Source organism: Pieris napi, chromosome 14, assembly GCF_905475465.1.
Source record: "Pieris napi chromosome 14, ilPieNapi1.2, whole genome shotgun sequence".
Taxonomy (NCBI): Eukaryota; Metazoa; Arthropoda; class Insecta; order Lepidoptera; family Pieridae; genus Pieris; species Pieris napi.
Window position 1 is genome coordinate 11,789,049 of NC_062247.1, and position 72,089 is coordinate 11,861,137.

A 72,089-nucleotide genomic window follows, 5' to 3' on the forward strand; every position below is an offset into this window, starting at 1 on the left:
AGTTGAATGATAACTAAGTTAGTGTAGTACAATCTACCGAATAATAATACGTTAAATTGTAAGCAGTACGCTGAGGTTCACAATCTTTCGACAGTTTATAATCTCGCGAGATAGATTACAATCTAACGGTGTTTACAATTTTACGTTAACATCTACATCTCGTAGATACCACTCATGGCGCGGCCTAAGAATATTTTGGTTTAGCTTTAACTTGATAAATCAGTAATTTTAATTCATCACATTCTCACATGATTATTAAAAATGTATACTCATTATTGTTGCTCGCTTACAGATGCTTATACAATATAGATTTCACTCAAAGAGATGATCGCGTTTAAGAAAACAGAACAGAAAAAGCACTGTTTTTGCAAATTTGAAGTAATGTTTTTCTTAAAGTGTGTAAACAATTTTAATTTGCTTTAATAAAAACAACTTCTTAGACTAATAACAACCTTAAATTGTATATATTACATTTTGTTTCCACTACACTCAACTACACATCTACTGAAAAGACAGAGGAAGGTTTTTATGTATAATAATAGCATCTACATAGTAAACAAAGTCACTTTACATTTATATATTTAATGATCAGTCATGTTTCTTTGTATTTACTTATACCGTTTTACGCGAGTGAGGTCGCGATTAGCATGCATTAAATTTACAATCATAACTACGACTCTTTAGAAATTTAATGTGTAAAAATAGTTACACAATATCCAATAATTCTGGCTCTACCAACCTTCGCGTTTTCGGCTAAAGAAAATTCAAATTTTATGATAAACGTATACATAGAGAGTGGGGGCGTGTCCTGACCGATATTGAATAATTGATGGTTGTCAGGCACGTAAAATGCCACTTTGATCCAGCTTAATGTGAACCTATTTTTACGAGAGTCGAGAGCGTGTTGAACCGACAAAGCCCGCTAATGTATTCCATTACCTGTATGAAAAAAAGCGAAACCTAGAACGTCAATTACTTTGCCCCAATCTACGTCACAGGAATAAGCCAATAATTAATGCCCTTTCCCATTTGCGTCCTCATCAAAACGTCTGTAAATTGTTTATCAACCGAAAATTAAGGGCTTTTTGGGTTAAAATATATCGACAATGTGGCGGTATATTTTGTTGAATTTGGAACATTACTTGTCAGTCGTATCTTCTGCGTTTCGTTATTGATGGGATTGGAGGTTATATATTTTTTTATTAAGGTTTTATATCAATTTATTGTAATTTATATTCGTAACAAAGTAATACATAAATACAAACATTGGTTTCAAGATTGTTAACCACGGAATGGGAAGTGAAGCAAAATCCAATTTCTCAACATATATATCTATATATATAAAAGAAAGTCGTGTTTGTTACAACACTTATAACTTGAGAACGGCTGGACCGATGTTAGTTATGTCTTTTTTGATGGATTTTTCTCCACTCCGAATAGCAGAATAAGTAATAAAATATCGGATAAGTTATCGAATAACAATAAATAAATTAATTAATTTTACGAATGCACACGGCATGTGGTGACATTTGTTGACAAAACTACGCATCATTTTACGTCGAATTCGTGTCACTTCACGAAATTCCGAACTTGAGGTAAATGAGAAGATGCATAACCAGGCTTTGATCTTGATCGAAAACATGTGTTACCTCATCAAAAAATGTTGTAAAGCAGAAAGTGCTTTAACATGCAGTATCGCAATATTGGCGATAGAGAGAAGAGGCCTAATGTGTAAAACTGCCATTCTTCTTTTGCAATGGCAAGCAATAAAACATTTCTCTATTTGCAAAAAACTTATCACCTTAATGAAATCCTAAAATAAGTTTAACTAAAGTAACAACGATATTATTATTAAGGCGGAACGAAGTTAGCCGGGTCAGCTAGTATATATATATATATATTAGACAATGTAAAACTTATGAGTGTTAGTAAGAAAGTTTTTGAAGTTATACTTCTGTAGGCGCGTTATGAAAAATTGATGAGAGTGAGAGTGAGAGTAATTTTACGATGCGCACATATGACATGCGTGACACCAAATTAACAGAATGAAGTTGCCCACGGAAGATGCTACATTGAACATAATTAAAAACAACATTCAAATAATAATAGAATTTATGTTACACTTTAATGTAAGAGAATAATAATAAATATTTATTTATTGAATTTTTCAAATGTAAACTGAACTTTATTGACTATAATGACTCCTTTTCCAGTCTTTGATTATTTAATTGTTATTAATTATTTGCATGCAATCAAAAACTATTTTTAATAATGCCAAAGAAGTAAAACTTCTTACGCGCGTACATAAGTACTCGCACCCTTTTTACATTTCTCGACACTCATGTCTTATCTTAAATACCTTTTTTTCTACAATAAAATTCACAAAAGAAAGTGCAACTTTACATGAATTACAGTCTAGCCTATAAAATAGTTATAGCTAAAAAGTAATATTATGTTAACTAATTTTTTTATAATGATAGTACATAGCTTACACTAAGGTAATGTTCATTAACAGTCTTAGTGTTCTAATGTTTTGACACTTGCCTAACCCCATTTATTCATTTTGTTTGTATATAAAGATTTAAATAAATGTTTCTGTTTAACATTTACATATATTTAACATAAAAAGCATTCAGTTGCCTAAACTTTGTCAGATTCCACAAGCTTTGATGATTTGAAGTCCAAGCGATCTAATTGAATTTTTTCAACTTGGAATTATATTGGAAATGTTTAATCGGCGTTTCATTCTCGGATATAAAATAGGGATATATCATAATAAAGACGCTCAAAATTTTATCTCTTCTATGTATTTATATTTTAGAGATTTCCTTATTCGTGCACAGAAACATACATATTTTTAAGTCGAATGTAGAAGTTGAAGTAAGAAGTAGACATGGGATGAAATTGGCTGTGCCAAAAATCAATCTGGAACTGTTTCGGAAAAACAGCTTTTGTATGGCAATTAAAGTCTACAATAAATTACCAAAAGAATTAAAAGATCTTCCGTCTAGATTCTTTAAAAAGCGACTTAGTGAATTACTTTTAGAAAAAATGTACTATTCAATAAATGATTATTTGCATGAAACACCGTAATTGATATAAAGCTAATGATTTAATGTATATAATATAATAGACTAGATAGTATAAGAATTGACATTGAATAGTAATGTGAAATACTTTAAGACAAATTTGCGCGCCATCGTGTGTGGCAGAATATGCGAACGATTTATGATTGTATCACCTTAACATTTTGTACCATATTCTTGCAAAAAATAAATTATTAAAAAAAAATTATTATTAAAAGTTTATACTGAATTGTAATATTTCATAAGCATTTAAAAACTGAAATAATATCGCGGAACCTAGTACTGACCCAGCCAATCGCTCTCCAATTAGGGAAGTTGGAGCATTTAGTTATATCGCTTTCCCAATCAGGCAAATATCAAACGAAGCTTTTTAATGATACTATCAAGTTCTAATTACTTTCTTCTTTAGATACCAATATTTTTTACTTTGATGTCAAATACATTTAATAAATATCATATGATACTTATAACACAGCGCCATCTGTTAGAATTGTATCAAATAATAAACAAATATTTTGCAAAAAAATAATATTGCGACTATAATTTGAGATTTAAACTACCCTATCTTTTAAAGATCAAACTACACACGGTGTGCAAATTTGATTTATATCGGTTCGGTAGTTTAGGAGTCCATTGAGGACAAACATTGTGACACGAGATTTATTCAGATATAAGATTATATTCAGTGGCAATTAATGCGAATTAAAATTCTGAGATAATAAAATCCCGGATCCGTAGAGACCAAAGTTTAGAAGGGAAGACTAACGTAACCTCGATGGTCTAGTGATAAACATACTGCAGATAAGGTCTCGGGTTGATATCTCTCTTGAAGTCGAAAGCTTATGAGAACATTATTAACATGCCATGTACGAACACGAATTAGCTGCGTAATTCAGCAATGTTTCGGGGTTTATCAAACTATGACTATGACACTTATTATGAAGCTTTTGATAAATTTACCTTTCCAAAAAGTATGTGAGAAAATAATTAAATAAGCGGGAAGACCTTGACTTAGTTTAGCAGTAACAATTTAGTTTTTTCTTTATATAATATTATGTATTACTGGTCGTTTGTTTATGGTTTAATTTCAGTTTTCTTTTTGTCTATTAATGTACTTATGTTTTCTGTTTCTACCTTATAAATACAAAAAGAGAACAATAAAAACAATAATAATAATAATTATTATTATTTATTTGCAAGACTAACTTTAAAATATATTATTAAAAGGTCCCTTTAGGCAAGGTTCCGAAGATACTGGTAGCGTTACCCCTTTGAATAGCTAGACTAATTCTTTGTCCGAGGTAGGTGCCAGCTCTTGTCTCCTGTGATGTCGACTAATCTTTCTTTTTATTTTGACCTTTTTTTACCTTTTTTCTGTTTTTATATTCTGTTTCTCAATATAATCTCTTTCGGCTTTGTGTATCGTCTACAATACAGTTCTAACATTTATTTTATAATATGGATATGGGTTAGCTGTAACATAAGTAATAAATAAATATATAATTATTCCGTTATTAATAATAAAGCTTCATGCCGTATTACAGAGGCAATGAAGCTGTTGATTCTATGTAAGACGTTGTAGTGACCAAAGGTGGTATGGAGGATGAAAATGGTTCTGAAATGTCGGGATTTTCAATAAAGTCACTTCCCTGGTATGCCCGGCTATCCTTGATCTTTAACCTGCAAGTAGACGGGTATAAGTGGTCAGGATCGCAATTTAAAACTATGCTATTAAAGTAAACATATTTAAAACAATTAACGATGAAAAATACATTACCATAGCTCTTTTGAAACCACTGGCCGTATCTGGGGCTGCTGGAAACATCCGAAAGTCGAACAAAAGACGATCGAGTAGGCCCCACGGATTGGAAAGACCAGCCAGTCAAGTGGACTGCATCTCGGTAATAGAACTGTTAGATCCTTCATCACGCGGTCTGTTGAATCTAAGCTGTAGCCCCATAGGATAGTCTTTTCTCTTACTTCTTCTGTATTTGTGCTTTTTTGTTTCTAAAATATAAAGTACAGCTTCTAAGTAAAGTTTTATACACGTGATTATGTACCTGATGTAAGACGGGGTAATTTCTAAGGTTTTACCGTTTTGAAGTCTCGTCTCTTAATCTAATATAATTCCTATCATGTGTCTTCTTTAAAAGTTTTAATAGCGTATGTTCCATTGACATTTTAAAATCCATTTAGTTATCACAAACAAAAATACTAACTACTCAAGTAATGACAAGTATTCGTCATAAACAATTCATGACAATGTGTAAGATTTGGGAACGTTAAATAAAATATACAGGGTCATTGTCAGGGTCCCCCAGCTGACTCAGTTCCCATAACAAACTTAATAGTAAATTACATAATATTTTTTTACTACATTTTTAACTGTTTACAACACGCGTGCGTGCATGTGAGTGTATAAACTATGTTTTTTGGAGTTTGGAAACTATGATTCAATTTTTTCATATCATTTATTTTTTCAGTGTACACTATTTCCTGGATTGTAACAAACTTACAACTAGACACGTTTTTACAGCTATTTTGCTTTTTAAAAACTTATAAAATTTATAAAACTAAAGTTATAATGTTTCAAAAGGTTAATACAATAACAAACTATTTTTAACAATGAGGTAAACTACCTGGTACAAACTATGATTATGATTAAGATTTAAGAAGGTTTTGCTGTGATTTTGTAAGGTGGCTTAGTTTTTGCTTTGCTTGGCTTAGAAAATTGGCCACGTATGGAATGTAAATTAAGAAATAAATGTGAATAAATATGTGTGTGGTAATTACATACTAATAATTTCAATTTTTTGTTTGGAAAAGTTTTGAATTGATAACACAATTTTTAATGCCTAGAAATTTGTTTGGAAGTAACACACTTCAGAAAAACAAACTCGGTACAAACAATTATAAAATTTTATGAATATAATTCCATCTCATAACAGATAACGAGCTCCACTTACTTGAAACTTACTGACGGTCTGCCAAGATTCAGCAAATTGCAGCGTTCCATATATACCATCATTTAAATATATCATGTTTATATATTCGTTATCCTTTTTAATCTGAAAATGTTAATTTAAAAGTGTGTGTGTGTGTCAGCTACGACACACGATTGGAGTTTACTCCTTTCGAACGATAAAATTGCGATAATGTTCTGTGGCTGTCGACCATATTTTCATACTAAAGGTGGTAAGAATATATGTTTTTATAATATATATGTTTGTAGTAGTAATAAAACGTACCTACATCATCTATGCCCAAATAGGATTTTCTTTCTGTGACCAAAGTTACCTTTATAGTAAGAGAAGAATAAGAATGAACAATCGTTTTAGTTTTAATTTCACCGACCATTACTATTGACAAAACTCTATGGCACGCTAGACAATCTACTTTTATTTTTTACACCTGTCAACACTGACAATGTTGTAACGTGGCTGTCAAAACGTGAATTCAAAATAGAAAAGTCTGTGTAATGTATTCCATCTCATTCTTTTACACGTTCAATCCTACAGTTATATATGTTTATCTCTTTCTACATAACGCCTCAACTTTTCGTGTTACACTTGATTTTACTCCTCATAAAATTTCCGTACCGGGCCTTATAACTTAAATCGTTTCTTAAGGAGTAAACTCAAAAAAAAAAAAATGGCGCTACAACCGTTTTTAGGTCGGCCACAGATTTCTGTATCTGTTTCAGGATCATTTGGTAATAGGCAAGTAGGTGATCAGCCTCCAGTGCCTGACACACGCCGTCGACTTTTGTTTTTTTTACATGTCGGTTTCCTCACGATGTTTTCCTTCACCGTTCTAACGAATGTTCAATGCGCACAAAGACAGGTCCATTTGTGTACAGCTGGGGATCGAACCTACGACCTCAAGGATGAAAGTCACACGCTGAAGCTACTAGGGCAACACTGCTCAAAGCTAAGCAGAAATCATATGAATTTTAATTTTGAAACATTTAAACTTTTATCGCTATTTACTTTTATTTAACATGTTCTTTTAATTCAGTTATATGTTATAAACAAATTTAATTAAATTATTTTCTTTTAAAACGTTCTTTAAACAAAAGTTATGTGTTTCATTTGACTTTATTACTGATGCTTCTTTAAAAAGTTATTTTATTTGTTAGTCTGTAAATAACAATAAAATTATAAGTATTATTATTATAATAATAATATTAAAGTATTAATATATATAGTTAGGGTTGCCTGGAAGAAATCGCTTGTTAGCGATAAGGCCGCCCGTTGCCCCGTTATAACATTTGTAACCTGTTTTTTATTTTTGTTATGTGTATGTTTTTGATCAAGGTAATAAAGTATAAATAAATAAATAAATACCATAAACTAACCCACGTTTGTACGTCCTGTTTTTACTTCCTGTTTGTACGTCTTAATTTATCTAAGTTGTCTAATTTTAACAGAAATAAAGTTTTAGTTCTTACCCTCTTAACAGAATTAATGCTGCAGTATAAAGTCATAGAGGAATCGCAGACATATCTTCCTGGCTCCGCAATTATTTTCACGTTTTTGTCGGGGAAAAACTCTTCTAATGATGTGTTTATTAGCTGGGATACCTAAGAAACAATTGCGTCCTTTTAATTAATTGTAAATATTGTTCGATAGAAAGCACCTGCTGATGTTAAGCGAAGTTAGTTTTTTCTATACCTGTTGAAATATTTGTCGGGGTTAAAATAGCGGTCTCAAGGTACTAGTATATTTGTATGAATGAAATCTATGAATGATTTTCTATGAAGTAAGCAAGTTAAATGTAATCCAAGATAAGTTATATATCTAATATATAAAATTCTCGTGTCACAATATTCGTTCCCATACTTCTCCGAAACGGCTCGACCAATTCTTATGAAATTGATTATGTATATTCTGTAAGTCTGAGAATCGGCTACTATCTATCTTTCAAACCCCTAAGTGATAAGGGGTGTCCACCACAGTTTTTTTTTTTAATTTTAAAGTTTTTATTTTTTTATGGTACAACATACACAAATAGGTACATAAAACCCCTAATTTTCAATCAACCCCTCTACGATCAACCTCTATTTTTTATTATTGTTATTTTAATTGAACTAAAAAAATGTTTCCTGTTTAATACATGGCAACACAAACGTTTTCCTGGTCAGCTAGTTATATATAATAACATAGTCAAACAAAGTCAGCATAATTGAATAAATGAATATATTCCAGTACCTTATCAATATCCTTTGTTTTTTCACTCAGAAATCCTCCGCCTATATCGACTATTTTCATTCCTCTCCCCTGACTGGCTTCGTAATCGAACAACGACCTGGCGTTCCGGATACCAGCTGCATGGCTGTCTGTGGAATTGCAGACGCTACCCACATGAAATGCGACTCCCACAACCTATTATAAAAATAATTTGTCTGTTTGTATTTACAATGTTTACAATTTTAGCGGCTAGGCTGGTGAATGGGTAACCAGCCTAGCCGCTAAAATTGTCAGCGACGTGATGCTCATGTTCTCCATTTCTTATATTTCATCCTGTTCAACCCTAAAACTCCTTCCTATCACTGACGATTTCAAATTTTTGGGAGCCCATAACTATAGCTTACTTCTTCCGAAAACTGTATCCTTGAAATCCCATCTCATAACTCTTCCTTTCTTCTTCGCCATCTGGCTCTAGGAAAACCATATTCACTTCATTCATTGGCTTATATTCCAATAGGAACTCATTTTACTATGATCCAATTTAAATCGATGCTGTATTTAGAATTCTATTTAAAAATTAATTTATCAGCCCGAACTGATGAAATTTTTTATCATCAAATTGTTTTAGATATACTCCATCAAGCATAATGTGAAAACTCTACAATAAGTATCGGTTACATGAACGAATTATTGTTAGTAAATAGATTTATGGAATTAAATTTTTAAATAATTATTGTAGAGGGAGGTTGACTATACTTTCCTAAAGGGAGATGGTTTAAACAGGTTAAAACAGGGGGCAAACGGACAGGATGCTCATCTGATGTTAAGTGGTACTACGAAAAACTGCCTTTTTAAACGCTCAGTTATGGAACGGCGGACGTCGAGGTGATAGGGGTGGCATTTCGTATTCTCCCTCGACATCCGATGATGAAACTCAGCAGCAGGTATTAATCTGAACAACACCTGTGATCACTCTCCATGGTAAATGCGGTAGAAGATGCAGAGAGACCACACATCTCTACGCAACACCAAGGGATCAAGCCGCTCGGTAAATGATTAGTCGTCGACGATTGGAATTGCTCTTCGTTAAATACGGTCAAGTGGAAGGAGCTGGTAGCGGAAAGCCAGAGGTGAGAACGGTACTCCACGTGGGGCCGAATTTTCCGCTTTGGTTTTGCTATAGAGTTGCAAGCGGTGGCCCAGAGTGAAGTACCGTATTACCTTGCTGAGCAGACCGAGTTTCTTAGAAGCTAATTAAGCTTTCCCCAGTGACTATAGAGACATCAAATCTGCGGCTACAAACTATACGAACAACATAATTATTTTGAGTGGCTTCCCCTTACAACGTTGATTACGCGTAAACTGCCGAGTACATCGAGAATCTATTACAATATAAACTCTGAATCGATTACGCAAGGTTTAGTTTTACACGACACATTTTTGAGCTGTCCTCGATAATTTTCGTCTTAAATAATAAAAAAATAAAAATGTGTTTATTCATTATAACAATGCATTATAATTATTTGGGACCTCATTTTAGTAAAAAATATTAGGTTCCCAGCTTTTAATTCCATTCGATTTTTTTTGTGTTTTATTAATCACATTTTTTTTTAACTGTTTATAACATCGCCAAAATTAAAAAAAAGCATTACGTGACGCGCAACACGCGTGAGTGCTTTTGAATGAATGAATGTGTAACGACATGTCAGGTCTTAGGTGTGTTCAGAAATCAGTCCTTTAACCCTTTTTTTTAAATATGGACGGTGACGGTGAGATATTAAGCGGCCTATTAAATTTATTGCAGATGTAGTCTGCCAACATATGGCCAAGTCAGTCCTTTATTTATTTATTTACAGTTCGTTGCAAATAAAAGAAACACAATACATAAAAATTATAAGGGTTCCAACAGGCGGCCCTATCGCTAATAAGCGATCTCTTCCAGGCAACCCTAGTTAAAGAGAAAAACTAAAAAAAGAAAATCCAGTCCTTCCTGTCTGACCGACGTCAACATCCCTATTCGTTTCTAAATACAGCCTACGATAGGCATTGTCTTACGATTAACAATCAGGCCATGGGCTGACCTGAAGAAGAGTGCTATGTTAGTTACTGTTTAAAATATAGAGTATACTTTAAATATATGTAAGGAAAACATAATATTTAATATTTTCCTATACAAACTCTTTTTATATTTTATTTTTCTTCTTTGCCGTCTGATCGACGATGTTTTATTTGTCACTTGACATAATAGATGTAAGATGTTTTAATTTTTTAATTTTATTATTTTATTTTACAAAACCTAGAATATAGGCTTTAAATGTTGTTTCTTTTGTATTCACAGAGAAACGCAGTTGCGCCTTATTTATTCCCAGTACTCGTATAAGCGATTGATACCATTATATATATACCTTGATTTTTAATTCGGCAGCTTCATTCAGTAGTGGTATGGCTTCAGTTTCAAAATCACAACCAAATTTTTCGCCCAGTTGGTAAACACTTTCACTGTCCACCCTTATTCTGATAAGGGTCCTGAAAATTGTAAACAAATTTTTATACGAAATCGCAAACACAAAAATATATTTGTCCTGCTCTATGACGGGCTCGATGCACTTGTTTAACACTACTGTGAAAAAAGTAAAGTCAATGTCAAAAATCATTTATTCATATAGGTTACACGATATACACTTATGAACGTCAAAAAAGAAATATACATTAAATGATTCTAATTTTACATTTACTGCCAGTTCTCGAATCAAGGGCGTAGAACGGAAGAGAAAAACTGGCAATAAACTCTCCGCCACTCTTTTTAATCGTCATGTTTTTTTTACACAACGTTTGTAAGGAGCTGCAACCATTACACCATGTTCCACATGACATCTTAAGTAATTAATAACAATAACATAAATTAAAAACAAAGATTCGTCCTCTATCAGCAGGAGGCATGGTGAAATAGGAGCACGCACTTAAATTCTCGTGGGAACATTCGAGTGTGACCAGTGTCCACAAGTTAAGTTTCCTAAAGCTACTCTCTTGTATGTAAAAAGCTTTACTGAGTAGATTTAGGAAATTACGAAGAAATTATAAAATAAATTTAGTTAACGGGTACAGGCTCCTTTATATAATGTATAAATGCAACAAGTCGTAAATATTTATATTTATACTAGCTGGCCTGGCGAACATCGTACCGCCTAACAGTCTATTCTTAATTTTTTTTTTAAATACTTATTCTGCTATTTGGGACACCGGTCTAGCTAGTAAGATAAAAAAGAAAGTTGATAAGACAACAAATACATTATGTCAAAAATAAAAATTTACCTTCCCGGAACCCCTCCACTAACACTTGAAGTTGATATGGGATTAAAGTTCAAATTGACTTTTAACTATTATTTCGAATATTTTGTATAATATAGAAAAGTTGTTTTTAGACTTTTTCACTAATTTTTTTCATTTTTCTCTCCGTAAGAACCATCCTCGTACTTCAAAGAATAGTATAAAAAAAAATCAGACAAATCGGTCAAGCCGTTTTCATGTTATGTCGTGACAACGGAAAACGGGTTTCATTTTTATATATATAGATAGTTATACTGTACATGTGTATGCCACTGAATTCTTCTTAAACGGCTATACCGATTTGAATGAATTTTTTGTATGCGTGTGGGTGGCGCCCTAGTTGGTTTAGATTCGCAGTCGGTATCTAGTCGAGAATGATTTACATTATTAGATTTTGTTTGTAAGAAGTCTGAACGTCTGTCGGGCCCGACATAGTATGAATATATAGATTTCCTGATAAAGGTGGCAATACATGTTAATTTATAAAATGTTTTAGAACCGGCGTTAACATGCTTTCGATTGCGCAAATATTTACAGGAACACGTTAATTATTTAATCACACTCTGTCTAATAAAAATTAAAATTTAGAAAAAAGGCTATGTTTTGCGAGCAATATTAAATAAAATGTTTTATAAATTTTGAACTGTAATAAAAACTTACATCACCACAAAAAGTGATAGTGAGAAGATTAAAAAAAACATTATATTAAAAAATTATGATAAACATACACTAATCAGCGCATGCTATGCTATTTAATTAAATATATAATACTATTAAATTAATTAAACGAATAATTTAATTACCTTGCATCCGGCCAATTTTGCTTGATTCTTTTCAATTCAAAAGATGAATCAAACACTGTATGTGTAATCCCAGATTTCTCAGCATAAGCCATCCATTCAGGCATTTTGATTGGTGACGCAAATATTATACTCCTATGAAAAAAACAATGATTAAATAAAACATTTTAAGTATTGTTTATTTTTATGTTTTATGTTTGATGTAATTACTGTCTATATCTAACTCAAAACGTCTAGACTTTTCTGGGCTTTTAACCAGAACTTTAATCATCCTCTTCCCATATCAATCACTCGAATATCAATAAAACAAATGCAAATATGTCTATTACATTCGCCATTACGACACACGGTGTTTGGTTCCAAGCTATTCTCATTTTCCAACACCGTAATAATAAATAATATGAAAAGAAAAATACATAGCCACACTGTTGAGCAGTGCATTTAGAATATTAAACTAATAATATCAAAAGTAGAGATGCTGCAAAAATATTTTAAAATCTCTTACTTTGGGTGAACGCCGAGTTTGAGAACTTTATAAATTTCCCCTGGAGTCGCACAGTCAAAACCCAATCCTAATGAGGCTGCTAGCTTTAGAATCGCTTCATTATCATTTGATTTAATTGCTGAAAATCAAATGGTTTATTTAAATAGCTTATGGTCTAAGATCCCGCTATACAACGACCTTCACCGAGATGCTTATTTAATGAAACTTATTTTATATATAATTTAATATGTCAATAAATATAATCCATATGGGTTGCCTAGCAAATTTCAGTCCAGAGTATGTTTAATTAATTTAAAAAAAATATATTTTTTTAAACATTTCACCGGTATGATTATTAGATAAATTCTATACCAATCGAAAGTATGAAGCCCATAGAATATGCAAACGTTAGGTTGTTTTTAATCAATTAATTATTTATGTGTATATTTTTTATGTGACACTAAAGTACATATACATCTTTAGTATAAAAGAAGGTTATAGTGATACATATATAATACTACCCTGATTAAAAATATTGATTGAAAAAAGTTCAAAAAATTTACTACATGCAAATTATTAAAAAAAAAATTTTTTTCAATATTAATTTAACATACTCTGGACTGAAATTTGCTAGGCAACCCATATGGATTATATTTATTGACATATTAAATTAAATATAAAATAAGTTTCATTAAATAAGCATCTCGGTGAAGGTCGTTGTATAGCGGGATCTTATACTATTATGCCAATTTTATTACTAATGTGTCATTTATAGAATCTCAATCTAAATAAACAGTGACGCTGCAATCCATCGTAATGACCAAAAGGGTATGTCCAAAGGAGTCATAGTTAACTCTTGATCTCAAGTCTGAATTAGATTATTGTGCTTATTTATTGTCCTTTAAAAAATAGAACGGCGGATCCTGTCAACATTGTCATATTAAGCCATGCACAAGACGATCATATCGATAAATCTTTTAATATCCGAGAAATTTGTGGACAAACATACATTCACTTAATGCAATTCTTGCAAAAATTAAAATTGTAATATGCTTCTAATTTTACTTTTACTGCCAGTTCTCAAATCAGGGGCGTAGAACGGAAGAGAAGAACAGACAATAAACTCTCCGCCACCCTTTTTAATCGTCAAGTTTTTTGTTTTACACAATGTTTATAAGGAGCTGCAACCATTACACCATGTTCTACATATACAGGTAAAACCGATAACTTCCTTTCTTTGTAGTTGGTTAAAAATAACAATGCTGATGTACGGTACTTCATCTCAGCAGTCACGTTTTCATTCCTTAGATTCGAAACACGCGATAAAAAGTTTTTCAAAAGGGGTGAATTAACAAAAGAGCAATAAAAATGTAAAACAACAAATAAAATAAAAAGTTGATGAAAGCTTCTAAAAGCATCAAGGTCTACATTAATTGTCTGTAGCAGTTTAAAAATTTTATATATGTTTTTGAACTGAAACTTGCATGAGGGTAAATTTTTACGGAACCGTCACGACGATGTGCAGCGCTTTTGTTGAAGAAAAGGGAGAGAGCGATTGAGAGAGAGTGAGAAGGGTGAATTTATGAAATATTAGTATTTTATATTTTATGCAAAATAATTTATTGAAATCTCAAATGACGAATTGTAAATGTCACGTGTTTTTATTATCAAAGAAATATAATTTAAGAAATGAAATGTATTAATTTTCGACACTTTTAATATTTTCATGACAATTAAATTCATTAAATTCCTAACATATCCTTTTTCCCTCCCTCTAAGTCTCGGAAATCTAAAGCTTTAGATTTGTATAATTATATGAACAAGACTTAAATAAGTTTGCCAAAGAAGTTTCACTTCTTTTTATCTAATAAGTGATACCGCCGCCCATGGATACTCACATTGCCAGAAGGCTCGCAAGTGCGTTGCCGGTCTTTTAAGAATCGGTACGCTATTTCTTGAAGGACTAAGTCGAATTGGTTCGGAAATACTTAATTGCCCAGTATTCCGATGCTAGCTGAGGCTTTTAGGAGAGTGTCGTCAAAACGAGGATTAACGACAAAGGGACTTTTTATATATACTATTATATACTATTATACTTATGCACTAAACATAAATAAACATAAACAGATATATAATATATACCGTAAAAGGCATTAACAGTAATAGACTAAAAGCCTCCTCCAGAGAATTTCAGAGTTTTCTGTTTCAGAGAGAGAGAGAGATCAGAGATCTGATCAGAGAGATTGCCGTATCCAGGCATATTTCTCCCGCTGCCATCGCGTTGTCATCTGCCCACCTAGCACAAGGCTGGCCTCTCGATGGCCTTGTCCATTATGTTTACCACTGAATAATTAGTTATATTGTAATTTCATTGTAAAACCTTACCAATACTATGTTAGGGGAGCCCACGATGCTAAATGGGGATTTACTCGAGCGTCGTAGAGACCTATTGGGATTTTCATCGGTGAGGGAAGCGGCTATAGTTTGTTAAATATGTAAAAAAAATCTGTTGCATGGACATCCTCGAGCGCGTCAGATATTGATAGCATCAATGCCCTACGTATTTTTAATAATGTACGTATGTTAATCTGATCGTTTGCATGATGTGGGTGGTTGTATTAAAGGGTTGAAAATGAAAAAAAAATAAAAATTATCGAGCGCGTCAGATTTTCTAAGGGAGTGTTAAGTGCGCCAAAAAAAAGCTCTCATTCTCTAATCTGACGATTTCGATGGGACGCAAACCCACGGGCATTTTCATAATTTGCAAAAAAAAATCGCAATTTTGAAATACTCAAGCGCGTCAGAATAAGATATATGTGTTTCATCTTTATGTTCTAAACGTACTGTCTCATAATCTGACGATTATCTAGAGGGATTCGCCTGATCTGACAAAAAAAATTTAGAAAAACGGTTCACCTAAAGGGCCATCCCTGCAAATTCCCGCTAATTCCATTCCTGGGCGCTTAAAATTGATATTTTGAGCTCGCTGAGTTCAAAGAAATAACATTTCTATGCATTTGAGCTCTCCCAGCTCGAAAGTCTGATAGAAGTTTCATAGAACACTATTTTTGGAATTTTCAAACCGCAATAACTTTTGAATGGATGAAGCAATTTTCACGTGGTTGGCGGCATTCGACGCAGTTTTATCATCCTCATAAGTAATTTTGGAGTACAAATTTCGGAGTAATCCCAAAATAACACTTTTTCGGGTTTCTTTCGTTCACGATATCTCTCGAACTAATCAACCGCTTTTGACCAGCTTGGTGGCGATCGACGTGGTTTTTCAAGCTCAAAGGCGGATTAGTTTTTGAAGTTGATCGATAAAGAAACCACCTTAAAAAAATATTTTTTATTTTTTGTCCGAATCGGTTCAAATTCACAGGAAATGTAATTTTGAGGGAAATATTTAGAACGCCATTTAGTAGATTCCGATCGGTTTAAGGAAATGTAGGCATCACGCAGCTGCACGCATTTAACTTTATCGACGAATTTTTGTTATTTCGGCTTGCGGAAATCGTCAGATTATATATTTTTCATTATTCTTGAATTATTTCCTTCAAAATAAAAAAAAATTAGCTACGCTCGAGAATGTCGAGATGACGTTTTTTTTACAACTTTCTTGCCCTCCCCTTTTTTCTCGTCACTCTCAAATTGTCAGATTAGTGGAATATACACTTTTTAGGATGTAATTAACTCACCCTACCTTAATTTGACGCGCTCGGGAATTTCTGATGGTCAATTTTTTTTTACTAATCTGATCCTGTCTCCTTCACGGGCGGCTTTATATATGGGCCTCATATTTTGTGGAGGTACTTAACCGGGTACAAGGTATCCCCCTATATATTAATCTGCCGCGCTTTAGTAAATCCCGAAATCCCCTCTTGGGCTCCCCTACCACTATAACGGATAAATTTTCCGATCGTGACAGTAAAATATGAACTAAATCTTATGGTATCTAATCGTAATGATATCTACACTATATTAGTGCGAATAAATTATAATTATAATTATTTTTCAAGGTTTAATGTAGAAGAATAATGTTGATATGTTACATGTGCGTTTAAAACTTACTATTTGACTTTTACCGCAAATTATAACAATTAAGTGCTCAAATATCGTGCTCTCTCAACCCTGAGGTGCGAACGGCTTACGGGTTTTTCTATCTATGAACACTTATAAAGGAAAAATCATAAAGAATTTGGCATGGCTCAGATTTAAAAATCGGTCTGTCATGGATACAAAAATCTGAGGTCACTACATGTTATTTTTAGTTAACATTCTAAGGTATTTCACCGCTACCACCACAGTACAACACTACCAGAGTATTTATTTTACCGCATTTCAAGACAATTTTAATGATGGTGAACACCCAATAAGAGTAATTCAATCTGTGTATGTCTAACTTTTAATGCGTTAATCCGAAACAATTTACTAATTGCTATTGCAATTAGTTAAACTAAAAGTTAAACCTTTCGTCACTGTTTATTCTGTGGTGAAAAAATAAGTAGTTTATAAGGGGGTATAAAAACTAAATAGGAGCAGTGTTGGCATAGTCAGCGTACGACTCTCTTCCCTGAGGTCTTAGGTTCGATCCCCGGCTGTGCGCCAATTTCTTTCGTTCGTTCTTCGTCTTTCGTTCTATGTGCGCATTTAACATTTAACCGGCTTGCTTTAGATTTTTTACTAGATTGACTATGATTATGAAACAGATTCAAAAATCTGAGGCCCAGACCTAAAAAGGTTGTAACGCCACTGATTTTTTATATTAGTTTAATAACAGTTTCAACATATTATATATATATTTACCGTAAAAGATAGCAACGCGAGGCAGCATTTGATTGAAATACTCAATTCTTCGGCGAATTTCATCTAAATCTTGAATAAAGAAAGCGTCCTTTTGAAAACCACTTTCTATTATTGTTTCAGCTATATCTTCAAGTGTATGTTTATCTAATACATAAGTTTTAGACGTATTTCTTGACTCCATTCTGAATATATAAACGGCAAAAAAGTATATTCAAAACTTATTTGGCTTTACACAAAATACTGAAATAAGATTTAAAAACCATGGAGTTATATATCGATGGCTCACTCGAAAGTACAATACAAAATGAATAAGTAGCTAATTAACTTTAAAATGCTATACCTATTTGGAGGTATGTTATTCAAAAACAAAATTTATGGTTCAGAAAAAAAACATACAAAATAACAAGCGTAAAATTATGTTTTAAGTGATTTGTGTCAAATTGTTAAATTTGTAAGTGTTTATGATTAATGAAAGTTAATAAAACATAACTTATATATGTATGTACATCGAATAAATGCCGTCTGATAGTAAAAAACTTGACATTAGAATATCAATGAAAATAGGAATAAATTTAATTAACTAAACTAAATTATCAAATTGGAACTTTTAACATTGGAAAAATTGGAATTAAAATTGCCTTTATTTTTATCCTAACTAGGGCTTCATACAAAATTCTACAAATTCTGTAAACTCGTTTGATAAAGTTGTTTAACATTACTAATTACTTATTTATCAAAAGTTATCGATCACTGCCGTCTAATGCTTTCAAGGGAAACATGGTTAAATTTTTAAAGGCCTTTAATGCCTGGGAGTGTATTTAGATTGTAGATGACATTATTATAGTTAATAAGACATTATGATAGTTAATAAGACATTTGCATGCGTGTTCTTATTATTATAATAATTATTATTTTGCAAAAATATGGTACAAACATGTTATGGTGGTACAATCTAAAGTTCGTATGTTCCACACATAATGGCGTGCAAATTTGTCTTAAAATGTAGAAGATACAATTACACTATGAGTCATATCATTATAGCCAATTCTTATATTATTTTATCATATATGGATGATATTGCGAGTTGATAATTAATAATAATAATCTTTATTTATTTTTTCTCATAAAAACTTAGTACGTAAACAAGTGACAGTTATATACTATTATAAATAAAATAATTGTCTTACTTCTATTTAGGGAAAATGCTAGTTTGTGTGAGACTGATGCCTGCTAAAGGTAAGAGTACCTGTGTTATACGTCATCAAGCCTCCACCACTTCGGATCGACAGAAGGTCTTAAAAAGTAGAGAAAAATTTAGTGAGAATAAACAATCATTATAATAAATCAATATTTATAAGGATACACATATAAGGAAACCACATGGGGTATGTGTGTGTGCCTAAGTGTGTGTATGTGTGTGGGTGGATGTCTGTGTATAAGTGTGTGTACGTGAGTGTGTGTCTGTGTATGTATGATTACTTTTATATTTTACTACTAGCAGACCGGCCAAGCGTTGCTGTGGCTAAGGTTTTAGTGATATTACATAGTAGTTACCTATTCAAGGGAAACGGTAGGAGAACACCAGTTATGGGGACCACCATGCTTTTTTGGTGGTAATGCCATTAAATTGTAGCTTATGTGAAACGTTGGTACTTTCAACACAGCGCCATCTGTTAGAATTGTGACTATCAAATAATAAACAAATCTTTTGCAATAAAATAGTATTACGAATATAAATTGAGATGTAAGCTATCTTTTAAGTTAGATCAAACTGCACACGGTGTGTAAATTTGATTGAAATCGGTTCGGTAGTTTAGGAGTCCATAGCGGACAAACAACGTGACACGTAATATATATTAAGATTATACTATTAAACTAATATACTTATTATTATATATAATTAATCAATCTGCAAATTTCTTTGCAAATAAACGATTTATAATAGGTATAACAAATATTTGACAGTCAATTAGTAATATCAAAAAGGTTAAAGAACACTGTCCATTTGCGTACATCAAAACTTAAGTTCATAAAGAATTCTGTAATTACAAGTCTCATCCCTTGGGCGTCAACTACTTCTTATTACTTATGTTAATATAGGAGTAACGCGGTCTTCCCTCGGGCGCTGTGAGATTTTCTATAGAACTTGGGTCATAAATCCACGCCCAACTGGATGCTTGTTTGCATAATACAAGACCAGTCGGCTCTGTTTCATTACTTTGACACGTAACATATGGCTATGAATTTGTAGGCATTACTGTTTAATAAATATGTGTATGGTCCATAAAGAAATCGATTTAAAAATGAATATACGTGGGCAACACTGAAAATGTTTAGAACTAGCCAGTTAGAAACATTGCTAATGAAAACTTTTTTTAATTTCAATTTTAAAACTCTTTGGTAACCTAATGTAGTATATTGCATTCATTTATCATTTGTTTTTGTGAATTGGCGGCAAATCTAAAACTCTTGTTACACGTGAAAATGAACCTAACGCGAGAAAATTTTCAGTCAATGATTTATTATGACTTTCGTTGTGGGCTTACTCAACAACAAAGCTATGATAGGGTGCAATTAGCATTTCTTAATGAAGCCCCATCTCGTACGTCATTGTAAATAGTGACAATTGGTTTAACGTGTTTAAGCGTGGACGTAGCAATCTCAATGATGATCCGCGTGAGGGACGTCCTGTAACAGGGACTGCTGAAGATAACATCAGTGCTGTGCGACGCATGATAGAGGAAGATAAAAGAGTGACCTATCAGCAGATACGGGCAAGCCTAGGCATTGGCATGAGTCAAGTTCAAAAAATATTTAGCCCTCAGGAAGCTTTGTACCAGATGGATTCCCCATATTTTAACCAACGACCAGAAACACCTTCGCATGAACAGGTGTCGCCAAATGTTAGTTAGATAAGTTCAACGGCGGTGACTCAAATACTGTATTTGACATCGTTACAGGTGATGACAGCTGGATATATTACTACGAACCCAAAACTAAAGATAATATTCGAGTTTTCCGCTTTACGAGCCCTGAAGATGGGGTGAAAGCGTACGAAAATGCCATAGAAGAGACCTCTAAAGCAGAATGGGCCCACTGCTTTTCTCAGTGTTTCCATCGAATGCGACGATGTGTAGAGAGGAATGAAAAACAGTAAAATTATTGCCAACTTTCTACATTAAGCCGTTTTTCCTTTTCTAAACATTTTCAGTGTTACCCGTGTATTTGAAACATTTTGATAACGGTGACCCACCTTGTAACTCTAGTTATCTATTATTAATTATTCGCCAGCATGTGCATTTGATTGTCAGAAATTTATTACGGTACGATTAAAATGATATAAAAAATACAAAAATTTTAAGTGTTTTACTAAATTGTTTTTGAACACTAGCATAACAACACCATTATCGAGTGGTTTGTAAGTAATTGTACTGAGATCATGTTTCGTAGTTTTTTTAAAGGACAAGGGGCAAACGGGTAGAAATCTCAGAACTTTCAAAGACAAACACTTCCGTTATACGTAACTATGATGATTGAGGATGCGTTAATTTTTATTTATGGTAAATGCTACGTTCTTATTGTTAATAATACTATACAGCCACTATTTCACTTGGTTACAAAAATATCGGTTCAGAAACTTTAGAACTTATCTATCTTGTGATATATAAATCAAATCTCTTTTTGTAGAAGTGTAGCTTATTTAAAAAAACTAACTGAAAACTTAACAAGCAAATGTTTACTTAAATAGTTTAAAAAATCTTAAACCAACGTTAACAGTTGAACCGACCAAATTGTTTACTTTTTGCGAAGCACAAACAAATTTGAGTCAGACTTTCTAAATTGTTTCGTAATAACTCTTGCCAAGTTTAAATTTCTTGAAAGAGTTTTTAACATTCGTAGATTCTAGACTTACCTTTTGCTACATTACCGAGATTTTGCTTATAAAACATGCATTTGTGATGGTAAATTCATAAAAACAAAATATAAATTATGGAAATTACAATGAATTTTTGTAAAAGTATTTTTTATTATTTATAAATAGCAATGGGCAGGTATATGTGTGGGTAATAAACACTTTTTTGGTGAACGTGACCTTGAGGTTTTGACCATTTTATTTCATGAGGACGATGACCTTCTTGCAATCAGATTCACATACGAGGATTTTAGGTGCAACAGTTGAACTTCTCATGAACGAGTACAGAATCATTAATTAGGGAATATGTACCTAAAGCATCTAAACGGTTATTGAAGCAGAAAGACACGAAAAAAAATTTATGTTACAGGACGCAAACGGATGAGGGCTCATCTGATGTTAAGTGATACCGCCGCCCATGGACACTCACACTGCCAGAAGGCTCGCAAGCGCGCTGCTGGCTTTTTAAGAATGGGTAAGCTCTTTTCTTGAAGGCCCTGAAAGTCGAATTGTTTCGGAAATACTTCAGTGGGTAGTGGTGGTGCGCGGCAAAAATTGCCTTAAGAATCGCTCAGTTGTGGAACGACAGACGTCGAGGTGATACGGATGGTATTTTATATGAACTCAAATGCATTTTAAAAACAATTTCTAAAACTGTTCATATCGTACTCATTACAGAAACATGGATCACTAATGAAACTCAGGCCCAAGAGATGAGTCTACCAAACTATACTCATTATTTCAATTATAGATCGGATTTTAGAGGTGGTGGAGTCTCAACTTATGTCCATAACAGTATTAGACATAGTTTGTCGGAGTCAACATATAAAGATGGCAACAACTACCTATGGGTCAAATTAGACAGATATGCCACCGAAATTGGACTTGTGTATAATCCTGGAGATACAAACTTCTCAAAGTATTTGGAAGAACTTCGCTTGCAACTAAGAGAAAGAAAGAGGGCTGTAGTCTTTGGGGATTTTAATATAGATTTAGTGAAAAAGAATGAAAAACAAACTAAGCAGTATATGGATGTAATGGACGAGGCTGGATATAACATCATAAATAAAATTAGGAAAAAATATTGTACACGTGACTCGAAAACACGTAAATCAATAATCGACCACGTGTGCTCAAATTTAAGAAGTGACCGTTTTCATATGGCATTTATTGAGACAGGAATGTCCGACCATAGGCAACTTTATATCGAGTTAAAAAAATCCAAAGCCCCGCAGTTAATATACTCTGAATATGAAGCCATTGACTATGCTAAATTTAACAAACTATTCACGACCTACAATTTAGATGTAGCAACACTTGATTATTCTTTACTAGAAGATACGATTAAGGACTGTGTAAGGAAATGCAAACAAGTAAAGAAAAAGATACTTAATCCACCTCAGAAAGATTGGATAAGTGGAGAAGTCATTAGTGCAATTCACTTTAGAAACCAATTATGGGCTGAACTGAAAAAAGATCCTACAAATATAGTTGTTCAAGCACAATATACTACTACAAGAGATACGGTCAAAAGAAAAATAAGGGAAACTAAAGATAATTACTTCTCCAATGAATTTATTAAACACGCTAAAAACCCGAAAAAAATGTGGAGTCTAATAAATAAATTGGCTAGTAACAAGCTAGATAAAGATTGCACACCTTCCAAACTTATTATAGACACTAAAGAGTTAACTCAAACAACCGATATTTGTGCTGCTTTTAATACATACTTTTCTACCATAGGGCTAAAACTAGCCAATGAAATACCAACACAATTTCACATTAATTTTACACTAGCACTTCCTCAAAGTCTTAACTCTGAACTATCTAACTTTAATCCATGCACAACACTTGAAATCACTAATATAATAAAAACACTAAACACGAATTGTAGTACTGGAATAGATGGGATCAATACTAAAACAATAAAATGTGTAATTGATCATATTTCTGAATATCTCTCGATCTGCTTTAATAAGCTGCTGCATAAAGGTGAATTTCCGGATTCTCTTAAAAAGGCCAGAGTTGCTCCTATCCATAAATCTGGCCCCAAAACCGAACCCGGCAATTACAGACCAATATCTATTCTACCTACAATATCAAAAATATTAGAAAAGATTATTTACTCACGACTTGACACTTACTTGCAAACTAACAATTTCATTTTTAAACGCCAATATGGTTTAAGATCAAAAAGCAGCACTTTATCAGCCACAGCCGATCTCGTTAGCGACATAAAACAAAATATTGACTCTAAGAAAATGGCGCTGGGTGTCTTTATTGATCTGAAAAAAGCGTTTGACACCGTAAGCCACAACTTATTGCTTAAAAAAATTAGAATGCATAGGAATAAAAGATTGTGCACTAAAATTATTCAAATCTTATCTATCAAACAGAACCCAGATAGTAAAAATAGGTAATGCTCAAAGTTCAGAAATACCAATAACATGCGGCGTCCCAAAAGGATCTATATTAGGTCCATTGTTATTTTTAATATATATTAACAACATTCACGAACTCGGTTTACACGGCCGAATCACTCTCTACGCTGATGACACCTGCTTATTTTACTTTGGTTCAAATATCCAGACTTTGGTTGCTCAAGCTCAATCAGACCTAAATGTTCTATCTTCTTGGTTTCAACAAAATCTTCTAACAATTAATATTTCAAAAACATCTTATGTAATATTCAAGGCAACAAATAAACTCATTCCTATCTTTCAACCGCTTAAAGTTCAAGATGTTGAAATCAATAACAAAAAATGGGAGAAATATCTGGGTCTTAGAATGGATACAAATTTAAAATGGAACTTTCATATATCACACATAATTACCAAACTAAAATCACTTATAGGCAGATTTTGGTCAATATGTAAATGCATTCCGCAATCTGTACGTCATTTGATCTATAATTGTTTAGTCAAGCCACATTTCATATACCTAATTGAAATATGGGGTACAGCATGCAAAAACAAAATTTCTACAATACAAACACTACAAAATAAATTAATAAAAGCACTATTCAGATTCAATTTTTTAACACCTACTAATAAAATCTACCAAGAAACTAAAATTATGACGATTAAACAACTATATGTTTATAGCACCTGTATCCTTATTAAAAAAAATTTAAATAACTCTCTACATAGTAACTTATCATTTAATAAAATCAAATACACCACTACACGCAATACTCGTCGAGCGAGTTTGCTTATCTTGCCAAAGCCGCGCACAAATTATTTAAAGAGATCTATTAGGTATGAGGGTGTGCAATTGTTTAATCGGTTGCCGTCTAAGGTTCGTAACATTAGCGTGTTTGATCAGTTCAAAAGGGCATTAAAGACACACATCAGAATGGGTCCATTAGAATAAAATTGGGTTAGCTGATGACGACGTGTATCTCGTTCGTATATACTTAATATTAAATTTCTCATGTAAATAAAAAATAATTTTTGTAATGAGAAATAAAGTTCTTTAAACATTAAACATTCTACCTCGACGTTCGATGATGCAACTCAGCTGCAACCTATGTATAACCTATATAGTATATACCTTGGTCTTTATCTCGATAGTAACCTATCGTGGAGTCAAAATCTTCTCTTACTGGTATACTTCGTAAAGTTGCTAGATGCTTTCGAAGAACAGTTCGAATAACCATATACAATTCCTTAATAAAATAACATTTATTATATTTGATAAAAGTATGGGTTAGCGCTTCAACTAGTACACTTAACATCAGGTTCTACAAAATAAATTAATTAAAATCCTTTTTTATCCTCTTTCTTCCACTAACAAAATATACTTTGTCACAATATTAATGAACATTGAGCAGCTACAACACAAGATGCATTTTAGTTTAAAAAAAATTACCTAAAATCAGAACCGAATACGGTCGCAAAAATATAACCTATTTCGGAGCCAGTCTTTACAACAGCCTCCTGAGATACTGGAAATAGTAGCAATGGACCCGTTTCGAATATGCCTGCGAAGTTTTTTGGTAGATGGACTCTAATGCAATAACTAACTTAGGGTCCTTCAAGAAAAGAGCGTACCACTTCCTGAAAGGCCGGCAACGCACTCGCGAGCCCTCTGGCATTGACAGTGTCCATGGGCGGCGGTATCACTTAACATCAGGTGAGCCTCCTGCCCGTTTGCCCCCTGTTCTATAAAAAAAAAAACTGCGTACGATGATGTTGTGATATACATGTATATAGTTTTATATGTTTTAATTTCTTTTTTTTAACGTGACAACGTCTAATAAATCGATGAACGCCGGTTGCACGCACGGAAAAAGCATGACTCATTGTCCCGTTACGCTCATTGTCCAGTTACGCCTGCTTTGTATCCATACAAAATAGTGAGTTCAAAAAATGATTCAATTTTATTTATAAAAGTATGCAATCATTTCATCAATGTTTTGTCACGACGTCACGTTTAATTATCGTCAGTAAACCGACTTAAAAAAAAAAAAAATTTTATTAAGGAATATAAGATACAGGTATCACTTATTCCACGTCATTAAATTTTAACCGGTAGACATCCCTACTCATCGACAAAGAAGACAGAGGGTGTAGGCCGAGAGAAAAAGCCGGTATAAAAAACTCTCGGTATTCTTTTAAAATAGCAAATCATCATACAAAATGACTATGTCAAACAACACTTATTTTAAAACAAATATCGCAAATTAGAAGTAGCCTGTCTAGCACTAGTCCCAAACTTTACGGACAACCAAGTTTGTACAAGTATGTTTTTATTTTTAATACGAATAAACTTCTTTAAATCGAAGCATTTCTAATAACTTCCATTTAATAGACTTTGTTATCACAGCACACGATAATTCGGAAAATTTAATGTCAATGCTCCGCACCCACTTTGCAAATTGCGTCTGTGACAAGCTTTGTAGAGGAAAATTTAAATTTATTTAGCAATTCACAAAATGAAAATAGTTAAAAGAAATCTCGAGTGTTCGAGTTATCAGCTTTGTAGTGCTCTTTGAAGGAGCTAGTTAATGTATTAAAGTGCGGCAAAAAACGCGCCTGAGAGGTTTTAAACTTATTTCCTACTTTCAGTGTTAATGCATTTGAATGTAAAATATGCAAGTTCTTTTGTTGAGGTCTTTTGTGTCGCGATACGGGAAATGCGGCGTAAAATATAAAACCTTAAGAATATTACCAACAAATAATTTTCTTTTATTTATTTATAAGTAATCTTACTTAATTAAATATTATTATTTTCGCTATGTAAATTAGATTTAAGAATGCTACTATTGATTGAGAAATCTGAGGACAAGACTTAAAGAGGTTGTAGCACCACTGATTTATTTTTGTTTTTTTCTGAGGCTCCAAAAACTAACACAGACACAGCGCACGCTTACAACAACTCTCAGCTACACTCTGATATACAATATACATTATACATACATTCATATATATGTACTTATGCATTCACACATACTTAATTTCTTATACTATTTGATTAGTTGTAATACTAATACTACTTTTTCTTTAAAAAAATGCTATAAACATACCCCATGTACCACGGAATAATCGTTATCTCGTTACCCACAACGCAAGGACTCCCTAGTGTGGGGACTAGCGATAGATGAATTTTGTCACAACCATATTTCTGTCTTGTAAATACAGTGCTTGAATTTATCTAAAAAAATTTATATAAGGAAGAACAGTGTGTTTATTCGAAAAGTTGTGTACTTTTTTGCTCAGCTCGCGGCTGTTTTTGTTAAATTTAACGTAGCGTATTCTATGTTATAAAAGTTACGGTTTAAGATATTTATTTCTCATGAAGAACATTACAACATTCACTTGCAAGAGAACATTAAATGAACTTAGGACTGACGTTTGACCACTGTCTCATCTCATGTTAAGTGAGAGGTGGCCTATTGGAGGGAATGCCTGCCCAGGAAATGGCTATTTAACCGCCGCTTAAATGAACCCATATTAAACTGTCTAGGGAAGAAGGAAGTAAGAAGTTACACTCATTTGCTGTTTTATAACAAATGACGAACCAAATCGTGCAGTGTGGCACCTGGGGATGTCGACAACAAAGGGTGAAACTCCAATATACTAATTAATACAATATTACCTTGAGCTAGCTAATAAATTAATAGTGTATTACACTAGTAAAACAATTGCAGTAGGCAAGAAACAGAAGACTTATTAGATAAAAATCCCACGAACATAGGCTCCACCAACACGTGAAAGTCAAGGGTATTCAACTCCTTGATATCTGAGAAGACTGTGTATGTGAAAAAAATAGAACACAAGAACAGAGTGTCTTCCATTTAAAAGAGACTGTAAGTAGTGTTATGGGACACTTTGTTATGGTAAATATCCTTATTAGTAAATTAGGTTAGACTTAAATTACTTATTAGTCTTAAGTTAGGCTAGATCGTAATGTTCCATGATGACTCAGTGAAGACATGTGTGTTAACAAAAATTGATAAAAATACAAATGTAAAAACATTCAAATTTCATTCAGATGTGTTTGATTTGTGTTTATGATTTTTACGATGCGCAAACAGAATATTGCCTATAACGCGACCCAATAAATAAAGTAAAAACTAGTGTACCAGTATATAGACGTCACACATAATATATAAAATGTATTTTTAATAATTTAATAATCTATGTAATATATTCTTAGTAATTTTCCCAAAATTGTTTTGTCAATTCACTTATTCACACATAACGCATTATACATAAAAGCATTAAGGAAAGCGGAAAATATTCATCCATTGCCACCATAATGCTAATTAGATGGTACCAACCGCCCATTATCCTATTCCTTATATCCCGCTAACAGATACAAACTCAAGAAATTAACATAACAAGGAGTTACTTCCTCTAACTATTTAATTGTATAAAGGAATTGGAATAAAAGTCGATTGTCGCGTTTTGAACTTTCTATTTAACTTAGGACGATTAAATTAAGATATGTAAGATTAATTAAGAATGTTTTTATTGGGTTTTATAGATAGACTTGATGAAGTTATCTTGAATCAATTCACCTAAAGAAACCCCTGCCGGTAGCAACCATTGTGAACTGATATTGATTGTGATGACTATCCGCTAGAATGTGGATTCAGCATACTACTTCTGCGGGCTCGTCTTTGTCTGGAATAGACTTCTAACGTTGGGTTACGTAGACGCTTTATATTAGTTTAAGATCGGCTTATATTTACGTGAGTTATTAAACACAAATATAATATAAATATTGTATATTCAGTTATGGAATCGATTTTTTTCCAATACAAAAAAAAGGGTGCGTGTATTTATGTACGCGCGTAAGAAGTTATACTTCTTTGGCATTATTAAAAATAGTTTTTGATTGCATGCAAATAATTAATTACAATTAAATAATCAAAGACAGGAGAAAGGAGTCATTATAGTCAATAAAGTTCAGTTTACATTTGAAAAATTAAATAAATAAATATTTATTATTATTCTCTTACATTAAATGTAATATAAATTATATTATTATTCGAATGTTGTTTTTAAATAATGTCCAATGCCGTACCATTTTCCGTGGGCAACTTTATTCTGTTAATTTTGTGCCACGGTGCGCGCACATCGTAAAATTTCACTCTCATCAATTTTTCATAACGCGCCTAAAGAAGTATAACTTCAAAAACGTACAGTATTTACAATATTATTAACCTACAGTAATAATAAAAATTAATAAATAGTAAATGAAAACAAATTTAAAAAGTTTGGTCCCTGTGGCAGCGCGCAGTGCTGGCAGTGTGTCCGATACTATCTACTGCCTGTTCATTTTAACCCCACGGCCCAAATAAATATAGTATAAATTAATATACAACTTTCGACTGCTGTCGTGGTGATAGAGAGTTGGTCCTTAAGTATTATTTTAGGCAATTTAACTAACAATAAATCTGTTAATTTAACATGGAATGATGTTTTTTATTTTAATATAAGAAAAAACACAAAACCTTTACCACCACCACGAATACATTTACTTCGATATATCGAATAACAGCCAGTTTCGCGGTCATTTGGAAGGAGTACCAGCTCCTTTTGCATGACCGTATTCAACTATTCAACGAAGAGCGATTCCAATCACTTTCCGCGCGGCTTAATCCCATGGCGTTGCGTACAGATGTGATGGGACTCTCTGCATCTTCTACTATGAAGAGTATTCGGTGAATTTGTGCGGACTAATACCTGCAGCTGAGTTTCATCATCGGACGTCAAGGCAGAATACAAAATACCATCCGTATCACCTAGGGTCCTTCGAGAAAAGAGCGTACCAATTCTTAAAAGGCCGGCAACGCACATGCGAGGCTTCTGGAAATGTATATATGTCTATGGGCGGCGGTATCACTAAATATCAGGTGAGCCTCCTGTCCGTTTGCCTCCTATTACATAAAAAAACACAAAACTTTTAACCACGAATACAATTATAGAATAACCAAGGAAATTCTTACAGAAATAATTTACTCTTTAAAGAAGATCGAAGAGGCAAGGAATTCTATTATTGTTCGATGATAACAAGTAATGACGATCCAAATTATGTTAGCAACTCTTTGGGCATCAACAATGGGGTGAAACGGTGAAGGGTTGAAACTTTAGCGTGCTTCTAGCGTATTTTGAAAGGGGATGACGTTTAGTTTAGTCCAATCTCTGGAGAACAGTCTATAGGAAAACAAATGACTGTAAAAAATGAAATCAAAATATCCATTATTAATGTAACTCAATATACACTTGTATTAATATATTGAATATTTCTAAATGTACATTTACTGCCAGTTCTCAAATCACGGGCGTATAATGATTGAGAACTGGTAATGCACTTTCCGTCGCTCTTTTAAATCGCCAAGTGTTTTAAAAAAGTTTGTAAGCAGCCTGAAACCATTACATCATACTCTTTATCACATCTTAATGGTCAAGAAAACTCACAAATATCAGTTTTTGAAGTGAAACTTCTTTAGGCGCATGAGGGTAAAATTTTTTCGGAACGTCACGAAGATGTGCAGCGTTTTTGACGAAGAAAAGGGAGAGAGCGATTGAGACCGATTGAGAGAGAGTGAGAAGGGTAAATTTTTTTATTTGTATTTGTATTAATTTTCGACACTTTTAATATTTTAATGACACTTAAATTCATTAAATTGCTAACATATCTTCCTTTTTCCCTACCGCTAAGTCTCGGAAATCTGAAGTTTTAGATTTGTATAAATATAAACAAGAGTAAAAAATTTGTTTGCCAAATAAGTTTCACTTCTGACATGTGTACTTTGTACGCACGCACTTTTATTTATTTTAGAAAGGGACATAAATGTGCAAACGAAGTTGGCCAAATAAATATTACACACATGTATGTATCAACTAAATTATTTCAATTAAGAATTTCAACTCAACTAGAGTTTTGAGTCGAGTTTCTGAAATCACGTTTTCGTCTTTTGTTTTAATTATAGCGTGACCCGTTTAGCTTTGCACTAGCTCACGTTTTCGCATTTGTAGCTCGAAATGTACCAAGATGAAATTCATTCTAAGTATACATATACAACTTGCAAGCAACATTTTGTATCTACCTTCACCATCATTACTCATAACACACGTGAAACCAAAGTATTACCTATATTATAATTAAATTTAAAACGATTGCCGACATAATGTTACATCTAGAAAAAATACAAATAAAAACGAATTGCACATCCTTAAGAGGCAAAACAGGAGCAGTGGAGCAGTGTTGGCCTAGTGGCTTCAGCGTGCGACTCTCATACCTGAGATCGTAGGTTCGATCCCCGACTTTGCACCAATGGACTTTCTTTCTATGTGCGCAAAAACATTTGCTCGATCGGTGGAGGAAAACATCGTGAGGAAACCGACATGTCTTAGACCCAAAAATCGACGGCGTGTGTCAGGCAATGGAAGCTGATCACCTACTTGCCTATTAGATTTAAAAAAATGATCATGAAACAGATTCAGAAATCTGAGGCCAAGACTTAAAGAGGCAAAGACTGATTATTTAAGGGGCAAAACTGCTTTGTAGTAATAGCTATTATTATTCTGTTTTCAAAAAAACTATATAGTTTAGGTTAAATGATATATTTGCGTGTCTCATAATTTGCTTTATAAGTCTTGCTACTAGAAATAATAGCTTTGATGGGAAGCAAATCTTTAAGTTTTTCCCGTAAAGGCAATGACCATACCAACCTTATAAATAAATGTAGATTGTTTAATGTAAATCGTTTGTCCTGAAAAATACCTTGACATTAAAATCAATGAGCCAGGAAATATATAAAGCGGACTAAATTATATCTCATTTAAAATTCAAGAGATATTTTGTCTATCTCCGTATTGCTATCACGTCCCAAGGCCTAGCCGAAGATAAATAAGTTAAGGGTCCCGATATTTCACTCCCAACCAATAATCGAGAGGGGATCTTTAAAATGTCTCCTGAACTAAATTTTAAACTATAATTGGCGAAAGCTGTTCTTAAAGATATTTAAGGACTGTTTACGTATATAGAAATCGACATCTTAGGTGAGAAGTACACCCCAAGTGCCTTCAATAAGTAAAGCAGGCCTTTGTCTGCGCTAGTAATAGTCTCCGCTATTATTAGTCTCACACATTCACATACTTAATGTCTTATAAGACTTGTGTTTTTTTTTTAGTTATTAAGCTTACGACATCACACACAGTACTTAATCTACTAATTATTTAAAAAATACAAGATAATACAAGCACACAACAAAAAAGAATAAAATTATAGAAATTTGTTGGCACTTAAAAGCAGAAAAAAAAGAAAAATCATCAGCAAAACAGCGAATTAGGTTCAAGAAAGGCACCCCACAATGGTTTCTCTAAAACCGATCAGCCCACTACCGAATATATCCAGCTCCGGATAAGCTGTGTTGTGTTTTATTAGTTATAACACTAAACCTACTTTTTCTCAAAAACTGTTTCAAACATGTACCATGTACCACTGACTAAATGTTATCTAGTTACCCACAACACAGGGATTCCCTAGTGTGGGGGCTAGCGATATATGAATTATGTCATAACCTATTTGCCATGAATAAAATTATTATTATTATTGTATTATACTTATTATCCTTCAGACAAGCAAAAAACCTGGGGCAGCCTCGGAGCAGGCAGAAAATAATAAACGGCACGAATATAAGAGTCTTTCCTCCAACTTCGATTTTGTTCCCTTTGGAGTAGACTCTTGGGTCGTGAGGTTCAAGTGCACAGGCCCTAAAGATTTATGTTGGCGCCTAGTAGATAGTACCGGTGACCCCAGAGCTGGTACTTTCCTGGCTCAACGAATAAGTATCGCAATACAGCGAAATGCTGCCAGCGTTAAAGGTACGCTGCCACAGGGACCAAACTTTTTACATTTGTTTTGATTTTCTTTTTAATAATTTTTATTATTACTTTGTAGGTTAAGAAAATTGTAAATACTCTTTACCATGTTTGTATAATTATAAATAGTATTAGTGGTTATAGAACGTGAATGCTCTCCCTCTGTACTTGTAATCTGTGGAAATGGTCAGTATTAATTAATATCAGCCGCCGTGGCAGCAAAGGACATTTATTAATTAAGATCCCAAGCAATGTCAAAGGCCAGTAACGCACACGCGAGCGTTCTGGCAATGTATGGTCGGTATTCAAAGACGTCATTTAGATCAAAGATCACCTGAAGCTATATTTAAAATGATATTCGTACTCAAGTAGCTAATTCCAGTATGTATTTATAGCAAATTTAGATCGCACTAGCACTTTTCGGCACAGAGACGGCTTATTGGAACGTGTCAGCCATATATCACGCAAGGCTAAGAGACAAGCAAGTTACATTTATACTGCAGCTAATCTTTGTTCAACTATTGGTCAAATGGATATATATTACGTCATTATGAAATTGACGTTTTGTATGGGATGAACAAAAGGTAGATTTTTTCAAATATATAATTAATATATTTAATTAATCAAAGTATGTACCATTGCTATCTATGCACTTTTGTCATCTTATAGTTCATTGGACCCTTTATTAAAAAAATCGGGTGGGAATGAAAAAAATCTTTGAAGGCGGTTTCGGCTGCGCCATCGGAATTGAATGTTTTACCTTGCAAAAAATTACCCAAATTACGAAAAAAAATGGTAATCTGCCCTGCGATTCTGTAACTCTGGCTGCTTCACGACTGATTTGAGAGCGTCCGCCGATGCGAAAACCGCTGTGTGAGTTCGAAAAGTGAGTTACAGAATCGCAGGGCTGTTGGAGCAAAGGTGGGGAGGACGTTGGATATATCAGACATTCAAATTCAATTTCAAATTCCTCTAATTTGGTAGCAGTCTATTGTGCAGTGTGTGGTCTAGTGTTGTCGTGAAGCAGCAGTGGCCTAGAGCGAGAGGAGCGGATAAGCACAAGCAAAGAGCCTGGAGCTCTCGGACCTATTGGTAGTTAGACTGGATGCAGTTCCTCCCTTTGGATGAACCTTCACTTCAAAAAGTTTTTCGCTAAGCTTGGGTATTATAATTAAAAAAAATTATATTGTAAGCCATTTATTTCGAAATCTTAAAATAAACTTATGACAAAGAAAAACCACTTAAAAATATAATTACCTGTTCGGCACTTTCTTACATACCCTATATCTAAAAGTATAGAACGCTTACAAAATTTGTGTTATACAAATTCACACTATACCAAAGGTGCCTTTAAATAAACAATTTATTAATTCATCTACATATAAATAAATGACAATATTCTATAACAATATCGATTAATGGTCTCATTGAAAAATTTACTATAAGCCTTAATTAGTTAAACATTATTTATGCAATAGCTTTTACGATTATACAAAATATTAATAAGTACTATTCTTCTGTCTTCTAAATAGAATTATGAAAGTAGCTGTTGGTAATTGAATCAAAATACTAAAAGGTTTAGACTAAGCTTTTTGAAGTACAACGAGTAATGTATGCATAGTATGAATAACTTCTTTAAAACATTTATTTTTACCCAGGATTTGAAGTGTCGAACTTGAAATGCAAAATTTACCTAAAAGTCGAGTGGTGGTAGCGGAGGGCTACTTTTATTCCAAATTTGCCGTGCACCTGAAATAAAATATATTTTGTAATGCATTTTAGATTGATTTACTCAATTATTAACTGGAATTTGAACATTAAGATCCAATAAATTTAATTGAAATATTTTTCAATATTCATAGCGTTGTTTGACTGTTAGACCAGTGCAGATAGCCTTTAAAATAAATAAAAAGTGAAAAAAATTACAGTAGGATGAAACCCATTAGAAAAGCAGGGGAATATGATCAAAATGAAAGGAAAAATAAATTACGGTCGATCTGAGGTCGGGAAGGGGTCGGGGGGGGAGTTTTAAGGGTAAAAAACGGTTTATCTCGATTTCTGGCAAAACTAAAAGTCCTATCGAAGAAAATTAAATGGCAAAGTTGTAGGTAATAAAAAGATCTAAAACTTTTGTATTCACACATTTTTCACATAACCTCAAAATTTATGTGAAAAATTCAAAAAACCAAGTTTTTGGTTTTTTATTTTTATCTTTAACAAAAATATTTTTTTTTTAACGAAATTTGGTCAAAACTTACCTTTCTATGTCCCAAATACACTGTAATTTATTTGATTAAAAATATTTATTAGTTCACCTTATTTTGAATTAATATCGAAAAAACACCCTAATTTTCAATCGAAAATTCTGACGTCAAAATTTTAGCTTTTTTCAAAAAGTTGGTGTGCTTTCAGTTCGTTGAAATCTCTACTTTTCTATGGTAAAAAAATATATATATATTACCATAGTAAATCTTCTCAGAAAATGCAAAAAATCGTATGCAGTAACGCCCAGACGCGCCACCCCCTTCCCTACTTCTCTATGAATCTTCTTTAAATTATAATCAGATGCCTATTTATTACTATTTTAAGATAACTTATATATACCTAAGTGACCTAAAAAAAAAAATTTAGCCTTTAGATGGGCTAAAATTTTCGTATTTCATAGAGAAGTAAGGAAGGGGATGACAGGTCTGGGCGTTACTGCATACGATTTTTTGCGTTTTCTGAGAAGATTTACTATGGTAATATATATATATTTTTTTACCATAGGAAAGTAGAGATTTCAACGAACTGAAAGGACACCAACTTTTTGAAAAAAGCTAAAATTTTGACGTCAGAATTTTCGATTGAAAATTAGGGTGTTTTTTCGATATTAATTCAAAATAAGGTGAACTAATAAATATTTTTAATAAAATAAATTACAGTGTATTTGGGACATAGAAAGGTAAGTTTTGACCAAATTTTGTTAAAAAAAAAATATTTTTGTAAAAGATAAAAATTAAAAACCAAAAACTTGGTTTTTAGAATTTTTCACATAAATTTTGAGGTTATGTGAAAATGTGTGAATACAAAAGTTTTAGATCTTTTTATTACCTACAACTTTGCCATTTAACTTTCTTCGATAGGACTTTTAGTTTTGCCGGAAATCGAGATAAACCGTTTTTTACCCTTAAAACTCCCCCCCCGACCCCTTCCCGACCTCAGATCGACCGTAATTTATTTTTCCTTTCATTTTGATCATATTCCCCTGCTTTTCTAATGGGTTTCATCCTACTGTAATTTTTTTAGGTTTCAAAAATTATCGGCACTGGTCTATGTAGATGACATGGTTCTAAAAATCATCATTTCATTTAAGAATATAAATCGCAATTATTATTTTAATTTAAATTAATATATTATTATCAATTAACCAAAATATTACTAAAGCTACTGGACTAAAGAAACTATTTCAAAATAAACACAAATGCAAAAAAATTAAAAAAAAAATTTTTTTTGAGCAACTAAAGAAGTCTGAAGAAGCTCTTTTCGATAAACAATTGAAAATAACTTGGTAAGCGTTTATTATATGAAGGTATTTTTTTATTCATTTTAACGCATATCAATAGTACATTTTTGCATCTGTTTGAATCAATTAAAAAATTTAGTTTTTTTATTATGTCGTAATATAATTTTACCATTATTAGTTGAACCTTTACGCGAACGACTTTTTGGTTGTTTTTGATTAGATTTCTTTGCTGAAAATTAAGCATTATAAAAATTTTAACATCTTACACATGTAGATAATATCATATTGAATAAAACTTTAGATATATGGATATGTTTTTTTATAAATAACAGGGGACAAACTGGCAGGAGGCTCATCTGATGTTAAGTGATACCGCCGCCCATGGACACTCAATGCCAGAGGGCTCGCGAGTGCGGTGCCTTTTTTGGTACGCTCTTTCTTGAAGGACCCTAAGTCGAATTGGTTCGGACATCCTTCTGCGGGTAGCTGGTTCCACATTAGAAACACAAATATTTGAAAAAAAATTAAACGCATCAATGTCAAATTGATTCGCTCAGTAATTGAACAAGTTAATTAAACGCGTTAAACTACAAAGTCCTGGCTTGATTCCCGAGAAAACAATTCTGAAACGTTATTCGAAACATGTCGATTTAAACAGACTTCCAGTCTCCAGTGGGTAAGATGTACGTCTCAGTTCTTTAGTTTGAAATAAGGCTTTGAAAAAGACAAGCCAAAACGACAGTAAAAAATAAAAATACTGATGTGAGGAAAAATGACTTTCATCACAAGTCGTAAATAACTGCGTGCATTTTCTAATTTATTTATGAATCTATAGAACTCTGAATTATGGATTTACAGATATTTTCTTTCAATACTTACAGCTTTTTTCTGAATTTGCGAAGTGACGGTATAAATAAATCAATATTATGATTATCATAGCCATTACACAAATCACTTTTAGTGATACGCAAGGATTGTCAGCCCACTGTAAAATATATATTATAACTATAGTACAAAGACATAGACAGGCTAATGTTCTGTGAAACCACAGCCCGTGGGCACTAAAACTTACAAGCCTTTAATAAATTCTAAAAATATCGGAGATATTCAAATAAGATTTTAAAAAATCGACAACTACCCAACATCATAGACAAAATAACTGTATAGTTATTTACTTCACAGATGGTTTAACCGTTTAAGTCTGGGCTTAAAATGTATGTATGATTCGTGATCATTAATTTGTTAATAGGCAGTATTCTGTGTCGAGTTTTGGGGTCAGTTTACTCACAATGTTTTCATACTTCCACCGTACGAGCGATTGTTAAATGCGTACATAGGTGCAGAGCCTGTGTTCGAACCTACAACCTCAGTGATGAGAGTCGCATGCTGAAGCCAGTAGGATGTTGGCCTACTCTCTTCACGATAATTAAAGTTTGACGACTCATTGGTCTAGTGGTTAGTACCCCTGACTGCGAAGCCATGGGTCCCGGGTTCGATCCCCGGCTGAGACGAACATCGATGTGATGAGCATTTGGTGTTGTGCTTAGGTCTTGGGTGTTTAATTATGTATTTATATGTCTATCTATCTATAATATGTATGTATATCCGTTGCCTAATATCCATAACACAAGCTTCACCAGCTTAGCATGGGACTAGGTCAATTGGTGTGAATTGTCTTAAAAAAAAATATAAAAAAAAGTATCACGTGAATGACTATTTTTCACTGGGTCAGCTAATAATTAAATAATAAAATTAACTCATTTTACATACAATAGACCTCGCTAAGCGGTCCAATGATAAATGACAGAAGGCCGAGCCTGGTTCCGATTTTGTACCATCTGGACACCTTACACAAGAGTTTCCACCTTCTATAGAATATGTATCTGATGGGCACAAACCTGAAATGAAATATAAATCGGGATGCGATTCTCTAACCCGAGGTCAAATTGAAATTTAATTTCCTTCGCACGTATGGTTTAGCAATCCCACATGCCTTAACAAATCTACGTTTATAAAGCACAAACAGCTAGATATTAAATCCAGCCTGTATAAGAAAATTAAAAGAAGTATGAAGAAATGTTTTAATTAGGTTAATTTAAAACAATCGACAATGACTGAGTGTCTTGCATTATGACATAACGCAAAGAATGCTCACTCATTCCCAAGAATACTTCATAATTTCTTATATTTTTAAGCCCAGCAATCTTTTTTGACGTCGTGTCTACAAAATGTAATGCTACGGTCACACGCGCGCCGTGCAGCCCGGCGGGCTGCCTGGCGGGCTGCGCGGCATGCAGCCCGTACCGGGCCGGCGGACATTCAAGCTGTTCACACGCACGCCGTCGTGCCAGTCAGTGCCAGAATGGCGAGCAGCGAGGATCTCGGTGTTGTTGCTGCCATATCCTTTGGCTTAACTTATTTTTATTGGAAAAAGAAACAAAATTATTATATTCCGCCATGTTGTAATCTCCGATCGTAGCGACTTTCTTAGCAACGTTGAATGAAGATCCACTCGTCGCGAAAGCGCGGAGAGACTGACTGCCTGCGCGCGTGTGAACAGTCACCGGGCGCCCGCACATTCATCCTTTGAACTTTGCCAAAAAACCGACACTTGCCCGATTCGCGGCATTCACGTTCACAGGCGCGTTCACGGGCTCGGGCGTACCGTTTACACGCTCGTGAATGTGAATGTGCACGTTGAACGTAGAGTTGAACGCGCGCGTGTGAACTAAGCATAATATTGAAATCGAAATCGAGTCTATTAAAAAGTGAACCCCCTGTAACGCGGTAGAACCGGACCGCGTTATAGGAAAACAAGTTGTAGGAGTATTCTAACCGTTTTAACAATTCAAAAACTAGGAACACAAATATAATAAAGTTATTTAGTTTAATTTTATAACACAATTGAATAAGTGCAAAGGTACGCAAAACTAATTATAGACATGACAAAACATTATACATTTCACATTACAGAAATATATCGCGTTATATTTGGGCGAAAATCGCGTTATAGGGGGATAATAATTGTATTATAATTGAAAGATGGAATCTAACCGCAAATTTTCTGACTTGAAACCAAGAAAAACCCAGCTGGACATGCAACAACTACATGTATGGTCCCAGGGTCAGTATCTGCCAACGAATGGTATTCATTGTGTCCGTTGGAATCTTAAAAAATAAATAAAACTTGAATAATACATTAAATTACGGCATTGGACATAATTTAAAAACAACATTCGAATAATAATAGAATTTATGTTAGACTTAATGTAAGAGAATAATAATAAATATTTATTGAAGATATACTTCTTTAGGCGCGTTATGAAAAATTTATGAGAGTGAAATTTTACGATGCGCGAGCACCGCGACACAAAATTAACAGAATGAAGTTGCCCACGAAAGAGGCTACGGCATTGGACATAATTTAAAAACAACATTCGAATAATAATAGAATTTCAAATGTAAACTGAACTTTATTGACTATAATGACTCCTTTTCCAGTCTTTGATTATTTAATTGTAATTAATTATTTGCATGCAATCAAAAACTATTTTTAATAATGCCAAAGAAGTATAACTTCTTACGCGCGTACAAAAGTACACGCACCCTTTTTTTAGTTAATTTATAATATTATAATCATTAATCAAAACAAAATTCAGTTGAATTTAAGATTTGTAACTTTAGTACAAGAATTTAATTTGAATTATTTTTTAACTATCGCGGAATATGCTTACTACTTGTACCTATTAATAATATCCATAGCGCTAAATCCTGCATGAGCACACCTCACATATACAGTCACGTACATACCATTTCACACCATGACACAGCACAGCCGAATTAGGTATTTTGTATTTAATTTTTTTTCTTTTGTATTATGTATTCCATCTTTGGCTTGTGGTTTATAATTTATTTTAGTTATAGGATTACGAAAATATCAACAAATTCTACCCTACAGAGCTTAGTTGGTCTCGCATTAATGGCTGGAAAAAAATCTTTCTACTTCGGTATTAAAACACGTGTAAAAATGTGTACTTACCACTCGTCCTAAGTGTATGGCTTACAAATGCTTGGGGTTCTTGCATTGATGGTGTCCAAGTATTCACTTCTTCTGGTAATGAACCACCGTAATACATTATCATAACTACAATATTTAATTATTATAAGTATAACTTGTTAACCTTGCGTGAGCTTTTTTTAATTAACTTTTTTTAAATGTTTTAAATCTCTTTTTAAACTTTATAGCATATACTGAAGTATTTCCGAACTAATTCGACTTATGGTCCTACAAGAAAAGAACGTACCAATTCTTAATAGGCCGGCTACGCACTCGCGAGCCATGTGGCATTGAGTGTCAATGGGCGGTGAGCGTTCGGCTCGTTTGCCCCGATCTATAAAAAATGACAAAGTAATTTATATTGCGCTAAAATATTTTCATTTTTATTACAATTTTTAATATACTATACATATGTATATATATTTTTGTGCATATATATAACGAGGCAAACGGGCAGGAGGCTCGTCTCATGTTAAGTTATACCGCCGCCCAAGGATACTCAATGCCAGAGGACTAACGAGTGCGTTGCCGGCCTTTTAGGAATTGGTACTTTTCTTGAAGGACACTAAGTCGAGATGGTTCGGAACTACATCGATGGGCAGCTGGTTCCACATAGTGGTGGAGGCAGAAACTGCCTTAAAAACCCTCAGTTGTGGACGAACGAACCATACGTGTAGAGTTTCGTATTTTTTTTTTTAATGTAATAGGAGGCAAACGGGCAGGAGGCTCACCTGATGTTAAGTGATACCGCCGCCCATGGACACTGACAATGCCAGAAGGCTCGCAAGTGCGTTGCCGGCCTTTCAAGAATTGGTATTCTGTCTCGACTAACGACGAAACTCAGCTGGTATATATTTTATAATTTACTTACCGGGTATTGACGCCAAAATGGGTGCATTTTTCGCGTACAATACAGACATTGAACTTCTGAAATTTCTCTGGCATTCAATGCTACAGTTTATACTTGGATATTGTGGAAAAATAACTGTTATAGTCCTTAAGAGGTACGACTCGTCTTTCTAGAAATGGATTTATTCATTAAAAAAATTATTTCTTAATTAGAATATAGTCAGTTTGAAACTGACTTTAGGCAAATTAAGCCATTATATATATATTTTTTTTTAAAGACAATTCACACCAATTGACCTCGTCCCATGCTAGCTGGTGAAGCTTGTGTTATGGGTACTAGGCAACGGATATACATACATATTATAGATACATATACATATAAATACATATTTAAACACCCAAGACCTAAGAACAACACCAAATGCTCATCACATCGATGTTCGCCTCAGCTGGGGATCGAACCCGATATATGAGAGATAATCCAGTGGATCTACTCCCATAAGTGTTATTCCACACGTGGAGATAATTCTTAGTCCAAATCTTTCCAAATTAAGCTCCAAGTATCATCAAAAGAGGTTGTTTCGAAATTAGCATTTTTGAAGGTGACATGTATATTTTTTTTGACGTTCATACGTGTACCATTGTGTTACCTATATGAATAAATGATTTTGACTTGACTCGACTTATAAGATAGTTTAGTAGCTATACTACTATACTTTACTATACTTTAGTAAGTAATGTTGACCAACAAAAACAATAAAATCAAACATGATTTACTACTTTTCCAAATACATCACTTACCCTATCTTTCATACATACGGGTTCATCAATTCTTATGGAACAAAAATTCCCACATATAATTTGACTCATCAGTTCTCCAATTTTTTGTATTGCTCGTAAATCCTAAAAATATCATTAATTTTAATAAAATGTTATTCCTATTCAACGCATTTGGTATTCTACTACAGATACAATGGCGAACAAATTACTAATGTAATAAAATTTACACTTCAAACAGAAATCGAGGCGTCATACGAATAATCCTACATTGTTATATGCCCAATTTTCGTATTAAAGCCTATTTTTTAAATAACAATTATTTACCTATGAAATTATATTTTTATTATTTATTAAAGTATGTAATTTTATGTTTTTGCAACCAAAATATGAAACAATCTCAGAACATTAAATGACTTTTACTCTTTTTCGTGTTTGATATGCAACTGCATTAAAAAAATTTAAATTATGTAAAGTCTGTGAACTGATATTATTACTGACTTCATAATATCAAAACCATCTTAATTTGTGTAACATATTACATCGCACTAAATCTGGGCGGTCTGGGCCTCAGATTTCTGCATCTGTTCTGTGTCTGACACACGACGTCGACATTTTGGGTCTATAGCCGGTTTACTCACGATGTTTGCATCGTTCGAATGTCAAATGCGCATATGGAAAGAAGTACATTGGTGCACAGCTGGAGATCGAACCTACGACCTCAGACCAACACTACTACATCGCGGTAACTGTATTTTTTAACTCATAAAAAACAACTAAAAATTAATATTTCATTTTTGCTTACATTATAAGTGCATGACGTAGATGTTTCGTATACCGTCGCGAAAACTACATTAAACTTGGGAACATCCATCACGCTCACTTTGACACGCCGCACAATCATATTGTCCTGAAATATTTACAGTACTCAACAATATTTACAATACAAATTTCCTTTCATATATCGGAAAATGTTTATAACAAGCATTAAGTGCAAAACTTCCAAATACGTCAACAGCCGAAATCATAGTCAGTAAATTATATGTTCATAACTATTATATATTTCGCAAAATTACATTTAATGCCCTTTTAGTTAATGACCGAAAGCAAAAGTCCTTTTCTATTTGCCGAACTTCTAAAAATATTTAAACTGATTAAAATAAAAAAAATATGTTTATTATGGAGTATAATTTATCACTTATTCCACGTCATTACTTTGAAAAGGTAGACATCCCTAAAAAACTCTCGGTAATCTATTAAAATAGCAAATCATTAAACAACAATTATTTTAAAACAAATATCGCAAATTAATTAGAAGTAGCCTGTCTAGCACTAGTCCCAGGCCCTTTTATCAACAAGATAATCGTTAACTTTATAGTAAGCCTTTTTACACAGCTTTTATTTAATACATTTCTTAAATTTATTAATATAATATTAACTTAATTATTATTTATTTGTTAAGTTGCCTACTCATGAACTTTTTTACTCCTAATGAACGACTGTGAGTACTGCTGCTTTGTCCTTTACAGGATTGTATATAGTAACTTTATAGAATCAAACAATCTGTAATTTCCAAATATAAGATCCACAGACCCTAGGAGACGCGCCAATTAAAAAAATACTTTCTAAGTACATACATTATTATAGCATACGTAGACTCCCGAGTCTTCTTTCCGAATATTTTTTATATTAAGTCTCGTTAAATTGGCTAAATTATTAAGTTTATCTCCTGCTATCCAAAAATGATGTTTTTCTTCTTGTTTACATCCTGAAGGATAACAATCAAGAACTATAGAATCACCGGTCATAGCAAAAACTTCGTCCTGTAACCAAACACATTAGATTACTATAGTGTGATACTAATGCTAGTGAATGTCTTATGTTTGTCTGGTTTGGTCCCAACTATAAGCCAAATATTAAACAATGTTTTTAAACACAGCCTGTACACATTTTTTTATAAAACACGGGGCAATCAGGTGGCTCAAATGATGTTAAGTGATACCGCCGCCCATGGACACTCACACTGCCTTTCTTTAGCACAAACGTGAGACAGGCTTTATTGCACTTTTTTATTCTAGACACATGTTCATATAATATTATCAAATCAATATATATAAAATATTGTAAAGACTATTTTAAAAGAGTAAGTATGGAGTTTCTTGCCCATTCTTGTCGTTATGAGTTGTTTTAAATATTTTTAACTTATAATGTTGTCTTTCAAAAGTGCCTTTATATAATTGATTTGTCTTTGATTGTGAAATGCAAATAATACACAATATAAACGTTATTGATTGGATCAAACTCAAATTCCTTGGCTTGTTCTACTTGTGCGTGCCTGCTAACTTACTATGTAAACAAACAATTTAATGAAATGTATTTTAACTATTCTTACCGTTAACGGTTTTAGAGGTGGTAAGTTTGTTAATACATCTATTGTGCTTTCGCTTTGTCTCTTCATCCGTCTTGGAGCCTGCTGATATAATCCATGATCACCCCTTATAAACCCCTCAAATAACTCCTTGTTATCATGGAGTTCGTAAACGTGCTTATCTTCTGGACCTTCACTGTCCTCGTAATTCATAAATTAAAGGTATTTTTATTGAAAATGGGTAATTTGCGTTTGTTTGTTTATTAAGAGCGCCCTTTCCCGTCCGACGAACGTCAACGCGAGCATGGCCAAAACACTTTTTGTTTCATCCAGCGCAATGTCAGCAAGTGAGAACGCGATTACATTGAAAGAAAAATAGTGTGCGGAAATTTCATAAAACGTGTTCCAAGGAATACGTGTTTTTCGTAAGCCTTACAAGATTATGAAAAAAATGTTTTACATATAGAAACTCCATTACATTTGCAAAGTTTCTATGCAAATATTTCTTTCCGGTTACAATAATTAATGAGTACATTATAAACGCCCAAACTTCATATAAAAATTTGTGCAAAAAGGCTGATTTTTGGAGGTTTGTACTAAATTTGTTTCTTAAAATTTTGATTTCGCTTTTTAATAGAAACCTAGATATAGTGCACAAGGTGCCTGCTAGTTCAAAAGTTTCAAAGAAATATCTGTTACAACGCCATAACCACGTGAGAGCGCTTGTATGAAAAGATAGACGGGTTGGCCGCTCTTAAGAAGAATAATTTTAGAACTATTAAAAATATTTTTAAACTTGGTCATTTTTGGCGCCACTTTTTTATATGTAAGAAAAACTGCCTGCTGGCCGTTTATCTGATGTTAAGTAATACCGCCGCCCATGGATATTCACACTTCTAGAAGGCTCACGAATGCGTTGCCGGCCTTTTAAGAATTGGTACGCTCTTTTCTTTAAGGAAGTCGAATTGGTCCGGAAATACTTCAGTAGGCAGCTGGTTCAGCGTGACAAAAACTGCCTTAAGGAACGCAAATTGAACGTCATTTGATATTTCAACGCCCAGTATTCCGACGCTAGCTGAGGCTTTAAGGAGAGTGTCTTTGTGGATTATACATTTACGAGGATTACTTTCCACGTCTAGCTTTCTTGATGAAAACATGTTTAATTATCAAGAACCTTATAATATAAACAAATCACAAATTGAATTACCTTTCGTCCAACTCAAGTAATCCATCATCTTCATACAGTTCCATCTTCGAGTCCCTTCGCCATCTCTCGTAATTCGAACTAAGTGCATCTTTTTTACAATGCTTCTTTCTTCTATTAAACTTTATCAAGAACTTTTCTGGCACAACACTATATTTGTAGCAATTGATATTCTTCATATATGTTTCAAAGTCTGGTTTGGTCATAGTCTTCTGTGCATTTAAGATATGGCCTAAAGTGGACGATATATCGCAGATAGTTATGTTTCTGCCGCCGATCTCTTGAAAACATTTTGCATGTTAGAGGTGTGATAGAATTTTCTTAACATAAAAGTTCTACGAAGAGTAGTGTTGAATACACTACACTACACTTTTTAGATGTTTTGATACATTTTAATGCGAGTTTGATTATTAAATTGAAGCAGTGTAGGCCTAGTGGCTTCAGCGTGCGATTCTCATCCCTGAGGTCGTAGGTTCGATCCCCGGCTGTGCACCAATGGATTTTCTTTCTATGTGCGCATTTAACACTCGCTCGTACGGTGAAGGAAAACATCGTGAGGAAATCTTAGACCCAAAAAAGTCGACGGCGTGTGTCAGGTACAGGAGGCTGATAGATTAACAAATGATCATGAAACAGATATAGAAATCAGACCCAGACCTTGTTAAAGGTTGTAGCGTTTTTTTTGTAAGTTAGTACATATTGTAATTATTTGAACATTTAAATTATATTTTAAATTTATATTAAATTCTTACATTCCTATATCTGTGAATTTGAAATCTCCTGATAAAACTTTGTGAACATGAATGTACTTTGTTTATTATGTATAAAATATGAAACACTTACCTTTGATGTTGACTTGGTGGTAAAAGTAGGTAGGGATATAAATTTGGACAAATCTAAAAATCAAAATTAAAATATTAGTTTCGTGCATAGACAGTTTTTACTACTTATTTAATCGACATCTTCGGGACATTGTCAATGGTCAACCATGGTAGATCAAAAATTAAACTAGTATTTTAGAAAATTAAGTCATTATATTATTACTTATTAGCCATAATTATTGTATAGGCTAGATTGTAATTCATGTAAATTCACACTCTGTTTTGTGAACTTTAAAGTAGGAAAAAAATCTAGCGATCAATAGATTTGACGGCTCATTGGTCTAGTGGATAGTACCCCTGACTGCGAATCCATGGGTCCCGGGTTCGATCCCCGGCTGAGACAAACATCGATGTGATGAGCATTTGGTGTTGTGCTTAGGTCTTGGGTGTTTAAATATGTATTTATATGTCTTACTATCTATACTATGTATGTTTATCCGTTTCCTAGTACCCATAACACAAGCTTCACCAGCTTAACATGGGACTAGGTCAATTGGTGTGAATTGTCCAATAATAATTAAAATAATAAAAAATAGATTTCTCTCATTTATACATAAATTATAGGTATCTCGTCAAGTCATAAAATGAATATATGAACATATGAAATAAAACAATGGATTTGGCATGAGTGCAAATATTGTAACTTAATTGTAGAATCAAGCGTTCTACTAATTCTAGCGTTTCACGTATTGCTTTAAATTATTAATATTTGACATAAGTCGTTTAATTGTATATATAAGAAAAGTTTAATACCTGTTGTTTTATCCTTACTTGTATCGATTTTTCTAAACGGTGTCGATATTCTGTGTCCTTGAAACCGTTCCTACAAAAAGTTTTATGTATTAATTTTAAAAAATCGTATCAAAATAAAACAAATACTACTAGTAAGTACATAATATGTACACACTTTTTTCTTATCGCCATTTCTACTCCATAAAAATTTATCCGCAAGTTTATTAACAAATCCTTTTTTAGTATTATTTACCGACTTCTTAGAGATGGATAAGACTTTGCTTTTTTGTATACCGGCAGTCGCTTCAGAATTAGCTGCTCGAACCCATTCATCATTTAAAACTTTAGAGTTATAATTTAAAACTGAAAAGAGAAGACTTCTCAAATCATCATCATTAATTTGGTCCTTTTTAGACTCGCCAACGTGCTCCAAATTTTCATCCAATATTATTATTGTAGGATTATCTCTATCTGTCACACTTGAAATTTTATGTGAATTCAAATCAGTTGGTTCGTTATACGTATCTATGGTAACATTTCTTATATGTCGTTCAGAATGTTCCGTCGCATGCGTTTTATATTTTAATTTATTCAAAAAATGCTTTGTTACGCCCATAACAGTATTTATTATTTCATTTTTTTCAGTCTTATAAATCGCTTTAGATGCAGCACTTGGTTTATTGTGTTTTGTAGTGTGCAATACCTTTGTGGTAGATTTATTTCGGCCAGCATGTTTCGTATTATTCGTTGTTAATTTATGTATAGTTTTAGGGGAACTTTTATTGTTCTTATGTCTGGAAGTGGAGGCCTTAATATCAGGATTGCCTAGTAATTTAAATAATTTGCCCATGCTATGTACTAGTGAGTCGTGATCGCTAAAATTATACTGATTTACGGTGGTCAAACTTCTTACAGTATCATGTTTTACATTTCTATTTGGACTGTCAGAAGGATCATTTTTCAATAATAATACATTTACTATAGGTTTTGTTTTCCGTCGTTGTCGGAAATTTATTGAATTATTTTTTTTGTTAAAATTTGATATTATATTGTTACTGCTCACATCCTGAAAACTTTCCTTCGACAGTTTTGACTGAAATCGGTGCCTCACAAAATCCTTTAATCGTTTTCTTTTTTCTCCTTTAAAGGTTATCACATCATTATTTAAAAAGTTATTAGAATCAACATTGTTTAATAATTTTGCGTTATTTTTTAAACTGTGTAATACAGTCTTATTTAATGTGCCCCTTTCTGTACTAGGATCACATATTAAATTGATATTTATTTTATCAAGAGAATACACCTTTTCAACGCCCGATCTTTTTACTAACACTCGTGACAAACAGCTATCAATTGAGTTTTGAAGTAATTGTCCATGTTTTTCAAACGCTTCATCGTATAACAATCCTAACGCGTTAACATTTTCTAAATCGTTAGCAATATTCAAAAAATTCATTAGAAAGGGTGACCCATTGTTGTCGTGTTCCGTAAATTCATGAAGAATGCTTCTTTTGTCAATACCTGATGAAAACATTTTACATGTCCTTCCATTGCATTTCCCCTTTACTCTCTTGTAATAATCATTTAAGGACTTATTAATCCTACTAACTGATTCCCTTAATTTTTTACCACCTGTCGGGTTCATCCAAAAGAAGGTTTGTATTTCAGTACAATGGTCTCTCATGTATTTTGCTAGGTTGTCAAATTCAAATATCAATTCAGATATAACAGCATCACTTGCAGCACAAGCTTTGCACATTGTCTGATTTGCTTTACAGCGACACCTACAAACTCTATCGTGTCCAAAAAGTCTTTTTATTGAATCCCAATTAATGCTCCTTTTATGTTTACATTCTACAAAACTATTAACTTTGTCATCATTAGTATAGGAAGTAGTTGTTTGAGGTTCAGATACGCTTTCATTTGTTGTAATGTCCAGATTTAAGCTATTTGGATCCATTTTCATTGGCTTCAAAATTAATTGTGCTGTAGGATCAGACATATTTGAGTTTTCTACTAATAAATATAAGCCTGGAGATAATTTATTCTCTTCAATAGTAGTGGAAGGAACTGTTGTTTTTTCAAACGTGTGCACCTGATATACTATATCAATTGGTGAGGCCATTTTAGCCGAGAAAACTTTTTTGACCTGAAGCGACTCTGGTGATCTTTTGATAGTTTCACTATAAAAATCCGGTAAAGCTATATGAACTTGAATGGCATTTGTTATTTTTGGTTTTTCACCTACAACTACAGCGTTTACTGTACGTTCCGATGTAGCTCCTTGATTTTCATTTTCATTTAAATCTGAAGACTTTTTTAAGTCAACAATTATTTCTAAAGCAGATACATCATGCGCAGTAAAGCTTTGAAATTGTTTTATACTTCGTTTCACATCGCTATAGTTCTGAAAAGAATAATGGAATAAGTTGTGAAGTGCAAGTTTTCTAAGGGTTATTTTATATTAGAAATATTTTCTTACGAATATTATACTCATACTTTTATAGATATTTTATTTTTAGGTGTAAATGTTATTTCCGGTTTTACAACTGGTTTTGCACCCAACGTTGATGATTCTGAAAATGAAAATTATTTATTTAAGTAGAAGAAAAATAATTATTAGTATAAAACTTCATTAAAATAAACATTATCATAGTATTGTTGATTTATAGTTATTCAGAGCAGAAAATTGTATGACTCTGCCAAATATTGAAAATCCATACTTAGCAAACATACTTACTATTTTTTTTCGAAATCTTATCTCTTTTCCTCCTTTCATGTTGTATATAAAAGAAATTATTATTTTGTTTCGCCCCATGTTTTCTATTTTTGGTGTTGCCTATATTATTCTTGTATGGCTTTAAATTTGATACAATGTGCATCACATGTGTAGAAAAGGGAATATAATTCGGCAATGGGGCAGTAACGGATTGAACGTCAATGTTGTTATCTTCAAGAAACTTGTTAAATTTGTTGTCTGACATCGGCAAAGGTGTTGTAAAGAAATGATCAGGGTGGGCTTTCTGCGACAAGTAAATAATATTTATGTCTACATTTGACTTGATGTTTTATCTTGGTTCATTCATTACGCATATAAGTAATGAAAATTTTCTAAAAATGTACCTGCTGTTTCTGCATTTTTGTAGTTGGAGGTTTTTTAGGTTTCTTCTGTTTTTTAACTAAAATACAACAAAAAATATATATAAAATTTGTTATTGATTATTCCAAATTATATATTAGTACCCATCTAGTTTTAGTTAATGCAACATATAAATTTTAACGAATGTTAATTAAATTTTACATATTAATTACCATTATTCGAGGGATTCAGTAATTTACTACTGTTGGTTCTGTGACTTCCTTTAGTATCAGTTTTATTTATGTATGGAACAGTTTTCTCTGGAACTTTGCGATGCGTAAATATATTGATGGACTTCGCTCTTTTTGACAATACTTGCTGATTACCATACCTAGGATCCATGTTTCTTAATTCATTTACTTTCTTATTATCATTGTAAAGAATAAGCTTGTAGCTATATTTATTTGGCTGTATCTTTTTTATATTTGTTTTGTAAATATCACTCATAGCTTCCGCCTCCCTCTCTGTATCGTGGTTTACATAATTGTTTTCAGTTGATGGAAAATTTTCTGTAGTGATACTTCCAAGTAGATTTTCTAATAATGGATCTACCTTTTTACTTTTTTCTGAATTAAAAGTTGATTTAGTTTCTTGGTCGCTGGCCGCTTTAACTCCTATATGAATTATGTCGTCAAAATAATTTGTTTTATCTAAACCATTACCAGTGAATGTATTTGTCGTTAAAGAATCTAAAGGTAAATCTAAAAAAAAAATTATGAAGTGTAATTTTTCAAATTTGTTTTATTCTATTTCCCTAATTCAGTTAATAATTTAAGCTGTCTAAAAATAAAATCTCACCAGGTAGCAAAGGTAGTTCGTTTGATATAAATAAGGGTCTCTCTTTCGTGCTGTATAATCCTTTATTATGTATAATATTTAAATCGTTAGGTAGATAATAATATTGGTCATAATCATGTGATTCCAATTTACTCGTAATATTTGGTACTTGACCCAATAGCGCTTCTATTTTTGACAATTGGTTGTTGTGATTTACAAAATTGTAATTTGAACTAGTTGTCACTACGTCGTAATCAAATAATTTTCGCACCTTATTATTTGAATCAGTGTACCGGTTTCTTAGCACGATATCTTTTAGAATCTTGAAAGGATTTGAGCGTTTCATTCGATTTACTTTGTCGCGCGCCATTTCTTTCTTTGGATGTTTTCTACGAAAACTCATTTTTTTGAAAATATTCTTAAATTTTCGTTTCTTTCCTTTATTTTGTAATTTTACAATGGCGGTTGGTCTGTGCACTAAACTAACATCAAAATAACCATTTTTCTTTGAATTCTTTCCTGAAGCAATATTCATTTAGATACTTCATTATTTATGTTTACACTATATATTATATTTAGACGCGAGCATAAAATTTAAATATTTAAAAATATTTTAATCGCTTAAATATTAAGTAATTGTCATTTAAATAATACAGAACTTACCAAATAAAGTCGTCGTTGGTCCTATTGTATTTAACTTTGTTTTATATGCATTTCTCTTTATTAATAACTTTCCTGCAGCTCCTTTTATCTTATGATGCGTCTTATTTTCTTTCAGATTTTTGGAACTAAGAGGAGTTGTAGTCTTTTGGTCTTCTTTTAGGGATACTGTTTGAAATGTATGATACTTTTTTGGTGGATCTTTATCGATAAAAAAATAAAAATGTTTCTTAAACCACGAGTCATCACTCTTTGTTGATAAATCTTGATCTTCTAAAGTATCTTGTTCAAAGAAAAAACGTCTTTGTCTTGTAGATGGTAGTTGGGGAAGTTTTTCCAATATGTATTTGCCTACATCATCTACATTATGATGTCTATGCGCTTGATACCGAACAAGGTTAGAGAAATTTTCATTTCCTTGGTCTTTTTGAAAATTCAGATAGTATTTAAAACCGTTGACGTAATCGTTATAAGATAATTTGTTGCTCAGAGTATTAAAACTTATTTCATCATCAGCTATGGAAGTTTCATTTTTAGATGGTTCATTAAGTCCAAAATCGTTTTTTGACGTAATATTATTTTCTTCATCATATTCTTCACCTATATCTGGCAGGTCTTCGTATAATTCTTGAACACTTCGCTTTAAATTACTATATTTAATCATCTCGTGGTCTTTGGAGGTATTCGTTTTTAACAGCCTCATATTATCGTCGTGTGCGTTCATAAGTATTTTCTCATACACAGAAAGCATAGAAAAGTCATCCGTAACTTTTGGTATTGTGTGAGTTGGGGTTAATGTCGTTTTTCTGCTGAAAAATTTTCTTTTGGTAAAATGACGCACAGTTGATTTCCGATTTATTGGAGCCGTAGTTTTTAGTGTTTTGATACTTTTGAATAGAGTCGAGTGTTTTGGTTTACAAGAACTTTTACCACCACTTAATTTATTAAGAGCTTCTTTAATAGCATTCTCACTATGCTTCAATTCTTCACCCAAATTTGCGGATACCTTGTTTTTGATTACCTCATATGATTTTACAAATTTATTCTGGAGATTACTTTCTAAATTATGAGCTATTGTAGCAGCCTTATGATAAATTGATCGAAGCCTTCGGTTATACAATGAATTGTTATCATCCGTAACAGATTTTTTAAATACCATATAACCTGTAGTCATTTTTGGACTGTGCATTATAGAACCCATATCATACATTATTTCAGTGACTGCTGTATTAATAATATTTCCCGATGACGGTATATGTTGTATCATCATTTTGAGAGCTCTTTGTTTAATTTCGTTCAAAACTGTTTCTATTTCCGCTGTACTATCAAGGAAACTATTATCTTCTGATGGCTGTTTAAAATTTTCAGTAACTTTGTCTCTATATATGGAATCAGAAGAGTCTTCAATTTTATACATTTTTTTCAGATTCTCCACTTCTGTTGTTAACTCCATTAAGAGTTCAGACAGATTTTTGTGAGAATAATATGAGTGAAAGATGTGTTTTTTACTAGTGGGATGTATATTATGAGTTATATATTTATCAAAACCTGATAAATCAATTTCATGACTTTCAATTTTATTTTTATTATTTCGTTGTGTGGTAAGTTTTCTGTCGTAGTTGCCGTAACCATAAACTGGGCTATGTATACTGTTATCACGTAGTCTTTCTCCATAAACATAATCTTCATCAATACTTTTAAACATAGGGCGTGAATCAATAAGTACCATAAAAATAAATAACCTAAAAGAAACAAATTAATAAAACGCACGCCACAGCACGCAAAATTTGAAAATGCACGTGCAATTTTAAATTGCCCCGTTTCTGCCTAGAAAATTGAGTTTTTTTTTTTTCTTAAAGAAATAATGAGAATAACTTACCATATAAAATCTAAAAATATCATTTGCTAATGAATTCAAAACAACATTTAACTAAAAGTTTTTCAAACTCCATTTGCGTGAGTTTGCATTTGTTTGACATGACAATTTGTCGTTTTGACATATACATCATAAAAAAATATTATCAAACGCCACTATTGTTTTTAACGATTTATCTGTGACATCTGTCTAGATAAAAATAATAATAGAAGTGTTAATCTATCCAAAAAGTATTAAATTCGACAGTAAAATGTGATATATTTTAATTGCCCAAAAAATAATAAATAAAATAGTACATAATAAAAATAATAAATAAATAATAGTGTTATGTATATATGTATTACTTATAGCCTTATCCAATATTGTACTATCCAGCACAAAAGAAATTTCAATTTAAACCCGTCGTTTCTGAGATCGATCTCAAGATTAAGCTAAATAAACTGAGGAAAGCTCTCAAATGGATATAATTTTATACCTCTATTGCAATACTCTTCAATTATTCCCCGCTCCTACAGATTATAGTGTTATGTCATTTAGTCTATATTACTCGATGATATTTAAATTGGTGTAGGAATCGTTTCATTCGTAGTATTATACAATCATTAAAAGTATACAAAAATCAAATATTTCTTCATTATAATATTAGTATTAACTTAATATAATCAAGCGTTTGGCATAATTAGCACTTTAATTCATATTCGATAAAAAGCAATATAGAATATAATTCTGACCTGTTTTTCAGTTAGAGTAAATTAAAAACGGCCTCACCATCTCGCTAGACCACTTAAGCACTTAAAATGTCGTCGAGATGAACGACTCTACTTACATGAAGTTTTGGTGCAACTAAATATCATTATGTGGCTTCACTGACATTAATTTTAGGTACAATAGCTTAATAATTGCATATCTTTATATATATTATCCTATGGTACGTGTGTATGTCTGAACTCCTCTTAAACAGCTGGAACGATTTGAATGAATTTGTTTTGTAGGCGTTTTTGGATTGTTTAAATTCACAAATTCGCCCGGCAGATGTCACTGCAGTCGTAATTTTCATACTATGTTTATTATCCTAATTGCTTGAAAAAAACATTTGGGCGCTGGCATCCGATTATGTCCTTTAGATTTTTTTTTTTGTAGAACAGGTTCAAACGGCTAGGAGACTTTCCTGCTACGGCTAGGACCCAGAAGGTTCGCGTCAGCGTTGTCGGATCCTAAGACGTTCTAAGGTTTGGAAATACCTCGACAGGCAACTAGCTCCACAAAGCGATGGTGCGTGCTAAATAATACCGTAAAAAACGCTCAGTTGTGGAACGGCAAACGGCGAGGTGATATGGGTGGAATTTTATATCCTGCCGCGACGTTTGATGTTGATCCATAGCTCGTAATCTTAATCATCGGAGTAACAAAAAGTCGCTTCGGGTTCGAAACATTACCTAAAGGTATAAATCAGCATTCATAAAAAAATATTAATTTCGCGAGCGCCGAAACAAAATGAGCCGTATAAAACACCTTAATGACAACTCTGAGAAGGAATTTTAAATGTTCCCGTAACAAGGTGCATTAGTTTGTTCAGTTCTGCAGTTTATGAACTGAGAACTTAAGTCGGGGCTGAAGGTAGCCTGAATTGTTGATGAATTCATTGCAAGTGTCGACAGACGTTCGTTCCTCTTGGGATTAAGCGCGAATATTCATGTTTCCGCTTTCTATAATCGGTTATATCTCTCTGATGAATTGTTAAAAGTGAGCGCAGTTATTGGCAAACTTAAACCATTTTAGCTTATTAAACATTACTAGATGGATAGACCAGTGCCGATAATTTTTGAAACCTAAAAAAATAATAGTAGAATGAAACCTATTGGAAAAGGAGGAGAATATTATAAAAATTAAAGGAAAAATAATTTACGGGCGATCTGAGGTCGGGAAGGGGTGGGGGGGGGGGGGGAGGTTTAAGGGTAAAAAACGGTTTATCTCGATTTCCGGCAAAACTAAAAGTCCTATCGAAGAAAATTAAATGGCAAAGTTGTAGGTAATAAAAAGATCTAAAACTTTTGAATTCACACATTTTTCGGTCTGGGCGTTACTGCATACGATTTTTTGCATTTTCTGAGAAGATTTACTATGGTAATATATATATATTTTTATACCATAGGAAAGTAGAGATTTCAACGAACTGAAAGCACACCAACTTTTTGAAAAAAGCTGATATTTTGACGGGTGAATTTTCGATTGAAAATTAGGGTGTTTTTTCGATATTAATTCAAAATAAGGTGAAAAAATAAATATTTTTAATCAAATAAATTACAGCGTATTTGGGACATAGAAAAGTAAGTTTTCATCAAATTTCTTTAAAAAAAAATGATTTTTGTAAAAGATAAAAATTAAAAACTAAAAACTTGGTTTTTTGAATTTTTCACATAAATTTTGAGGTTATGTGAAAAATGTGTGAATACAAAAGTTTTAGATCTTTTTATTACCTACAACTTTGCCATTTAACTTTCTTCGATAGGACTTTTAGTTTTGCCGGAAATCGAGATAAACCGTTTTTTACCCTTAAACCTCCCCCCCCACCCCTTCCCGACCTCAGATCGCCCGTAAATTATTTTTCCTTTAATTTTTATAATATTATCCTCCCTTTCCAATAGGTTTCATCCTACTATTATTTTTTTCACTTTTTATTTATTTTAAAGGCTATCTGCACTGGTCTAGGATAATGTAGAACGTCTTAAGATTTTATTCAATTGGAAAAATAGCATTGAAGGAATCAGCGTGAATTTTTAGTAAGTATGAAATACTCTATACATTATTACTATTATTAAAGCTTTATCAATTCATAGAACAATTGGTTTACATTTCTTAATATTAGTTTTAGTTGTGTTAGTATAAGTTTTAAAAAATTTAAGTTAGATTTTTTTTATTTTTTTTGAGTGGTCTAGTTTTTGTATGGCCCCTTTAAGGGTAAAAGCCTCCTCCAAATTTTTCCATTTCTCCTTGTCTTGAGCAACATTCATGCAGTTTTTCCTTGCCAGTTCTATAATGTCATCTGTCCATCTTTTCCAGTAGGTCCAGTCCATGCTCTATACATAAAATTAATAAATGTATTACCTCCTCCACCAACGAGGTTTGAGTGAATATTTCAGCATTGATTTACAGATTTTTTGTACAAATAAGCATAATATGAATATTTGTAGTTTTCCTTATGTTTTTCTTCATAAATGCGAGATCTCCTCTCAGATTAACCTTCTAACCTCCTATCTATATTCTAGGTGTCTATAAAGAAAATAAATAGAAGAACATCAAACCAGATCAAAGCGTCATAATGTCACTGGATACTTATAAAAAAGTAAACCCAAGAAAAACGCACTCAAAAACTCTTCAAACATTTTCATGGCTGTCTAGTTAACAAGTCGAGGTAAATGTTTACAAAATTCGCGTGAAAAGTGCGTGCGCCCTCATTAAAACCCTAATGAGTGCGACGTGACATTAATTAATTTAGTTTTATATTTGTTGCTGAATCATTTAAAAGGTTTAAATCTAACCAAGAGTCATTTAGAAATAAGTTGAAAATTCTTGTTAAGTTGAAATATTTTTAATAAGACGACAGGCACCGCTATTCATTAGGCATTTTAAATTCAACCGATAAATAACGAACGAATAATTCGTATTTTTTGTTAATAACATTGAATTTTCTGACTGAAACTTTTCAATGTCAATGTTTGTTGGACTATCCAACACAAGAATAAAGGGAATCATTTGAATAATATATTTTAGTTATTATATTTTAAAGTAAGTTATATTAATTTTGTTAGCTGTAGGATTACGAAATAAAGTTAATTATTTATCATCTTATGAATATATGTAACAAAAAGGCTATAACATATTTGAAAATAACATGAGAAGTTAAGAAGGCGCAGCGCTTACAAGATCCATGCAACTTCCACACGTAGAACAAATTCGTGTCAACCGTTCATGAGATAAGCACTTTCAAAGCAGCTTTTGAGTTGTGTATTTTTTCATTGTTATTATTATTAATAACAATTAAAAATTGCCTTACCTTATCCAATTATTTTGCGTGCCTAAAACCGTTGATTCATAAATGCAATATTAATTATAATTCTTCTTTGCTGTAAAAGATTTGTTTCTTTTTAATACAACGAGAAAATGGGCAGCTCACCTATTGTTAAGTAATAGCGCATCCATGGACTATCAAAGACTCGCGAGTACGTTGCCAGCCTTTTAAGAAACGCTCTTTTTTGAGTGCCAAAAATGCCGTGCACTACCTCTATGAGAGGAACCAGCTGCCCACTGAAGTATTTCAGACCAATTCAACTTAGGGTCCTTCAAGAAAAGAGCGTACCAATTCTTTAAATGCCTTTGCCAATATAAGTGTCTATGGTGTATCACTTAACATCAGGGGAGCCTGTTATATAAAAAAAAGTGCATGCGTACAAAGTACACATGTCAGAAATGAAACTTCTTTGGCAAACTAATTTTTAAGTCTTGTTCATATTTATACAAATCTAATCTAATTTATACAATCTAAAACTAAGTTAAAGTTAAAAATTTTAAACTCTCAATCTTTCTCACTATAGCTCTCTCCCACCTCTCGCACAATGGCTCTGTGCGTGATGCGACGTTCGCTCTATCTCACTCTCTCTCAATCGCTCTCTCCCTTTTCTTCGACAAAAACGCTGCACATCTTCGTGACGCTAATATTATTATAACGTTTCATCCCTAAACATTTTACCCTCATGCGCCTAAAGAAGTTTCACTTCAATCAAATTTCTTATCTTTTATTTGATAGATATACTTATCTATTCTTGAGATTCGATTCCGGAAACGGTATCACTTAAGTTAAGTTTACTTAGTTTATTTGTCAGACATTGTCAACTTAGTAAAACTGAAGGGCTCTTGGAACAAACTGAAGTCGTGTCCACTATCCATTTGATTCCTAATTCAATCAGAAAGTTCAATGGAAACTCTTGTTAGTCAGATTGAAGTTTAATTTAAATAATATTACCTTTTATATAATTATATATTTAATAATTATTTTGGAGTTACCCACGCCAGACTGATGTGAAACGCAGTATGCGTTCTGTCCAGCTCTAACGCGTATTGGCCGCACCTATATTACGACATCGAGTGTTAGGTTTTTATTTTCGTTACGGGATTTCTTGATTCGGTCGCCGCGCTTAAAGCCCGCGATAAAATCTATGCAATAGCTTTACCGCGGCAGTCCCCGAGTGCCACACGTTTTTTTTTATTAAAAAAAAATACAAAAATCAAAGATAATAAACAAAGCACAATAATTGGTTCGAAATGTTGAAGTGTGGCATCTATCGGTTTGCCAGCAGTAAGAAAAAACATTGGAACGATCTAAGAACTGGTACGATAGAGAAATGTATGATTACTAGTTAAGGCTCTGGAGCTCTCTCTAAGGTGAGCTAACCCACTATAACCTCTGAAAGTTCGACGGTATCAGGCAGGCGCAATTTTTACTGTTTTCTGTTCATATTAGCGTCTTTAAAAAAAGAATCTACTTGGTTTCACAATAAATGATTGATTGAAAAACATTGTTCATTTTATTTGGAAAATAATTTGGGGCCAGGGCCTCCACTCCTTTGTTGCCCCGAGACCTCCAGACCTCTAAATCCGGCCCTGCAATAGCTACATAGTGCGACAGTAGGAACCTGTAATTGACGCCCGTGCCAAGTGTCGAGGGACAGGTTCTTTAAAGTTTGCTTTATGTTTGTACAAGTAGCTATAGGATAAAAGAAGAAACAAATAAAGAAAAGCAGATTATTAATTCTTTTTTAGTTTTATCAATGTAGTAGTTTTTAAGAATATATTACATGTTTTTGTTAGTTAGTTGTTTATGTAGTGATTCTTCTAAGGCGTTAATTAATTTTGGAATCAAATAGTTTTGAGTTCTTTTTCCGTATGATATTGTACCTTCCCAAGCTGTAGATTATTATTCTTGGGATAAAAATCCGTATAACTACATCTTGTAATTAGTTTTAATTATATTTATAACTAGTATAATGTGCAATACATAATATTACATATAAAAAAACAACCGAAACGAAAAACTAACAAATATACCTAGTTTGTTATGCTTTCTTTTTATGTAATAGGAGGCAAACGGGCAGGAGGTTCATCATCAGGCATCTGATGTTAAGTGATACCGCGGCCCATTGACACTCACATTGCCAGAATACTCGCAAGTGCGTTGCTGGCCTTTTAAGAATTGGTACGCCCCTTCAAGGACCCTAAGTCGAATTGGTTCGGAGAACTTTAGTAAATGCACGCTACGTCGTAATAAATGTATGTATACATAAAATGTTCAGACAATATTTAGTTAAATTCCTCATGATAGAGTAATATTACTAACAATTACAAGGTCTGTTAATGCAGATACACAAAGAGGATGGAGAACATACATCGTGATAGATATGAATTTTACATTAAATGACCCGACAGAACATAATTTGTATAGTACACGTATTCCATTTAAAAAAGAAACCAGTGGGGCTACAACCTTCTTTAAATCTGAGCCTCAGATTTCTGTATCTGTTTCATGATTATTTGTTACTTCTTAATAAGCAAGGAAGGAAGGAAGTAAGTGAGGGTAGTCGTAACGTTTGCATCGAGTCCACAAAAAAAAGTCAATTAAATATAGTTAATGGTAAAAATATCAGCGGAATATCTATCCCTGGAAAAGATAGTTACTTTGTGGACAACGGAATAAATACAAAAAATCTACTTTTCAAAAGTGTTATTGTGTTGGTGACTAAAAAAAAAAAACGTGAACAATAAAATATAAGCAAGTGAAGTGAGAAAGAAAAATTTGCTTAACTTTCTACGTGGTTATTTTGTATCTACGACCGTGTTGCTTAAACATAATACCAAATAAAGTTCGAGGTAAATACGTAGAAATTACTGTAAAGAGCATTTATTGCAGTGACATTTGTCTGTCACATTATTGAAGGAGCATTTGTTACTGTGCAATTTCGGAATTCTTTATATTTCCTATACTATAATTTTTTTAACAACACAAAATGGATGGTCAATTTCAACTTTTATTTGACAAAGTGAAAAATGAAATGCAAAAACAAACCACGGAGCTACAAACTTCTATAACTAACAAAATAATGGAGAGAATGGATGAAAAGTTACAACCTATCATAGCAGAAAATAAAATCCTAAAAACAAAATTAGAAAACGTCGAGAAAGACCTGGAAACCTTAAAAAGAGCTAAGAAACAAAATAATTTAATAGTTTTTGGTATTAAAGAGGACGAAAACTCTAACCTAGAACTACTACAAAAAGTGAAAAAAGTTCTTAAAACCGACTTAAGCATAAATATTGAAGATCACGATGTGAATAACATCTATCGCATTGGAAAAGCAGGTGATAAGTCAAGACCTACCTTGGTATCTTTCGTGAATGAATGGAAAAAGAACGAAATAATGAAAATGAAGAAAAATCTTAAAGATGTATACATTTCAGAAGATTATACTAAGGAAGTGCTGGAGAAAAGGAAAACACTGCAGCCACAACTTATAGAGGAGAGAAAGAAAGGAAATATCGCATACTTAAAATTCGATAAAATAATAATAAAAGGAAAAAGCAATACAAGCAATGGAAAACGGAGAATAGAAACATCAACATCACCAGAAAATAATAATCAACCAATGAAACAACAAACCTTCATGCCATCGAACGCCAACAGATTAAATGCTTTTGATTTAATGCGAACTAGAAGCAATTCCCTCCCCTCAAACTCATTAGATAATAAGCAATAACAATTGAATATCGGTAAACGGAAAACACGACATACCTATAACATAAACAACACAAGTACAAAACACCACGCTCCCCCAAGCCGACTGGTCATCGTGGGGGAAAATGACCACGACCCTCTAAAAGTTAAAAATAACGTTAATGTCAATACTCACACTAAAAAGAAAACGAATGATATTCAAATAGCAACCATCAACTGTCGATCTCTTAGAACACCCGAAAAACTTGAAGAACTTGAACTAGCTATACAAGAAATAAAATGGGATATTATAGGGATCAGCGAAATGAGAAGATTTGGAGAACATATAGAAGACCATGGAAAGTATATATTATATCATAAAGGAGAGACGCCGGGTATGTATGGAATAGGATTCATGATTAAAAGACATCTTATAAACAAAATAGAAGAAATAAGGGGAATAACTGAACGTATCGCAATTGTTAACATTAAACTTAATATAGAAAAAGAAGAAGATTGGTCCATTATCCAGGCGTATTCACCGACGGAATCTATCAAAAAGGAAGACATAACAAAAATCGAGAAATTTTACGAAGACCTCCAAAATACAATTGAAACTGCATATAAAAACGTCATAATAATGGGAGATTTTAATGGCCAAATCGGTACACAAAATATCGGAGAAGAACTTAGTATAGGAAGCTACGGGTTTGGAACTAGAAGCAAAAATGGAACAAGGTTAGTCAATTTTTCATTACAAAACAGACTAAGTATCCTAAATAGCTTTTATAAAAAGAAATTAAGAAATAAATGGACATGGATCTCACCGAACGGCCTTTATAAGAACAAAATCGACTTTATTATGACTAACAATAGAGAAATATTCAAAGATGTGTCGGTCATACATAACTTAAATTTTAATACAGACCATAGAATGGTTCGAGCTACACTGACAGGGATACGCCCTAAGAAAACAAGACGATTTCATAATAAATACGCAGTTATTCAATACAAAGGCGAACCAGAAGTCCTACTTAATAATTTACAAATATCAATGGACAGTAAAGAAGGCGTATCAATACAAGAAAAATACAACAAACTACTAAACCAACTAAAAACTATACCTAGAAAAGTAAACACAAACATCAAGAAGAAAGTCTCACTCAAAAGTAAACAACTACTACTGAAACGTAAGGAACTACTACAAGAAAAGAAAACTAAAGACAACCGTCGAAAAATCGCAGAAATAAGCAAAAGTATAAGCAAAGAACTACGGAACGAAAGAAAAACGAAACGATCTAATACTATGAAGAATTATATAGAAAAAACCGGAGGAATAAAAAAGGCACTGAAAGAACTAAATCGAAAAAAGGATTGGATACTAAATATAAAAAAGAAGGATGGTAAAATTACAGAGAAGAGACCCGAGATACTAAAAGCTGCTACAGAATTTTATCGAAATTTATATCAAAGTCAAAAGTTGGGACAAGTGGTAAGAGAATATGATGCATCTACCGATGAAGAGGAAATACCTGAAATACTAAACGAAGAAACCATAAAAGCAATTAGTACACAAAAGAATGATAAAGCTCCAGGATCAGACCTCATAACAAATGAAATACTGAAAATTACATCACCAGTAATTGGTCCGATGCTTACAAATATATTTAACGAAATTATTAAAACGGAAAATATTCCAGAGGATTGGACTAAATCTACAATTATATTACTACACAAAAAAGGTGATAAAGGAGATATATCAAATTACAGGCCCATAAGCTTAATGTCTAATATTTATAAGGTATTTTCTAAAATTATACTATTGAGGATTACAAATATTCTTGAAGAGAATCAGCCCAAAGAACAAGCTGGATTCCGTCGAAATTTTTCAACCATAGATCATATACACACCCTTAGACAAATATTACAAAAATATAAAGAATACAACAAAAGCTACTACCTAGGGTTTGTCGATTTCAATAAAGCATTCGACACACTAGAACACGGATATATCTGGGATGCACTAAAAATACAGGGTGTACAAACAAAATACATACGATTACTTCGTAATGTATACACCAAGAGTACTGCGCAAGTTAAGTTAGAAACTATAGGCGAAGAATTCCCTATCATGAGAGGTGTACGCCAAGGAGACCCTATCTCACCCAAATTATTTTCTGCCGTTTTGGAAATAATATTTAGGAACCTAGACTGGACAAATGAGGGACTAAACATAAACGGTGAAAACTTGAGCCACCTACGCTTTGCAGACGACTTAATAATATTCTCGGAAAATTCAAGATCACTAGAAATGATGCTGCAACAGCTAGCAGATGTAAGTGACAAAGCTGGACTATCGATGAATTTAAATAAAACAAAAATCATGACAAACTCATCACAAACAGACACGATAAAAGTAAACAATGAGCAAATAGAGTACGTACAGGAATATGTATACTTAGGACAGCTAATATCTATTGAAGGCTGCATGGAAAAAGAGATTGAAAGAAGAGTTACCAATACTTGGAAAAGATATTGGTCACTCAGTGAAGTGATGAAGAACAAAGATATGCCTAGGAAAGAAAAGAGGAAGGTATTTAATATGTGCATTCTACCATGTTTACTATACGGGTGTCAAACTTGGGCATTGACAGAACATCTAGCAAATAAAATTAAAGTTTGTCAAAACAGCATAGAAAGAAGTACAATAGGTGTCAAAAGAAAAGACCGAGAAAAATTAATAGACATCAAAAGTAAAACCAAGTTTAAGAATGCATACACAACATACAAACAGCTGAAGTGGAGGTGGACAGGGCATATGATGAGAGAAAAGCAAGAAAAATGGACAAAACTTATCACAGAATGGTACCCTTTAGACGGAAAGAGACATAGAGGAAGACAGGCTAAGAGATGGGAGGATGACATTAAGAAAATAGCGGGTTCAACATGGACTCGCACCGCAAAAATGAGAAAAGACTGGAGAGCTTTAGAGGAGGCCTTTGTCGGAAGACAAGTTGTTTCCGAACTACCGTTTGCCGATAGTCAATAAATATTAAAAATTGTTAGTATATTAGTTAAACTCTAGTTAATAGTCAAAATGTGTTTTTTAGATAGTAGTCATAAATAATTTTAGGCACACAAAACTACTCTGTGTAAAACTTGTTAACAACAATAAAGGCTTTTTATTTTATTTATTTTATTAATAAGCAAGGACACACCTGCCTTTCATTCGCCGTATTAGCGAGTGTTAAATGCGCACATTAAAGTCCAATGGTGCACAGCCTTGGTTCCTCAGGGATGAGTCACACGCTAAAGCCTGAAAATATTCGTGTTTCCGTTTAGCTTTAGAATTAATAGAAATACATACTAATATATTAGAAACAGAACTTCAACATTACATGATTGTATTTTCCCTCCAATTAGTCTGTTGCTAGGCAACCGGCTTGCTATCGTGTTCGATTTAGTCTATTTCTATTACCAGAGGTTAATAAAGTATATGTGTGATATAGGTATACTTGACAAATGATGGAGTTTTTAATGTGTTTTACTAAAAACAGTAGAGCTGCTAACCTATAATAGTTTATTTTATACATAACAAAGGCCGTCATCATGAAATGACCGCCTCATTTGTCCGATTCACGTTAATAAATTTTTTATCGCTGTCATTTTTGTAACAGGTCATTTGACAAGAATTAAAAAAAAAGATTTGACAATATTTATTAGTGACTGATTTTTGTACTGTAACTGTAATTTGTTTTTTTTTTTGTTCTGTTAAGTTTGATTAAGAACCCGCCAAAATATCAGCAAGATGGCGCCTCCGTTTTTTTTCCCTTATGGCGCAGGATAATCAATGTCAAGGTCTTTCGACCATATATACATATGGCGCCATTGCTGTTCACGAAATAGACAAAATTAGTTGAGTGTTGTCAAAAATGACAGATACGTCGTGTAATCTATGATGGCCATAGGATGACGTACCGTTAATATGATATTTGTTACCTATATTTACAATTTGTTTTAAATAAAATTAACACGTAACCATGAACACGATGCTAGCCCCAGAAATAAAACTATATAATATGTATACAACACCCAAAATAAACATACTAATGCTGTGGACACTAGATAATGATACTAAATGCAACGACACGATTCTGCTCTCAATTATAAATTGAGATAATAGATAATTAATTGATTTATTCGGGGCATAAATCAATGTCATTTACATTGTAAATACGTGGGATTAGTCATATTGATTTTATTTATCATTTTAATTGACTTTTAATTTTAGTATTAAACAAATTAATATAGTTTATGCAAAATACTAGAACAAGTCAGAAAAGTTTTATAACAATTATAAGACATTAAGAATTTATAGAACTAAGTATCTATAAATTATTCACAACAGATATAAATAATACAATGTTCTATTATTGATATTTTTTGTTAAGTAAAACAAATCGTGAAACATAAAATTAAACTTTTAGATATCAATTTTGAATCTATTTAATGCAATAATTCTTCCTAGAATTCAATAACGCTAATATCTTCTATAAAATACGGTTTAATGAAAAAGCAATAGATCTCTGAAGACAAAACTCTCATACATATGCATTTTGACATTCATCGAATATTGAATATCGTCCAGGTGAATTTCAATAGAACCACCTTTCACGAGAAAATTGAAAAGATCTCAATATTACCTACTTCATAAAATACTCGAAACTTTAAACAAATTTGCGATATGACTTGTATAAATCGAAATATACTTTATATTAAATGTGAGTGTAGGTAAAAAACAACCGAACTTTTTTGTCTCTCTGTGGAATTGTGTTTATTCTATGGTAAAAAAACTGATGAGTACTATAATTAAAACGGCGCAATAGGACTGATTTGTTAACTTAGTCACCCTAATGTGTCACCAAAACAAAAAGCTTAGCCTTTAACAGTAAATAAGGTGTCTATTTTTCAATATCGATTGAAAATTGAAATATCGTTAAAAATTTAATGATAAATTTTACCAGCTGACAGAATGTTTTGTTTCATTTGAATTATAACCAGTGACACGAGTGATTATTAATAATAATTCATTTGGTACTTCGGCATTTGTATTTCACAAACATTTAGAATGAATGCATATTTTTTTAACAGCGTACAATTGTTGCCTTATATTGCACTTATTATATTATGTAGATCTCATTGTATTACAGTGTTGATGCAATTAATTGTAAATATATATATATGTTGACGTACATGCATAGAAGTAACTATATTCATCTTATAAAATACGTATTTTTATTCTAGTTCTAAATCCACGCCCATAGAATGATATGATCACCTTTTTTATTCAAACAGTAAATTGATAAAGAAAAGTATTTTTGAAGTTATACTTCTTTAGGCGCGTTATGAAAATTTGATGAGAGTGAAATTTTACGATGCGCGCGCACCTATGACACAAAATTCGGAGTGTGATTATAGCGTGCGCAATCTACAAAAGAAATAGAATATAAGCTAACTTCACGCATATTCTATTTCTTAGCTTAGCAGCTTAACAAGAATTTTGAATATCCATGACAATTGACATCTGACATTGACATTTACCTTTTAAACAAATATAGGAGTTTGAATTATTGTTTAAAATAAAAGATTATCTATGTATCTAGTTATTTTCATTATACAAGTGCGAATTTTATATGTGCGTCTGAATTATAATCAGAAGTGATTTAAATTTAATATCTAAATCAAAACTAATTAATATGATAAAATATTTGTGAAAAAACTGTGCCAACCTTCCTGAGTGCTTCAATACAATTGAGGTTAACTATCCGTAGGTATTATCGAGTATTATTGTTGATTAAAACTGAAACATGAACCATTATTCATTGCTTATGTTTATTGCGTTTGTTACAGCAACGTTTTAGAAATATTCTATATATCAATAATTGAGAACAAAGATTTAAGCACGAATACTAATAAGGAGAAAATGAAGGCTTGGAGCGATATAACAGAGAAGTAAACATTTTAATAAGTACCTGCATCTCAAAAAAATGACCACATTATTTAATCAAAACATGTAATTTTTCAGATTTAATCTAGCAAATATAAGGACAAGAGACAAAAAACAATTGATGAATCAGTGGAAGTGCACTAAATTGAATACAAAAAAAGAGTTGTCATCTTATCGCCGTGAAACATCTAAAACTGGAGGTGGAACAAAGCCACCATCACCTTCTCGAGACACAATGGATATGGCAGAGATGATACCGCAACGGTTTGAAGTAGATTTCAATGAATTTGATTGTGATGGTGTCGAGGTAGGAATGTTAATTATAAATATGATGTATGGTGATGTTCAAGGTTCAACCTTTCAAGCATAGGCATATGCTCACAACAGTACTTTATTCCACTACAGGTAGTTAGAAATATTGTAATACCTCAAAACATCCATGTTGCACTTGTAGTACCGAAACTCTGTCCAGCCAGAAGTGAGCCCATTCCCACTTATAATGGACAGTGGGTATAATACACCTTAATACCTGAGTGCGAACCACTCACCATGATACTTAAATTAATAGATGTTATTTATATATTTCAGGATATTACAAATAAAATCATTTTGGAAACAATTGATATCCCAAAAGCAAATAAAGCCAACAATGACAAGGTAATAAATCAGTTTTGACATAACTTGAATACTAAAAAAGCCAAACAAAGGTGTGCACAACAGTGACAACATAACTTAACAATTTCATTATTTTGTAGGATTAAAGAAAGGTTAAAGAAAATCATGTCGAACTGAACAACAAGAATCCCCAAACAACTCCAAAGAAACCTACAAGGAAGACACCGGTATTATATTTAAATTATCTCTATCTCTAAATAGAATAAAAGAAAGTTGCTATCCAGGTCTGTAGCATGTGCTACAAATTATATTATTAACACATTTATATAATTATATTAATATAAATGTGTTAAAAAATTTATAATATGAATTATAAAAAAATTTAAGTTTTGCATGGACAGAGCTTAAATTAATATTCTCTTATTTGTTGCAGAAAGCAAGTAGTAGTTTTAGTTTTGGAGAAGCCTCGTAGATGCACAACCAAGTAATGATTAATTTAAAATTACAAACCGAAATTCTGATGAAGACAGTCACTTAAAAATAAATAGTATAATGAAATAAAAATGTTTTAAAGATAAATAGTGTTTTATTTGTTTAATGTAAGAGAATAATAATAAATATTTATTTAATTAATTTTTCAAATGTAAACTGAACTTTATTGACTTTAATGACTCCTTTTCCAGTCTTTGATTATTTAATAATTAATTGTAATTAATTATTTGCATGAAATCAAAAACTATTTTTAATAATGCCAAAGAAGTATAACTTCTTACGCGCGTACATAAGTACACGCACCCTTTTTTTATTAATGGACTATCTTTAAGTACGTCACTTAATTTTTCATCTAAAGGACGCAAATTATCAGAATGACAGCTTATTAAATAATATTTTATTTATCTGGCACATTCAATGGCCCAGACAAAATATGCAGAGGAGCCTCGGATCTTTCGACAGTAACTTAGCTTAGGCACTTTGTCATGTAAATCACCTTGCAAAGCTCTAGGCGAGGAGTCATTTAAATTGAAATAATGTAAATATTTCACTTTAAAATAATTTCAGTGTTGTATCGTTTTTATATTAATCGATTCATTAAAAATCACATGATCTATTACCCGAAGAAAAAAAATAGTGTAATATATTTATTACGAACGTTAAAACGATGCAACAATTACTTTAAACATCAAATGAAAATAAAAAATTGCTTAAAATTAAGTCGAAAGTCATTTTAATACGACTTTTTTAAATGTTATAAATTGGGTTTGGATGTTATAATTATTATGTTAAGATCTATGTGGAATGTAAAAGTGGCGCCAAAACTAGCACTACAGATTAGCATCAGACTATTAATTTTAAAAGAGGTTTTTATATGACACAATTTGTATAATCTATGACAAATTACAATTTAGGGAGGGATTTTTATATTCATTTAATATAAATAATTAAACTGTATAAAAAATACAAATTAAAAACCCTTATTTATAAGAATGTAGTGCAAGTGCTATAGAATATGTACTATTCTTAGGAAATAAAAAATAATACTTTTTTCTTTATATGTTTTTCAATTGAGATCTATGAATAGTTAACGCGAAAAAAGTATCCAAAACATCAAATGGATGCTATACTTATTTGTATTCTTTAGCTTAAATCTCTTTTTACTATTTATTTTGCTTAATAGCGAGCTAAACTTACGTCTTTAAGAATTAACTAAGGCAAAATGCAGAGCCAGTGTCTCGGCAGAGCAATAAAAAGGAAGATTGAATACGGAACACATATTTGCGCTGGAAGAAAATCGGTCCACTGAGATTCAGATATCATGTTAGACGGACAAGACTTTTTCTATATGTTTTGTGTGCATACAACTATATAAATTTGCAATTTCCTGTTGGATATAGACGCTGCATACTGATAAATGGCTTTAGGTGTCTGGAAACCTGTTTATTGGGTACATAGGTAATTTTAAAAAGCTTATATTTAGGGTCCCCGATTTCAAAGATCACATTTAAAATCTGTATCTCCAAAATTCAGTGCAGAGCAGTGTTGGCCTAGTGGCTTCAGCGTGTGACTCTCATTCCTGACGTCGTAGGTTCGATTCCCGGCTTTCTTTCTATGTGCGCATTTAAGATTCGCTCGAACGGTGAAGGAAACATCGTGAGGAACATGTATTAGACCCAAAAACTCGACGGCGTGTGTCAGGCACTGGAGGCTGATCACCTACTTGCCTATTAGATTTAAAAATGATCATAAGACAGATTCAGAAATCTGAGGGCCAGACCCAAAGAGGTTGTAGCGCCACTGATTTATCTCCAAAATTCACTCACAATATTATGTATGTATTTAAAAGTAAAAGAATTTCGATCATCTGTGCGTTTTAATTCTATCATACACCCACTAACTACCCTTTTGGGTATTGTCAACATATTACGAACTATGTTTTTTGACACATGTCCATTGAAGGATCCATAATATAGAGCACGCATAAAGCATCACCCATGACATCACAGACTAAAATCGATGTGCTATTCGTGTCATCTATGGTCACTATTATATTTAAGATTAATCTTACGTAAACCTAAAAAGCTTATATACCATAATTTTGTTCTTACATCCCAGTGTCTTTGAACTCTAAAATGTTCGCATTAGTAGCTCAACTGAATGAAATATCATACATACCTTCAGGCTTCAGTCACCCCATTTGAGATATGAATACTCGAAGGAGCAGATTTGCATCTCAAAGCTGAAATCTGCTGAATATTATAACAGCTTAAATATTTATAAAGAATTAAAATATATGCCAAAGCGTAGTTGATATTTTTTAATTCATCGTCAAGGGACACGGAATGCTAGGCTAGTGGGTAACGAAACGATTCTCAATCAATGATTTTTCTATTTCAATCGTAATATATAATCAAATCAAAAAGATTAGTACCTACCAATGGGTAATACTATTATTTCTATCTTAAATACACGTAATGATGGCGTTGATGTAACATCTAATATATAAAATTCTCGTGTCACAATGTTCGTTCCCATACTCCTGCGAAACGGCTCAACCGATTCTTATGAAATTTTTTATGCATATTTAGTAAGTCTGAGAATCGGCTCCTATCTATCTTTCAAACCTAGTGATAAGTGATAAGGGGTTTCCACCCCCAAAAATTTTTTTAAAATATTCGGGTAAATTGTTTTATTTTTTTATTATGTGACATTAAAAAATACATACAACCCAAAATTTTCACTTGAACTAAAAAAATGTTTCCTAAAAATAATATACATGGCAAAACGACGTTTGCCGGGCCAGCTAGTATTTTATATAATTTTGTATATATGTATAACAAAAACAGCTGAATAACGCCAGCCTGTCAAGAATCCCTAAATCAAAATCTCCACACTATCAGGGCCTGATTAACCCTTAGGCTAATTAGGCTGCAGCCTAGGGCGCGACGATCTAGGGGGGCGCGGGCGCACTGAAATCGTGTCTTCGCTAGCATCAAATCCTGCATATTTCAACTAGACTGAGACAAAACACTAAAAAAACTGTGAACTGTGTCTACAAGAAGATCGCAAATTTTAGTATCGATGGTACTAAAAATCTGTCAAAAACTCGAAAAAAATCAAAGTAAAGAGATCAAAATATGTTGTGCCTGTGCTCATAAAGTTTCAAATCGTTAGTACACAGCTACAAGCAAGTTCTGATGATTTATCTGACGTTGTTACTCTTTATGAGACATTGCTTATCTTAATACGTTGAGTGACGAAAAAGAGTTTAAAAATTTTGAATCAGAGGCAATCAAGAGATGCGAAGTGACCACATACATAATACAGTAAACACAACGTTTGGTTTCTTACGGTAACTGTATAAACTAGACAACAGTGGATTTATTAGAAGCAAATCAAAGGAGTTAAAACAACTAACTAAATGATTTAGGAGAAACCTTT

At 32.7% G+C, this 72,089-nt stretch overlaps 4 protein-coding genes across 4 annotated transcripts; all 4 read right to left on the minus strand.

Moving 5' to 3' along the window:
- Window positions 1-4,388: 4,388 nt before the first annotated feature.
- On the minus strand, window positions 4,389-9,021 carry LOC125056122 (ornithine decarboxylase-like). The gene is made up of 6 exons (XM_047659075.1): window positions 8,680-9,021; window positions 8,297-8,470; window positions 7,537-7,668; window positions 6,053-6,154; window positions 4,864-5,093; window positions 4,389-4,766 (listed from the first exon to the last, which is right to left on the minus strand). The coding sequence occupies exons 2-6, from the start codon at window positions 8,354-8,356 to the stop codon at window positions 4,625-4,627; spliced, it is 666 nt and encodes a 221-aa protein (XP_047515031.1). The 5' UTR covers window positions 8,357-8,470; window positions 8,680-9,021; the 3' UTR covers window positions 4,389-4,624.
- A 662-nt stretch (window positions 9,022-9,683) lies between these two features.
- LOC125056312 (ornithine decarboxylase-like) lies at window positions 9,684-17,888 on the minus strand. Its single transcript, XM_047659343.1, has 5 exons — window positions 17,693-17,888; window positions 12,908-13,025; window positions 12,406-12,537; window positions 10,681-10,801; window positions 9,684-9,740 (listed from the first exon to the last, which is right to left on the minus strand). The coding sequence occupies exons 1-5, from the start codon at window positions 17,871-17,873 to the stop codon at window positions 9,684-9,686; spliced, it is 609 nt and encodes a 202-aa protein (XP_047515299.1). The 5' UTR covers window positions 17,874-17,888.
- Window positions 17,889-34,272: 16,384 nt separating this feature from the next.
- LOC125056313 lies at window positions 34,273-41,520 on the minus strand. Its single transcript, XM_047659345.1, has 7 exons — window positions 41,378-41,520; window positions 40,489-40,593; window positions 39,504-39,617; window positions 38,220-38,347; window positions 37,329-37,434; window positions 36,619-36,678; window positions 34,273-34,292 (listed from the first exon to the last, which is right to left on the minus strand). The coding sequence occupies exons 1-7, from the start codon at window positions 41,424-41,426 to the stop codon at window positions 34,273-34,275; spliced, it is 582 nt and encodes a 193-aa protein (XP_047515301.1). The 5' UTR covers window positions 41,427-41,520.
- A 4,326-nt stretch (window positions 41,521-45,846) lies between these two features.
- Window positions 45,847-50,903, minus strand: LOC125056315. The gene is made up of 8 exons (XM_047659350.1): window positions 50,783-50,903; window positions 50,441-50,496; window positions 50,058-50,340; window positions 49,817-49,893; window positions 47,493-49,724; window positions 47,339-47,408; window positions 46,548-46,600; window positions 45,847-45,984 (listed from the first exon to the last, which is right to left on the minus strand). The coding sequence occupies exons 1-8, from the start codon at window positions 50,901-50,903 to the stop codon at window positions 45,964-45,966; spliced, it is 2,913 nt and encodes a 970-aa protein (XP_047515306.1). The 3' UTR covers window positions 45,847-45,963.
- Window positions 50,904-72,089: the final 21,186 nt, after the last annotated feature.

What these genes read in the sequence shown, in the direction of transcription:
- LOC125056122 (XM_047659075.1), bottom strand. Translation starts at nt 8,356, where the DNA reads ATGAAAATAGTCGATATAGGCGGAGGATTTCTGAGTGAAAAAACAAAG. An exon ending in GCATTAATTCTGTTAAGAGG is followed by an intron (nt 6,155 to 7,536) that starts GTAAGAACTAAA and finishes TAACATTTTCAG; the next exon opens with ATTAAAAAGGATAACGAATA. An exon ending in AGACCGTCAGTAAGTTTCAA is followed by an intron (nt 5,094 to 6,052) that starts GTAAGTGGAGCT and finishes TTTATATTTTAG; the next exon opens with AAACAAAAAAGCACAAATAC.
- LOC125056312 (XM_047659343.1), bottom strand. Translation starts at nt 17,873, where the DNA reads ATGGAGTCAAGAAATACGTCTAAAACTTATGTATTAGATAAACATACA. An exon ending in CAAAATTGGCCGGATGCAAG is followed by an intron (nt 10,802 to 12,405) that starts GTAATTAAATTA and finishes TACAATTTTCAG; the next exon opens with GACCCTTATCAGAATAAGGG. An exon ending in CTGCCGAATTAAAAATCAAG is followed by an intron (nt 9,741 to 10,680) that starts GTATATATATAA and finishes TTATTATTTAAG; the next exon opens with ACGAAAATTATCGAGGACAG.
- LOC125056313 (XM_047659345.1), bottom strand. Translation starts at nt 41,426, where the DNA reads ATGTCTGTATTGTACGCGAAAAATGCACCCATTTTGGCGTCAATACCC. An exon ending in CATTTTGGCGTCAATACCCG is followed by an intron (nt 40,594 to 41,377) that starts GTAAGTAAATTA and finishes TAAATATTGTAG; the next exon opens with TTATGATAATGTATTACGGT. An exon ending in CGCAAATTCAGAAAAAAGCT is followed by an intron (nt 36,679 to 37,328) that starts GTAAGTATTGAA and finishes CTTAATTTTCAG; the next exon opens with CAAAGAAATCTAATCAAAAA.
- LOC125056315 (XM_047659350.1), bottom strand. Translation starts at nt 50,903, where the DNA reads ATGAGTGATATTTACAAAACAAATATAAAAAAGATACAGCCAAATAAA. An exon ending in AAACATGGATCCTAGGTATG is followed by an intron (nt 50,497 to 50,782) that starts GTAATCAGCAAG and finishes GTTGTATTTTAG; the next exon opens with TTAAAAAACAGAAGAAACCT. An exon ending in AAAATAAAATATCTATAAAA is followed by an intron (nt 49,725 to 49,816) that starts GTATGAGTATAA and finishes TATTCTTTTCAG; the next exon opens with AACTATAGCGATGTGAAACG.